This window comes from Sciurus carolinensis, unplaced genomic scaffold (genome assembly GCF_902686445.1).
Source record: "Sciurus carolinensis unplaced genomic scaffold, mSciCar1.2, whole genome shotgun sequence".
In the NCBI taxonomy this organism is placed as follows: Eukaryota; Metazoa; Chordata; class Mammalia; order Rodentia; family Sciuridae; genus Sciurus; species Sciurus carolinensis.
In genome coordinates, this window is record NW_025920303.1 from 58,354 (window position 1) to 130,442 (window position 72,089).

At 36.9% G+C, this 72,089-nt stretch overlaps 3 protein-coding genes and 2 pseudogenes across 3 annotated transcripts; all 5 read left to right on the plus strand.

Moving 5' to 3' along the window:
* Positions 1 to 19,276: 19,276 nt before the first annotated feature.
* Positions 19,277 to 20,224, plus strand: LOC124975548 (olfactory receptor 4A16-like). Its single transcript, XM_047538213.1, has one exon. The coding sequence runs from the start codon at positions 19,277 to 19,279 to the stop codon at positions 20,222 to 20,224; it is 948 nt and encodes a 315-aa protein (XP_047394169.1).
* A 7,237-nt stretch (positions 20,225 to 27,461) lies between these two features.
* On the plus strand, positions 27,462 to 28,484 carry LOC124975549 (olfactory receptor 4A15). The gene has a single exon (XM_047538214.1). The coding sequence runs from the start codon at positions 27,531 to 27,533 to the stop codon at positions 28,482 to 28,484; it is 954 nt and encodes a 317-aa protein (XP_047394170.1). The 5' UTR covers positions 27,462 to 27,530.
* A 9,836-nt stretch (positions 28,485 to 38,320) lies between these two features.
* LOC124975541 (olfactory receptor 4C12-like) lies at positions 38,321 to 39,238 on the plus strand (annotated as a pseudogene).
* An 8,013-nt stretch (positions 39,239 to 47,251) lies between these two features.
* LOC124975553 (olfactory receptor 140-like) lies at positions 47,252 to 48,166 on the plus strand. Its single transcript, XM_047538215.1, has one exon. The coding sequence runs from the start codon at positions 47,252 to 47,254 to the stop codon at positions 48,164 to 48,166; it is 915 nt and encodes a 304-aa protein (XP_047394171.1).
* Positions 48,167 to 69,417: 21,251 nt separating this feature from the next.
* LOC124975539 (olfactory receptor 4C6-like) lies at positions 69,418 to 70,324 on the plus strand (annotated as a pseudogene).
* Positions 70,325 to 72,089: the final 1,765 nt, after the last annotated feature.

Sequence of the window (72,089 nt, forward strand, 5' to 3'; positions counted from 1 at the left end):
TACTTAAAAGGATCACCCTTTCATTTTATTTCAAACTTGGTGGGGAGGAGTGTTAATTTGGCATTTCTTCTGCTTCATGTGGCATGAACTTAAAATGTTCTGTGTTATTGAGCTTGTAAGTGGGTGAATCTAAAAAAAAAATAAAATAAGTTGAAAAGGTCAAATGCATACAGTAGAGAACAAAACAATAAAAATCAGGGTAAAAGGTAAATGTTATAAGGGAGGAAATTGGGAAATGTGTATCTAAGAATGCAAACTACCAAATATGAACAAGTCAAAAGATCTAATGCACAGCTCCAGGATTTCAATTAATAATAGTGTATTATGTTTGTAATTTTTGCTGGATTAGATTATAGTTGATCCAATAACACCATGTTGATGGACCTTAAATATATATAATAAAATTTATCTCAAGCACTAATCTACGTACTTTGGGCAAATCCACACTTTCCACTTCAATCTTCCCTCAGAACACAATCTGTCCCTGCATTTCTTAATCTACTGTTCATTGCAACCTTGATTGCTTTAGCAAATGGTCTAGACCAGATCAAGACTGAGCAGACCTTCCCTTGCTCTGGGTGATGTTCTGGGTGAGATAACCATGGGTGAGCTTCCTCCACCTAATGCTGGACCATTGTTCCAGAGACCCCGAGAGTATCATAGATTCAGAGCTCAAGATTGTCTAGACACTACACACACACATGCACACACACACACACACACACACACACACACACAAACACATATATACATATGTATATACATATGTATATATATATAAATATATATATATATATATATATATATATATGCTGTGTGTGGTTTTACATGAAATAGATTCAGATTGTTTTCATGCCTGCTAACCCAACATCCATTTTGAAGCCTATGTCCCAAGAAGTAACTTTAACTTAATGACTGGACTCAATTATAATTAACACATATGGGTGGTACATGTTAATGGGATCCAGTGTGATATTTTCATACATACGCACAATGAGCGCTCATCACAGCTAACCACCCCTTTTCCACCCCCACTTCCCCAGGCCCCCAGCAGCCTTCTGAGTCTGAAGGTATCACTATTCTACTTTCAGGTCTTTTTTATTTTCCCACATGAGATACTTGTCTTTCTGTGTCTGACTTATTTTGCTTAATGTGATGTCCTCCAGTTCCATCGATTTTCCTGTAAGTGACAGAATTTCATTCTCTGTTATGGACTAATAATACTCCAATGTGTATATATTGCATATTTTCTTTATCTATTTGTATGTTGATGATTAACTAGGCTGCTTCCATATCTTCACTATTGTGAATAGTGCTGAAATAAAAATGGGTACAGGTGTCTCTTGTACACTGACTTTATTTCTTTTGAATATATACTCAGGAGCGCTGTAGCTGGATCATATGATTTTATTTTTATTTTTTTCAGGAACCACCATACTGTTTTCCACAGTGGCTGTACTTGTTTACATTCTTGCCAACAGAGTATGAGAACTCACTTTTATTTAAGAATGCATTTTTCAAAGGCTATAGCTGCCATAGATAGTGGTTTGTCGTCTAGACATGACAAAATCAATTGAAAACCTGCTGGAAAGGATTAAACATTCTAGACACTACTAAGAATGTTCATGATTCATGGAGGAGGTCAAAACAGCAACATTAACAGGAGTCTGAAAGAAGTTGATTCCAACCCTCATGGATGACTTTGAAGGTAATCCAGTGGAGGAAGTAACTGCAGATGAGTTGGAAGTAGTAAGAAAACTAGAATCAGGAGTGAAGTCTGAAGAAGTGAATGACTTGCTGCAACCTCATGATAAAACTTAGCAGATGAAACATGGCCACTTAAGAATAAGAAAAAAACAAAGTGATTTCTTAAGATTGAGTCTATTTCTGGTGAAGATGTTTGGAACATTGCTGAAAGGACAACAAACGATTTAGAATATTGCATAATTCAACTGGTAAAGCAGTGGCAGGATTGAAGGACACTGACTCCAATTTCCAAAGAAGTTCAACTATGAGTAAAGTGCAATCAACAATCAATGCATGCTACAGAGATTTCATGAAAGGAAGAGTCACTCAATGTAATCTCTTGAAGTATGCCTGCATATGTGGTTGTACTGCCCTGCTGTCCACTTACAAAATAAGGATTTAGGATTTATTTCTCCAGTTATGACTGCTGTTAGTAGCCTTCCGATGCAATCCTCCTTAAGGTGTGCACAAGTTGCAGAAACCCACTTCACAAAGGACTCACATTCTATGCAGAGCAGTCCCATATTACCTCTATTTCAATAATTAGGCTCTGGTGTCACTAGAATGCAACTAGGATATATGGTCTTGTTCTAAAAGAATGTAGATTTTTCAATTAAAATTGCAGAAGCTAAATGATATATTTGGGTAGGAATTAGAAGAATGTGTGTGGAAATTAACATTAGGTATATTGGAATGGAGAAGGACAAAGTATCAGGCTGCATGGGGGAATATTCATTAATGTAAGGATAAAATCTCACAGAGATATGTGGTGCAAAGCGTACATGATAATTCAAACGTAATGAGGGGTCTTCTAAGTACCTTCATTTCTTGACTTGACAAAGAGTTTGAAAAATGTTTCTTGTGCACTTCAAAATAATGGGGACCTTTCAGTTATTTTATGCACTGTTCTTTTACATCAATGGATCAATTGTGTTAATGATGTTTAAAATTTAAATATCTTTAAGAACATTTATGCATGTCCTTGCATTTATTAAAGTGTGGTGAAATCTTGTATTGTTGCTGATTTGTCTATCTCTCCTTTTAGATTAAACAATTAAAAAATATCTTATGAAGCTATGTTTTTGGGTTCATACTGGTTCACAACTGCTGTATCTTTCTGTCACTGACCTTTTTTCATAACAAAAACAAAAACAAACCCACAAAACCTCTCTTTTAAAATGTTTCTTGCCTTGAGCTCTATTTATTTGTCTGATAATTGCATAGGAACAATGTTCTTTTGGTTGGGATGTATGCAGTTTATTCCACTATTTTAACCTTCATTTTATATTTTGTTATTTAAGATTTTTTCCCCCTAAGGCTTTTGGCCTTGTATTCTGTTTTGTAAGCAGGGTAAATTTGCTTATTAATGTTTTTATGTAAAATTGACCAAGTATTTTGATATAACTCCATCAGTTTCTTATTTATTCTGCATTCACTGATGTTACATTTAGTTAATATTAATTTGGATTTATTCCCATGATACCTTTTTGTTAATATCAGTTTTTTAATCATTTTGTAGTTGGGTGCAGACCCAGGGCTGTGCACCTGCTGAACTTGTGTTCCACCACTGCACTTCATTCCTTCTGGCAGTTCTTCTGTTTTTCAGGTTAGAACTTCCTCTTCTTCCCAAAGAGCATTCCGCATATCTCTCTATGGTATAGTTGGTTGGTCGTAAAATTCTCTTGTTTTGTCATGTGATCAGAAAAGCCTCTGTATTTTGTGATCATTTCTTTCAGCTTTTAAATCAATATTCAATGCTATGTTGAGATTTCATTTTCTGTCAGAATTGTGATGATGCCATTCCTTCTATCTTCGGGTTTTCCATATATTTTTAAAGAAATTGCTAGTCTTACTCTTCACAAAACTAGAAAAAGAGTCCTAAAATTTATTTGGAAGGATAAAAGGTTGAGAATAGCCAAAGCAATTCTATGCCAAAAAAGTAATTCTGGAGGCATCACAATGCATGACTTCAAATTATACTACAGAGCTGTAGTAACACAAACTGCATGGTACTGGCATGGAGACAGACACATAGGCCAAAGGCACAGAATAGAAGACACAGAGACAAACCTGCATGTCTACAGTCATCTGATCCTTGAAAAAGGTGCCAGAAATATAAATTGGAGAAAAGACAGTCTTTTAACAGATGGTGCTGGGACTACTGGTTATCCATATGTAGAAGAATGAAACTAAATACTTATCTTGCACCCTGCCCAGAAGTCAATTCATGGATCAAAGACCTAGGAATTAGACCAGAAATGATGCAAGTCCTGGAAGAAAACATAGGGTCAACACTCCAGATTTAGGCACTGATTTTCTCAATAGAACCCCTAAAGCTCAGGAAATAATGCCAAGAATTAATAAATAAGATGGCATCAAATTAAGAAGCTATTTCACAACAAAGGAAACAATTACAAATGTAAAAAGAAAACTTACAAAATGGGAGAAAATCTTTGCTAGCTACTCATTTGGCAGAGGATTAGCATCTAGAATACATAAAGAATGCAAAAACTTAACTGGAAAACCAAATAACCCAATCAACCCAATTATCAATTAGGGAAATGAAAATCAAAACTACACCATTTCATCTCATACCAGTCAGAAAGGCATCCATCATGAAAATAAGCAATAATAAGTGCAAGAGAGGATGTAAAGAAACGAATCAACCCTTTTACACTGCTGGTGGAATTGTCAATTAGTATGACCACTGTGGAAATCAGTATTTCCATACATAATTTTGAGGTTCCTAAAAAGACTATGTATGAAACCACTATATGATCCAGCTATACCACTCTTGGAAATTATCCTAAAGAACTGATGTCATAGGTTCAAGATGGCAGACTAGAGGGCGGCTGCATTTCATGTTGCTCCAGGACTCAAGATTCAAAAGAGGAGATAGTGACTTGGGACCAACTCAAAGCCGCCGGGGGAGTTTCTCCCATAGGGGAGGCGTCCCGGATGGGGCAGTAGCCCCTGAATGCAGAGAACTTTGTGAAGTAGAGTGACTCGGCGGGACGCCCCTCCCCCGCCGGAGCGGTAAAAATGGACAGCGAAGCGGAGCGAAAAATGGCGGATTGAAGTTTCCAGGACCGTGGGCAGATTCTCTAACCTAAGGAGACTCGTCTGCGAAGGGTGAGGCTCCCAAGCCCAGGAGGGAGGTCCGGGCCCCTGGGAACGTTGCCTGCGAAGGCTGCCCTGCCCAGGCGGCAAGACACACCTCCCCCGCTGGAGCAGTGAACTTGGAAAGCGGGGAACTTTGCAAAGGAGGTTGCGCGACACACCGCTTGGTTTTGAAGCGATCTGCCAGGGCTCCAGCGGCTGCCAGAGAAAGAGTGGGGCGGCGAGTTGTTTGGATCCAGCAACCGCCTGAGCAACGGGGAGGGGGCTGCCCAGAGGAGGTGGAGGTACGCAGTGAGTGGCTTGGTCTCCAAGCGCCCACACACAGAGCACCGGGTGGCTGCCTGGAGGAAGAGACGAGCGACGGGTCACTGGGGTTTGGAGCATATGTACGAGGCTCCAAGTGACTGCTCAAAGGGCGGGTCGCATAGCCAGGCGATTAGGTGCATAGCAAGGTCCGGTCCAGGGACCTAGGCACCTTTTCTTGAATGAACTACACAGAGACAAGCTGAGGGGCGAAGTGAAGGTTCCAGGACTTTGGGCAGCTTCTCTAAGAAGGGACAACCTACGGAGACTCGTCTACGAAGGGTGAGGCTCCCAGGCCCAGGAGGTAGGTCTGGGCCCCTGGGAAGGCTGCCCTGCCCAGGCAGCAAGACACACCTACCCTCGTTGGAACAGTGAGCTCGGAAAGTGGGGAACCTTGCAGAGGAGGCCGAGCAGCAACCGCTTGGTTTTTTGGTTTTTTGGAGCAATCTGCCAGGGCTCCGGGGGCTGCCAGAGAAAGAGTTGGGTGGCAAACTATTTGGATTCAGCAACCGCCTGAACAACGGGGAGGGGGCTGTCCTGAGGAGGTGGAGGTGTGCAGTGAGTGGCTTGGTCTCCAAGCGCCCACACAGAACACCGGGTGGCTGCCTGGAGGAAGAGACGAGTGACGGGTCACTGGGGCTTGGAGCATATGTACGAGGCTCCAAGTGACTCTTCAGAGGAGGGGTCGCATAGCTAGGCGATTAGGTGCAAAGCACGGTCCGAGCCGGGGATCAAAGCACCTTTTCTTGAAAGAGCTACACAGAGACCAGCTGAGGGATGGAGGGAAGGTTCCAGGACTGTGGGCAGCTTCTCTGAGGAGGGGCCACCTAAGGAGACTCGTCTGCGAAGGGCAGGGCTCCCAAGCCCAGGAGGTAGGTCCAGGCCCCTGGAAACGCTGCTTGGGAAGGCTGCCCTGCCCAGGCGGTAGTTGTGGACTGAGGGGAACCTCTAGAAGGGGAACGGACTAGTGAGACCTCCCCACCGGGTGGGTCTTCCCCGCCGAGTGAGGTTTTCCCACAAAGACAGTAAAACCAGAGACACAGGCCCAAACAGGCATTGCCTCAGCCCGCAGTCTAGTTCCCCTTTGGATGACCATTGGTCAACAAGTAGAGGCACCTCTGCCCTCTAGCAGGGAATATACCCCACCTGAAGACCACCACCCCTAGAGAGGCAGCTACCTAGGGGAACACCGAAGTATCAACTTCCTCTAAGACTTCAGGCTACTGAAGGATAAGAGGGGATACACTAGCAATCTTCAGGGACATTATAAGTCAATAGAGGAAATCTGCAACATCTCTGCAGTCCACTGATACCTGAACAATATGAGAAAACAAGGGAAGAAAATGCCTCAAACAAATCTGGATGTTATATCAATAAAATCCAATGACAGCATGGCAGAAGAAATGTCAGAAAGGGAGTTCAGAATGTACATAATCAACATGATAAGGGAAGCAAATGATGAAATGAAAGAGCAAATGCAGGCATTGAATGAACACACCAATAGACAGTTAAAAGAGCAAATACAGGAAGCAAAAGACCATTTCAATAAAGAGTTAGAGATATTGAAAAAAAACCAAACAAAAATCCTTGAAATGAAGGAAACAATAAACCAAATTAAGAACTCCATAGAAAGCATAACCAATAGGATAGAACACCTGGAAGACAGAACCTCAGATATTGAAGACAAAATATTTAACCTTGAAAACAAAGTCGAACAAACAGAGAAGATGGTAAGAAATCATGAACAGAATCTCCAAGAACTATGGGATATCATGAAAAGGCCAAATTTGAGAATTATTGGGATTGAGGAAGGCTTAGAGAAAAAAACCAAAGGAATGAACAACCTATTCAATGAGATAATTTCAGAAAATTTCCCAAATCTGAAGAACGAAATGGAAAATCAAGTTCAAGAGGCTTACAGGACTCCAAATACACAAAATTACAACAGACCCACACCAAGGTACATTATAATGAAAATACCTAACATACAAAATAAAGACAGAATTTTAAAGGCTGTGAGAGAAAAGAACGAAATTACATTCAGGGGGAAGCCAATACGGATATCAGCAGATTTTTCAATCCAGACCCTAAAAGCTAGAAGGGCCTGGAACAACATTTTTCAAGCTCTGAAAGAAAATGGATGCCAACCAAGAATCTTATACCCAGCAAAACTTACCTTCAAATTTGACAACGAAATAAAATCCTTCCATGATAAACAAAAGCTAAAAGAATATACAAAAAAAAGCCAGCATTACAGAACATTCTCAGCAAAATATTCCATGAAGAAGATATGAAAAACAAAGGAGCAAATCAGCAAAGGGAGGAGATATCCTAAAGAAACTCTCAAATAAAGAGGAACCAAGTCATGTCAAAAATAAGCAAATAAATGAATAAAATGAGTCAAATGACCGGGAATACAAATCATATCTCAATAATAACCCTGAATATTAATGGCCTGAATTCATCAATCAAAAGACATAGACAGGCAGATTGGATAAAAAAGAAAGATCCAACAATATGTTGCCTGCAAGAGACTCATCTCTTAGAAAGAGATACCCATAGACTAAAGGTGAAAGGATGGGAAAAAACTTACCATGCACATGGACCCAGCAAAAAAGCTGGGGTATCCATCCTCATTTCAGATAAAGTGGACTTCAAGCCAAAGTTAATCAGAAGGGATAAAGAAGGACATTTCATAATGCTTAAGGGAACCATAAATCAGCAAGACATAACAATCATAAATATCTATGCCCCAAACAGTGGCTCACCCATGTATGTCAAACAAATCCTTCTCAATCTCAGAAACCAAATAGACCACAATACAATAATACTAGGTGATTTTAACATGCCTCTCTCACCACTGGACAGATCTTCCAAACACAAATTGAACAAAGAAACCATAGATCTCAATAACACAATCAATAATTTAGACTTAACAGACATTTATAGAATATACCATCCAACGAAGAGTGAATACACTTTCTTCTCAGCAGCACATGGATCCTTCTCTAAAATAGACCATATATTATGCCACAAAGCTAATGTTAGCAAATACAAGAAGATAGAGACACTTCCTTGAATTTTATCAGACCATAATGGATTGAAACTAGAAATAAATGAAAGAGCAAAAAACAGAAATTACTCCAACACCTGGAGATTAAACAATATGCTATTATATGAGGAATGGATAACAGAAGATATTAGGAAGGAAATTAAAAAATTCTTAGAGGTAAACGAGAACAAAGAAACATCGTATCAAAATCTCTGGGACACTATGAAAGCCGTACTTAGAGGGAGATTTATTTCATGGAGTGCATTTAATAAAAGAAGTAAAACTCAAAAAATAAATGAACTAACACTACAGCTCAAAGCCCTAGAAAAAGAAGAACAGACCAACACCAAAAGTAGTAGAAGACAGGAAATAGTTAATCTCAGAGCTGAAATCAACGAAATTGAAATGAAAGAAACGATACAAAAAATTGACAAAATAAATAGTTGGTTCTTCGAAAAAATAAACAAAATTGATAAACCTTTAGCCACACTAACAAAGAGAAGACGAGAGAAAACCCAAATCACCAAAATTCGGAATGAACAAGGTAATATCACAACAGACACGACTGAAATACAAAACATAATTAGAAGCTATTTTGAAAATCTATATTACAACAAAATAGAAAATTTCGAAGATATCAACAAGTTTCTAGAGACCTATGAATTGCCTAAACTAAACGAGAAGGACATACACAATTTAAGTAGACCAATTTCAAGTAATGAAATAGAAGAAGTCATCAAAAGCCTACCAACAAAGAAAAGTCCAGGACCTGATGGTTTCTCAGCCGAGTTCTACAAAACCTTTAAAGAAGAGCTCATTCCAATACTTTTCAAAGTATTCCATGAAATAGAAGAGGAGGGAACCCTCCCAAACTCATTCTACAAAGCCAATATCACCCTGATACCTAAACCAGACAGAGACACATCGAGGAAAGAAAATTTCAGACCAATTTCCTTAATGAACATCGACGCAAAAATTCTCAACAAAATTTTAGCAAATCGCATACAAAAATGTATTAAAAAGATAGTGCATCATGATCAAGTGGGTTTCATCCCAGGGATGCAAGGTTGGTTCAACATCAGGAAATCAATAAATGTAATTCACCATATCAACAGACTTAAAGTCAAGAATCACATGATTATTTCAATAGATGCAGAAAAAGCATTTGATAAAATACAGCACCCCTTCATGCTCAAAACACTAGAAAAAATAGGGATAGTGGGAACGTTCCTTAACATTGTAAAGGCCATCTATGCTAAGCCCATGGCTAATATCATTCTAAATGGTGAAAAACTGAAAGCATTCCCCCTAAAATCTGGAACAAGGCAGGGATGCCCTCTCTCACCACTCCTATTCAATATCGTCCTTGAAACCCTAGCCAGAGCAATTAGACAGACCAAAGAAATTAAAGGGATACGAATTGGAAAAGAAGAACTCAAACTATCCCTATTTACTGATGATATGATTATATATTTAGAGGAACCAGGAAATTCCACCAGAAAACTCTTAGAACTCATAAGTGAATTCAGTAAAGTAGCAGGATACAAGATCAATGCTCATAAATCCAATGCATTTTTATACATAAGTGATGAATCTTCAGAAAGAGAAGTTAGGAAAACTACTCCATTCACAATAGCCTCGAAAAAATAAAATACTTGGGAATCAATCTCACAAAAGAGGTGAAAGACCTCTACAATGAGAACTACAGAACACTAAAGAAAGAAATTAAAGAACACCTTAGAAGATGGAAAGATCTCCCATGTTCCTGGATAGGCAGAATTAATATTGTCAAAATGGCCATACTACCAAAAGTGCTATACAGATTCAATGCAATTCCAATTAAAATCCCAACAATGTACCTTACAGAAGTAGAACAAGCAATCATGAAATTCATCTGGAAGAATAAGAAACCCAGAATTGCTAAAGCAATCCTTCGCAGGAAAAATGAAGCAGGGGGTATTGCAATACCTGAACTTCAACTTTACTACAAAGCAATAGTAACAAAAACGGCATGGTATTGGTACCAAAATAGACAGGTAGATCAATGGTACAGAATAGAGGACATGGACACAAACCCAAACAAATATAATTTCCTCATACTAGACAAAGGGGCCAAAAATATGCAATGGAGAAAAGATAGCCTCTTCAATAAATGGTGCTGGGAAAATTGGAAATCCATATGCAACAAAATGAAAATAAACCCATATCTCTCACCGTGCACAAAACTAAACTCAAAATGGATTAAGGACCTGGAATCAGACCAGAGACCCTGCATCTTATAGAAAAAAAAGTAGGTCCAGATCTTCAACATGTCGGCTTAGGACCAGACTTTCTCAACAGGACTCCCATAGCACAAGAAATAAAAGCAAGAATCAACAACTGGGATAGATTCAAACTAAAAAGCTTTCTCTCAGCAAAGGAAACTATCAGCAATGTGAAGAAAGAGCCTACAGAGTGGGAGAAAATCTTTGCCAATCATACTTCAGATAGAGCACTAATCTCCAGAATCTATAAAGAACTCAAAAAACTCAACACCAAGACTACAAATAATCCAATCGACAAATGGTCTAAGGAAATGAACAGACACTTCACAGAAGAAGACCTACAAACAATCAACAAACATATGGAAAAATGTTCAACATCTCTAGTAATAAAAGAAATGCAAATCAAAACTACCCTAAGATTCCATCTCACCCCAATCAGAATGGCGATTATCAAGAACACAAGCAACAACAGATGTTGGCGAGGATGTGGGGAAAAAGGTACACTCATCCATTGCTGGTGGGGTTGCAAATTAGTGCAACCACTCTGGAAGGCAGTATGGAGATTCCTTAAAAAACTTGGAATGGAACTACCATTTGACCCAGCTATCCCACTCCTTGGCCTATACCCAAAGGACTTAAAATCAGCATACTACAGAGATACAGCCACATCAATGTTCATTGCTGCTCAATTCACCATAGCCAGATTGTGGAACCAACCTAGATGCCCTTCAGTTGATGAATGGATAAAGAAACTGTGGCATATATATACAATGGAATATTACTCAGCCATAAAGAATGATAAAATTATGGCATTTGCAAGCAAATGGACGAAATTGGAGAATATCATGCTAAGTGAGATAAGCCAATCTCAAAAAACCAAAGGAAGAATGATCTCGCTGATAAGTGGATGATGATACATAATGGGGCGTGGGAGGGGTTAGTTTTAGGGTTAGAGTGAGGGTTAGGGAGGGGGGCAAGAATGGGGGAAGGAAGGACTGTATAGAGGGAAAAGAGGGATGGGAGGGATGGGGGGAAGGGGAAAAAAATAACAGAATGAATCAACCAACATCACCCTATGTAAACGTATGATTACTCAAATGGTATGCCTTTACTCTATGTACAAACAGAGAAAGAACATGTATCCCATTTGTTCACAATAAAAAAAAAAAAGAACTGATGTCAAAATACTATAATGATGCAAACATTGCCAAGTTATAGCAGCAGAATTCACAATAGCCAAATGGTGGAACCAGCGTAGGGATCCTTTAATGAATGAATAGATAAAAAAAAATGTGGTGTGTACACACGATGGGTTTTTATTCAGTCAAAAGAAAAATGAAATTATGGCATTTGTTGATAACTGAATGGAACTAGAGAGCATCATGCTAAGTGTAATAAGTCAGACTCATAAAGTTAATTGTCATTATGCTTTCTCTCATTATGGAGGCTAGAGAGGAAAAAAGAAAGAAAGTTTGTGTTGACTTTCATAAAAATTAAAGGGAGATCAGTAGATGAAGAGGTGGGAAAAGGGGAGGAATTATTGGGGAGTGATAATGGCCAAATCATATTGCTATATCATATGCATGCTGGAATATGTAAAAACATTAGGTACAAATATAATACACCAATAAAAAGTGTGGGTAGAAAACAATTGTCAGTCTTATATTTATTTTCCTGAATACAGTGTGTCCTTAAGACGTCTTCTAATTATTCCATCTATTTACATTTTTTGTAAAATTAATTCTTTTTAAAATATAACTGCTAACTTGAAATTGCTAACTTCCCATGAGCTTAAAATTGAATATCTTTCAATAGTTTCAAAAAAATTACAGCCATATCTGTTCAAGTATTTTGCCTACTCTGCTAGTTCTCTTTCTCTTCTCTTTTTGGAATTGTAATTAAATTAAATACCTAAGTGTATATTACAGTTTATTTTTTTGCAGGGTCTAGGGATCAAATCCAGGGTTTTGTGCATGAAAGGTAAGCACCCAAACACTGAACTATCTTTGCAGCATTATTCTAAAAATTTTGCTCTATCTTTTGTACTTATTTTATACTATCTCCTGAATCTATTTTATTGCTCTTGTTTGGTATGCATAATATTTTTTAAACTTTCTTACAATTTACCAATTCTCTCTTCACCTATTTCTAATCTGCTATTAAATAAATCACATCTTTAATTTCAGTTGGTATGTATTTTAGTGTTTATAAGTCAATTTATTATTTCTATATGATTTACATATTTCCAAACACTGAGCCTATTTTAAAATGCTTATTTTTATTATCTGAATAATTTTTGTTTTTATTGTTCTTGCTTTACAATCAGGCTTTGTCTTCTATATTTTTACTTGAGTGCCAAATACTGTGTGTAAAAATTTGCAGAGACAATTCAAGACTTTTAAATATTGCTTTCTTCTTTAGGAGAGGATTTCCTGTGTTTCTAGCTGGTAGTTAGTGTTGGAGAAGTAATAACAACAAATAGCCTTAATCCAATCAGGCAATAAGATGATGGACCTGGGTCCAAGCTCCTTTGAGGAAATTGTAGTGTTTACTGCCACCACTTCAGGAGTTAAAGCCCATTGTGGACTCACTGAAAAACCTGGCTATGTACAAAGGACACTTCTCTGCTTCACGGCAGACCATGAATTTCATTTTTCTTCAAGGTATGGTTTCTAAAAAAAGTCCCTGGATGAGGTTGTAGCTAGTGGTAGAGTGCTCGCCTAGCACATGTGAGGCACTGGGTTCCATCCTCAGCACCACAAAAAAATAAAATAAGGGCATGTGTCCACATACAACTAAATATATATATCTATATATTTATATATATTTACATATATATTTATATATATATTTATATTTATTAATATATATATATATATCTTTTTTTTTTAAAAGAAAGTCCATCTCTGATTGTCAAGCATTCATTTGTGGCTTTAAAAATTATCTAGATGCCCTTGAACAGAAGAATGGATAAATAAACTGTGGTATATATATACACAATGGAATATTATTCAACCACAAAAAGAATAAAATTATGGCATTTGCAGGTAAATGGATGGAATTAGAGAATATCATGCTAAGTGAAATAAGCCAATTCCAAAAAAACAAATGCCTAATGTTTCCCCTGATAAGTGGATGATGATACATAATGGGGATGGGGGTGGAGGATAAGAGAAGAATGGAGTAACTTGGATTATGTAGAGGGAAATGAGAGGGAGGAGGGAGTGGGGGTATGAAAGATGCTGAAATGAGACAGACATCATTACCCTATGTATATGTATGATTATATGAATGGTGTGAATCTACATTGTGTACAACCAGAGAAATGAAAAGTTGTACCCCATTTGTGTACAATGAATCAAAATGAAGTCTGTGAAAATAAAAAAGAAAAAAAGAAAAAAATTATCTCATATCATAGAGAAAAGAGACCCTAAATGCAGTTTACACTCTGACTTTCCTTCAAAACATTGGCCCCACAGATACTTCATTCCTTGATGGTTTTATAATGTTGTCATGCATGTGCAGTGTACATTTTTTTTCTAGCTCTTCTGGTTTGTCATACTTGAAGATTTACTGCAGAACAAGTGATTTTTGCTTTTATTTAAGTTATATTTATTTTCAATAGATATACATATGCACATATACATACATATATACACACAGTGTTCTGCGTTTGACAATAGATATGAGTTAAGCGTAATCATGATATATTATAGCATATGTAGAGGAAGTATCTGTAACTTGATATTTTCAATGTCTTTGTATTTCTGGAGTAAACAAATTCTGATTCTGGGCTGTCATAGGCATCATCTGGTCTGGTAAATGCTTTGTACCTCATTCAGATAAGCAAAATACATTACTTGTTCTTTGAAGTTAGCAGAAGTCCTCTGCTTTGCAGTTACAATTTATTCTGCAGTAACTAAGATTGCACAATACAGTTCTCCAGAATTAAACATACATTCATGTGCATTTTATCACTTATGAATAAGTGAGGCACAATGCTTATATATTTTTTTATATTAGAAGAAATACATATACATTTGAAGTGGCTGAATCTAATCAATTTGTTAGGTTAGTTGAAAAGAGTTAAATTTTGAGGGATCTCATCACCTGATAAAGATCTTTACCTGGTTCAGAGAGGCATTTAAATGACCCCATATCTAAGGCATTATGATCCAGTACATGACTAAATGTACAATGACATTTGCTTGGTGAAGCCAATGGAAAGCCAGGTTTAGGCAATGACAGAGGAAACCTTTAGGCACTGTTCACTTGCTGGAAAATAATTATTTTAATGTAGAAGCAGTTATTTGATTAATATTGGAATCAATTGAATGGAGATCATTTTAATTCCATCTGACACAGATTCAGGTCTTGATCAAAAGTCTCCACTCCAACCAAAAGTGCAGAACAATGATGACCTCTATTTTCAAGAATTTCATTACCCTATGTACATGTATAATCTCATGAATGTATGAATCTACATCGTGCACAACCATAGAAACAAAATGATGTGCCCCATTTGGGTACAATGAATCAAAATGCAGTCTGTAAAAAATTAAAAAAAATAATATTAAATTAAAAAAAAAGAATTAGAACTTATTGACCTCAACTGGACCCTCCAGTTCCAGGCTTCTTGCCTCTGACCATCGATGCTTCTTGGGCAAAAACACAGTAAGGCTTTCCTTTGCTGGGGTGTGATTGGGTAAGGAAACTGGGGCTGCTTCTTCCTTCAGCCTGATTAAATGTCACTGGCTTCACTTAAATGTTTATGATCTTGAAATCATAGTTTACTAGTCGTCACACTCTGGAAGTTTTCTTTTCACATGGGATGTTTTTCATAGCATTTGGCAGTCAGTTACTCTTTCTTGGCAAGACCCAAATCTTCCTCTAGGATTATTCAAGGGAAGGAACTTGCTCAGGAGAGATTACTTCATTTGAATTTGTTCCAAATATGCTAACAAACTTATCTATTTAAAGGAGCAATGGTGAAAGCATTTATAGACTGCATTTGTACACCTAAGTGGAAAGATTGGTTTCTGAAAATGCAAATTCTGCCCAAGCTGGAGCATGTCTTCAGCTGGTGTCTAGATCTTCAGGTGGATAAATGTTATTTTGCTTGATTCATTGCTGCTTTCAGAAGTTTGTGGAAGGTCTCTCTTTCCTGGGATAAGATTACAGAGATTCAGGGACAAGTTTTTAATTAGAAGGGAAGGGGCCCTTGACAGATGCTGTTTGAGTGACTGCAAGGTTGAAGAGATCAGCCTCTACCTGTGAGAAACTTGCATCATCAACCTTTTCATGAGATTAAGTCCCAGCCTTTTCCTTATTAGCTGCAGAACTTAATAGGTAGGCACCTGAATTACCATGAGTACTCAAAGTCAAGTCCATTTTGCTTTGCCATAATTGACTGAAAAGAGAAAAATCGTGTAACTAATTTTACTATTGTTAAATGTTTTATTCATTTATTTGTGCCACAGAGTAATGGGCTTAGCCAGATTAATTTGCACTAACCAGGTCAATTTTCATGCAAACATAGAAGCTTTGTTTTCCCACAAAAATTTTTCCAGTAGGTGAGAATACTCAACTACCTTTATACAGTAATTATTTTTGAAGAAACCTGTGTATTTATTTTTATTACTGCATTCCAACTATAAAAAATATTGGGTTAACTTGTGACCTATTTGTACATGCATGTAACATATTTAGATCATTTCTACCACCCTATTGCCCCTTCCTGACCTCTCCAGTAAATGACATTTAAATGTCCTTATGCCTTAGGCTTATACTTTTTTTCACACTTCTCTGAAAGGCTGAGATAATGGGACGTCAACATGGAAATATGAAAATCTATAACCACTTGGAAATTTTTATAGATTCACTGATCAGCCATACATTATCATATGTTCTATGATAACATACAGCTATAAGATATCTATAGTCACCCTCAGTGAAAGCAGTATTCATTTTTCTGGACCAAGGACAAGCCCCAAGATGTGAATTCATGAAACAACTGACAATGGATACTAGTTGAAAATTACTGTGATATACTGAAATATGACTAATGTCTTAAATGAAATATGTTCTCATTGGAGGTATCTGAGTTGGGATAATGAAGGTAGCCAAACACAGAAATTAATTAGAATTTCAAAGTACACTTGTTTTAGTATTGCTCTTTATCTGTACATTATTTTCCCTTTTGCTAAATAGTGATATATATTAAATGTCTAACAAATAAACCAGTGAATTTATTGCCTTAGTTTATGGGATATTTTAGTCTGCATAATATGCTAACAAGTAAGTATAATTGCTTTTAGATACATTTAAATTAAAAAATTGAAAATCACATAACATACCAAGTATGTTAGAATGTAAAGGAATAAATTTGTCTTATGTTCTGGAAAATTATATGATCTTTTATGTGTGAATCTTAAATTTATCTGGGCAAATGTATTGTTACATATACATAGAGAAAGTCATGCTCAGGGAAGTACCTCATCCACTATTACCTGGAGAGATTTATAAAATTGTTGTAAGGAACTATATATGATATTTTCCTATTATGGTTTTATGTTTTGAAAAAAATTATAAAGTACATTTTGTATACCCTATTTTTAACATGTAAATAATTTCTAATAGGAGATTTATTCTGGTGAAAGCCAGCATTAATGATTAAAGAGATTAACATTATAGGAAGTAAGATGTGAAATTTGGTCATGTACTATACTACACTCTTAAGTTCTCCAGCAGGTCTAACTTTATTGGTCTATGGCTTCAGCAATTCCTGAATCAGATGGAAGCATTTATACGACCAAGACATGTAGAATGTTCATCAGAACTGACTTCTAAAGGAAACTGAGACTCTTCTCTGCACATGTCCTCTTCCACTGCCAAGTCCATGTGAACAGAATCCTCTGTTTTTTTTTTTTTTTCTTGTTTATATATGTTCCCTCACAGGTAAATATCACTCTTGTGCATATATATACACACATATATATATATTAGATATATGTTAGATATATATACATAGCCAACTTGGAAAGTAGATACAAATATATATTAGATATATATTAGATATTTTCTAATATGTATTAGGTATTTTCTAATAGTATTTATCCTATGTCCAAAAGGTGTTCATGTATCATAGGAATACCATTCTTTATACCTAGAGTATGTCTACTAAATTGACTGAGATCCTGATGATTTATTCTGATCCAATGCTCACAGTGAAACATTCAGAAAATTAAATGGGTATTGTTTATTCAGATTTTACCAAGTGTCCATCTGTATTCTAGGCATTTTGTATGTAAAAAAAAAAAGCAAACTTCAGAGGCAGATGCTATGGCAATCCCTATGCTAAAAATGATGAAGTGCAGACACAGGGAGGTTTATTCAGTTGCTCATGCATGGACCTAAGTGACAGAATGCAAGCAATGCATCTCCAAAGTCCATGGTATTCTTCATGGTGCTTTGTTTTCTCTCCAAGGAAGTCTTGGGTCCTGTCTGGTACACAGTGAGAAACTTAAGAGTCATTATTTGGTCACTATAGTTATCATACCCCATAACTACTGTTTGGCACCTTTCAAGCAATAGTCATAATCTTGGAAATTGTTATTTGATTATAAAATATGAAAAAAGAACAAAATGTCAACAGAAAAAAACAAGTTTGAGCTGCACTAATAATGTTGGACATAGTTGGACTAGAAAGGATTCTGGGATCATTTAGGTCAATTCCTGTATTTTCCAACATGCAAACTGAGACAGATTTGTAATTGCATTTAGAACATGACTGATACTTGTGCTTTCTTACACTGAGTATGGATTTTCCACTTGAGGATGTTGCTTTTCAGAGTATGTACACTGAAGTCCTATTTTTGAGCACTCTCGATTCCTAGGAAACTTTGCATATACAACCTTGTCCCACTATTTACTACATCTATTTTCAGTTACTATTTCTTTTTCCTTTATTGCCTATGTCAATCTAGGAGTTCTGAAAATAAAGTACTAGCACCTAATGTAGTAGTTGATAATAGTCATGAGATAGTTCACTTGGGTTAAAAAATATTTGGTGTAACTTCTGAAAAGGATGATAGAGTCAGATGAAATGAATGCCATAGGCAGCAATGTGACAATTACTTGTGTAGCTATTTGATACACTTCAAAGTCCATTTTTTTTTTTGAAATTTAACAAGAGATTCCCAAAGACTAAACATCCTTTGTGAAGTGAAAGACTGGTCATCTGATTAATCACAGTGGGATGCAATTGGACTGAGTCAGATATTTCAGAAGTGTTAATTCTGATGTTATACAGATAATATTGTAAAGTTACTCCCCTCAAATGCGACCAACTCAAAGGACTATGTCACTTTATATTTTTAGAATTTATTGTTACTGATAGAGAATAGGTATTGGAAAGCAGGAAATCTTTCCCTATCCATTAATGTTGAGAAACAAGTTTTCAATATGCATTATTAAATATGTAAATGACTGTTGGCTTTTGACTACTCTCCTCTATAGAGTATCAACTAAGGCTGAGAGAAAAAATCATTAAACTTTAGATCCCAAGCAATCATTAGGAGAAATAGAATAATCTATAGAAAGCTTACTGGGCTCCTTGGAAGAGGATTTTAACAGATGCTTACTAACCATTTTTGTATTTTCACCACTGTAGAAGATAGAAAGATGAAGGTGTGCTTCGTGACAGAGGGAACTCAGAGACCTGCTCACAATTTCATGGCAGCTCCTATTCTCCTGAACCCTCGTCTCTGAAACAAATCTCATGGGAGAGTAAATGGGACAGATTAATAATGTCACAGAATTTGTCCTCCAGGGCCTCACCCAGGATCCTGATGGACAAAAGGCATTATTTGTCATGTTTTTGCTCATCTACATTGTGACGATGGTGGGCAACCTGCTCATTGTGGTGACTGTCATTGCCAGCCCCTCCTTGGACTCCCCCATGTACATCTTCCTTGCATTTCTGTCACTCATGGATGCCGTCTATTCCACTGCCGTCTCACCCAAGCTGATTAAAGATTTACTCTGTGATAAGAAGACAATTTCCTTCCCAGCATGCATGGGCCAGCTCTTCATAGAACACCTGTTTGGGGGTGCTGAGGTCTTCCTTCTGGTGGTGATGGCCTATGATCGCTATGTGGCCATCTGTAAGCCACTGCACTACTTGAGCATCATGAACAGGCGGGTTTGCATCCTCCTGTTGGTGGTGGCCTGGGTGGGAGGTTTTGCACACTCTGTGGTTCAGCTTGCCTTTGTGTACAATCTCCCCTTCTGTGGTCCTAATGTCATTGACCACTTCATCTGTGACATGTACCCATTACTGGAACTTGCGTGCACTGACACCTACTTTATAGGCCTCACTGTGGTTGCCAATGGTGGAGCAATCTGTATGGTCATTTTAATCCTTCTCCTGATCTCCTATGGGTTCATCCTAAACTCCCTTAAATCCTACAGCCTGGAAGGGAGGCGCAAAGCCCTGTCTACCTGCAGCTCCCACATCACGGTGGTTGTCCTCTTTTTTGTTCCCTGTATTTTTATTTATGTCAGACCTGTTTCTACCTTTCCTATTGATAAACCCATAAGTGTGGTTTTCACAGTTATCACTCCCATGTTGAATCCTTTAATATACACCTTGAGAAATGCAGAGATGAAAAACGCTATGAAAAAACTCTGGTGTAAAAAGTTAACTACAGGTAAAATAAGAATGGATCTCCCACGTTGAATCCTTTTGGTAAGAATTCTAAAACAAGTAACAGGTGGCAAATTCTAACAAAGATTGGTGTGGTCAACTCAATGTATTATTCAGGGATGCTTTTCTCTATTTATAATCATCAAAGAGCAGAATAAATTATCTTTTGAATGTAGTATCAACTTTGAAGAGAATTTGTGATGATGTATAAAAGGTACAGGTGTCTGTTCTTTTATAAGTAAAAGTAAAATGCAGCTCACCTTAAAATTCATTTTTTCAATTTATATTAAAAGAAGACATTAAATAAAGTGTTTATTTTTAAATAAAAAAGAAGCAACTTTTGAAAATTTGATATCATCCAAAAAATGAGAAAGTAATTTGACTAATAGATAAATTCATGGAAACAAAAAAGTAATTCTTAAATCTTAATATTCATTATTCTATCAGTATGGCACATTTCTGTAGCTGCCTATATATTTTGTTTTAAAATTAATTTTATTTGGTATTCAATATAATTTTTTTGTTCAAGACATTAGCAGTGAATGATTTTTTTTAGTGGGGATGTCACTGAAGAAAACCAATTTGAGTTCTTGATTACAAAGCAGGTACTTGGTTTTAGAAAAACCTCTAATCCAGGTTGTAAAGACTTTTGTCTTTCCCTGCTTTAGTGATCATACGTGGTTTTACTGTTCTTTGAAGAATAAGTGAAGCTTATTTCGTGTCTCATTGAAAATATCTATCCCTTGGCCAGCATCTCCTCATCTCCCTTAGTCCAATTTCTGGTAACCACCACTCTGCTATTTCTGAGTTTAGCCTTTTAGATTACACACATAAATGTGAATTCACAGTGTTTGTATTTGTGCACCTGACTTATTTTACCTAACATAATGCCCTGCAGGTTAATACATGTTACTATACATGAAAGAATTTCCTTGTTTATATGACTGAGTAATATTTCCTTGTGTGTATACCACCTTTCCTTTATCCATCCATCCATTCATCCACTGATGGACACTTAGCTGATTGTGTATCTTTTCTATTGTGAATAATGCTACAGTGAAAATAGAAGTGCAGATTCTCTTAGAGATACTGATTTCATGCTCTGTAAGTGTAGACCCAGGAGTGGGATTGCTGGATCTGTGGTAATTTCCCTTTACTCACATCCTCAGCAACATCTGCCTTTCATATTTTTTTAAAATAGCCATTCTATTGCTCTGAGGTGTTATCTCTTTGTGGTTTTAATTTCATTTCTGTGCTGTTCTTGAGAAATGATCAATCAGATTTTTTGCCCATCTTAAAATCAGGTTTTTTGTTTTCTTACCATTACTACTGTCATTATTAATTTTCTTTTGTTCTAAAACCATTTGTAACACACTCCTAAAAAATCATCCCAAGTTCATTATATCTAATGTTTAATATTTTTGCATTTCTACATAACCTTCTTCAGGTTGATTGTCCATATGCCAATGTCCTTTTAGTTTATCTAAGCAGATTTTGATAAGAGTGCCACCCCCAAAACTCTTATTAAAACAATATATTCCAACATTGATATTAGAATTTCATAAGGTTACATAAATCTACTAGAATTTTGGTCATAATGTATATAATGTATAATTAATTTGGAAAAGAATTGACATCTTGATCATATTCAATCCTTCTATTTGAAAGCATAAACAATCTATCTTTTTATTTAAGACTTTGAGATTCTTCAGCAATTCTTCGTGTTTGTTTCCATAATATAAATCTTTCACTTTTTTGTTCGAGTTTATATTTTGTAATTCGGGTTGCCTTAATTAAAGATATCCTTTCTACATTTTATTTTTTACATCACTGTTACTTGTATTCAAGAAAGTCTAACCTCGAATTCAGTCACTTTACTCATCTCCCTTAGTAAAATGACAGATTTTCAGTTTACTCTTTTGGATTTGCTTGATTAAAAAATGATACTGGGCTGGGATATAGCTCAGTTGGTAGAGTACTTGCCTTGCAAGCACAAGGCCCTGGGTTCTAATCCCCAGCAAAGCAAAACAAAAAACAAAAAACAAAAAAGGATACCATCTTAACTACTGATTTTCTTTCCAGTATTTGTCAAACCTCTCATTATTATAATATTATAATGGTTAGTATAGGAAAACAGGGATTCATAACCGCAGAGTTCAAATTCCCATCTCAGCTGGTCCTTTTCCTTCATCCACCTTTCTCATTCCTGGTGCTCATGAGGAATATGAATTTAATTTTTACTATACAAAATTTAAAATTCTGAAATAATAATGAGAATATCTTGATATTTATTGTTCTTTGTTTCCTCGGGACCCTTATTTTCTCCTCTCCTTCTTTTCCTTTGCCATTGAGTCTCCCAAGAGCACTTTTCACTTGGGCTTATTCTCATCTTCCCCAGAAGCTAAGTCTTTTTGAGAGCGACATGTCAAAGAGACTTACTCTTTTCTCTTAGATTAGTATTTTTCTATTAATTTTCCTAAAGTTTTCATCCAGGAGAAGCATCTGAAAATATAGAATGCACTGGAAGGATCCTGTGAACACATATCCATTCTCTGGGGCACACTTCCTCAGTGAATTTAATTTGGAACAAGCAACCTTGGGGACGAGTTGAACATCTCAGTGAAGTATGTTTGTATTCATTGTTTATTAAGTGCCTAGTCATATCTTCCCTTACCTGGGAGATTACCTTTGGGTATTAATGTTACTATCAAGAGGCCACTTCAATTGCAGACATGAGCCATATCAACACTGTCAGGTCGATGCTTTCAAAATTTCCAAAAATTCCATGTTTTAGATTCTCTAGTATGCACACTATTGACAAAAATTGGCTTGTTTGGTTTGATCAGAAAACATAGTAGTGAAGTTTGAATTTTTTTGCTTCTTGATATATATTCTTAATAGCAACTCTCAAATTTGATGATACTTAAGCTTTTGACTGATTATTCTTGAAGCCAACTCTGGATAAATCCATGATTTAAACTGTAAACTGTTTTTGAGAGTACATGCAGGCTACAGGAGTTATATTTCTGTGTGACAACATATTTATTGCAGTCACATCTGGATTGACATGGTGCAGTCCTGACTTATCTTCATCAGACTGAGTCATCATCTTTTAGCACCAACGGTAAAGCTGCAGAAACTTGGATTTGGAGCAAGTGACCAAAGAAGAAATAGAAAACCCAGGTAACATATTTATAAAAGCTCATCACAGCGATTATTAATAGGACAATAGAGGCTTACTGTGAGTGAATTACATACCTTTCTTAAGAAGCAGACTCTATAATTCCCCTCAAAAGTTTTATGCCACAACCAAGAAGAGAGTAGATGCATTTTCTTTATTTTATAAAATGTTACTAGAATAAGTACAATGGCAATAATTTTCTCCAAATTTTGTATTAGAGATATTTTAAATACATACCAAAATAGATAAAACACATGGCACAATATAACAATATAGCATGACTCATAACTATTATCTTTATAATATATTTTATAGAATAAAACATCATATACATTTTCTTTAGAGCATCTAACAATTATTTGTTTTTACAAATGGTGAACTTGCATATGATATAAAATATTACCTCACTCTAGGTATATGCCACAATTTACTTATCCATTTATTAGTTGATGGATATTTGGGTTGTTTCCACTTCTGTGCTATTATAAAATATGCTGGTAAGAACATGAGTGTATGAATGCTTTTTCAGGTCTTTATTTGCTGTTCTTTTTAGGCATATGCCACAACTGACATCTAGATATGTAAACTCCATATTGGCATATCAATTGAATATCAAAACTTATATTTTGAAGGGTAAGTTAATAGCCTCTTCATTATAAAATGTGGAACCTCATGTTCAGAGAAATTTGGGGGGTACTGGGGATTTCACTCAGGGGCAATCAACCTCTGAGCCACACCCTCAACCCTTTTGTGTTTAGGGTCTCACTGAGTTGCTTAGTGTCTTACCATTGCTGTGGCTGGCTTAGAACTCATGATCCTCCTGCCTCAGCCTCCCAAGCCTCTTGGATTACAGGTGTGCAACACTGTGCCCTGTGAAATTTAATTTATGAGCCCACTTTTACCTATTTCAAAGGATGTTTCAATATGAATAGAAGTTCTGAATTTTGTTAGGTTCAAACTCTACAGAATCTTAAGAAAATGCATATTTTGTCACGTCTAGAGTCCTAACAATATAGTGAATGCAACTTGGCACATGACATTAAGTACTCCATTAACCCTTTGAGTTTATATTTACTTTTAACAACTAATTTAAAAGATGGTTATGAGTTGTTGAGAAAGAAAAAATGATGGAGTTTTCTACAGGAATGTGATTGGTAAAGGAAGGACAGACTTCATAACTGTACAGAATAGTGATCTAATTAATTCATCCATCCTCCAGGAATGCTCCACTGGGTACTTAGGAGGGTGGGAGTTGGGAAAAATTTATACAACTCTACAAAGATATGGCTTTAATTAGTTATATGGGGTAAACAAATAATAGTAAATAGTATTTTGAACTTACTATGTTCATTATTTACCAGACAGTTTTCTGAGACCTTACTTGCATTATGCTATTTGATCCTTAAAATTCTGCTGCATGTTAGATGCTCTAACAATTTTCATTCTGTAGACAATGTTCCACTTGGGGAAACTAATTCTAAGGCTCAAATTCCCAAATCAGAATTTAGAACCTGACATTTCAAAAACTACACTAATGCAGGCATCCCAGCCTAACCATGCAAAATTACTAGGTAAAGCAAAACGTAACTGGCAAACACTTCACAAGACAGGCAAGCCATACCCCTTGGTTATCACTTTTCTCTATTGGTTCCAAAAGTCCATTAGACGGCATACAGGTTTTCCAACCAGGAGTATAATTTTCTGTGAAGAAACTGACTAGGAAAACATGTGGTAGTTCTTTAAAATCATCTTGTTTTAAAGATACCTAATGAGCTTATTTGATTTTTATTAGGACCTGAAATTTTAACCATCTCATTACTATTATTGTTCAATCTTTGGAAAAAACTGGTGTTTATAACAAGTTTTATCACCACAATGATGAGTATAGAATTTTGTGACATTCAGATAAATTGATGATTTGCAACAGTCCAGAGTAATAATTTCCTTAAGAATATTTTTAATACTGAGATATTTTTGGAGCAGTTACAAAGCTGAATATAAAGAAGTGCTGTAAGGATTTGACAAGTCAACAGGAGAGACCCTCCTATGAGAAGTTATCTCTAAATGCTCAGAAAACATCTGTGAATGGTCTTTACTTTCCATTATGAATATAGATATAGAATCATAACTGTGAATGAAGATATTTAGTCTTGTATATATGGAGTATCAGAAGCCATAAAGATGAAACTTTTTCTTTAGGCAACTGGTCTTTTCTGTTGATATACACCCAAGTTCATAATCTGATTTTTCCATTTTTCTCTTACTTGTAAATATAAAGATTTCCAGGAATAAGTGCTGGTCCTAATGCTCCCTTTAGGGAACCTCCTGATTGATAGCTCAGGAGATCTGAGACATCTCTACTCTCTATTAAGGCAGTTCACAGCCCCCTCACCTCCCAACAAACTGTTTACCAATTTTAAAACATGTTTATTTCATTCAGCTTATATTCTTTGCTGGTCTATCTGCTTTCTCTCAGTTATCTCTAATTTCTTTATGCTCACAATTTTACTCCCCCTCAGATGCTTGAGTGTAGTTTTGGGTACCTAGAAACACAAAACAGAATATTTCCCTGGCTTTCACACATGACCATCCAGAAAAGAAACATTGAAAAAAATATTAAAATAATCCTGTCAACAAGAAATTGCACATATCATACATAAGACTAGCCCAGGATCACATCTGAATGGTCTGATACAGGATTTATTTTCCTCAAATAAGAATGTCTTTAATTCAGCATGAACTCAGATAGCCAAGAACTACCACTATAAACAAAACACTTCATGAAATGATGACTTGTAATAAAGTAATCTTTAAAGTAGGCTAAGCCAACTCAATTAATACAAAAATGATCTACCAGAAAAATGTGACCATATCATTTCAGACAAAGTTGTCAATGGTAAGCATTCTGAAACTCATACATGTAAAAAGACCACAGCATTTCCAATTAGGAATAAAGATGGAACACAATTTTCACAGGATAACTTAGCTAAAATCAACAAATATTTCCAGACTATTAGTATAGAGTTTCTTCTACTACCCATGATTCTGCTTCAAATCTTTGACATTCGGAATTGATTTGTGGCTAACCATTATTAACTGTAAACAAACTTGAAAAGTGGAAGAAAATGTTTATGCAGTGTCCATCCACTTTGATGTACATATGGAGTTTTTCCCCATGATTCTGTTTCAGATCTTTGACATTCTGAATTGATTCCTGTTTAGTTGAAGTCATTCTCCTGGTGGTGATGACCTGTGATTGATATGTGGTCATCTACAAACCTCTGACAGGTTTGCAATAACCTAGGTTGCAAAAAATTTCAATTCAATGTGTGTGTGTGTGTGTGTGTGTGTGTGTGTGTGTGTGTTAACAAAATCCTTTGCTTTAATTGAATTTTCATGACTAGGAATAATTTATCTTTGCTCATTTTATCTCTGATGAGCTTTGAAATTCAGTATAGTTAAATAAAGTCTTCATGAGCACTCACAGTGTCCCTGGATCTTTAATTGCTATGAGTTATTCCTAGATTGCTGGAACTTATAGGAAAATAGTAGGTGGGCAAATATCTACAAATTGGCTTATAATTTTGTGCTCTATTTATTTATAGGTATTATTTTACATAAATACAGAAGTGAAGTCATTACTCATGAGCTTGTTTTCACTGTAGATCTTGGAAGATAAAAATATAAGGAAAATAAAAAAATATATAATGCTACACATGCAATCTTCTTGAGAGATGTTCTGGAGAAAGTGACTTTATGACTATTCAGGAGATAGTGTTGCAGACATATCCCCTAACATATCTCTGTCATCTAGAATCTTGAAGTCTCATTTTTGATGTTGAAGGAAGAAATTTATGAAAATAAATACAATGATTGTGGGAAGAAATTCAGAAAGCTCCTTTTCTAATGAGTTCCTCTATGTGAGACCATGGGGAGGAAATACTGTTGAGGAAGGCATCTCATTTTTCTTTTTATAAGTCTCCTTTTTTATTAGTGCATGGTGATTGCACAGAATAGTGGGTTTCATTTCTACCAGCATATACTACATGCTCTGATAATTTCCATTTTTGATGTAGAACTTGGGATCATCCCAAATTCATTATTGGTCCTCTTCTTTGTAGGCTCTTCCACCTGAGTTTACCATCTTCAGAAGAACACATGGAAAACAGGAACAATGTGACTGAATTTATTCTTCTGGGCCTCATCCAGAATCCTGACGGGCAAAAAGTTCTGTTTGTCACATTCCTGCTCATCTACATTGTGACCATAACTGGCAACCTGCTCATCATGGTGACCATCATAGCCAGCCAGTCCCTGGGCTCCCCCATGTACTTTTTTCTCACTTATTTATCTTTTATAGACACTGTCTATTCTACTGCCATTGCTCCCAAAATGATTATAGACTTGCTTTATGAGAAAAAGACCATTTCCTTCCAGGCCTGTATGGCTCAAGTTTTCATAGATCATTTATTTGCTGGGGCTGAAGTCATTCTCCTGGTGGTGATGGCCTATGATCGATATGTGGCCATCTGCAAACCTCTTCATTACTTGACCATCATGAATCGGCGAGTGTGTGTTCTCATGCTGTTGGTAGCCTGGATTGGAGGTTTTCTCCACTCCTTAGTTCAGTTTCTCTTTATTTATCAGCTGCCTTTCTGTGGCCCCAATGTCATTGACAATTTTGTGTGTGATATGTATCCCTTACTGAACCTGGCTTGCACCAATACCTACCTCATTGGTCTTTCCATGATAGCTAATGGTGGGGCAATTTGCACTGCAACCTTCTTAATTCTCCTAGTTTCTTATGGGGTCATATTACACTCCCTAAAGACCCATGGTTTGGAGGGGAAACGCAAAGCTTTCTACACCTGTGCGTCCCACATCACTGTGGTCATTTTGTTCTTTGTCCCCTGTATCTTCCTGTATGCAAGGCCCAATTCCACATTTCCCATCGATAAATCCATGACTGTGGTTTTAACTTTCATAACTCCCATGTTGAACCCCTTAATCTACACCCTGCGGAATGCAGAAATGAAAAACGCCATGAGAAAACTTTGGAATAAAAAAGTGACAGTAGCTGGGAAAGGCCTGTATCCCTCCTGCAGAACCTGACCTTCCTTCCTTCTCAGAAGCAAAGAATACTTTCACTTTCCATGATTCCATCTTTATGACCATTCTCTTTTGGTAATTTAACCTATTTACTCTGAATCAGTCATACAAATTAATCTTTAAGTGGAATATGTTATGCCCATCAAGATCATTTGGTGGACAATATTATCTTTCTATTTCAAGTTCTTTTAATTTTCTTTCCTCTTTTTGAACTTGAAAGTTTATTTTTAATTGACATATGATAATTGTATATGTTTATGGTATATAATATGGTGTTTACATCTATGTATATATCATAAAATTTCATGCAAGTTAATTAACATTCATTACCTCACTAAGTCATTTCTTTTTTGATGGGAAGGCTGAAAATCTGTTCTTGGGTGTGGGTTATGATGCCTCCTTGCACACAAAAAATGTGACCCAATAGAACTTGTTCTTGATTCAAGAGAAGGACATTTTAAATGTCCTTCTGATTACTGAACTGTTAGTCTAAAGGCTGGGGATATAACTCAGTGGCACAGAGCTTCTCCAGAAAGCATGAGGTCCTGAGTTCAATCCCCAACACTGAAAGCAACAACAATGAAATTCTGTCAATCTAACCATAAACACAGTTCTTGGTCATGTGGATGGATTTCACATTTCATGCCAACTCTTCAAAGCATAGGAGAAACTCAAGAGAAATTAACTTAATTAACTTTTTACTGTGCAGAGGTAAGATGTTCGGGCAGCAAATGGTTGAATTTGTACCTTCTGACCTACTTTTAGAGATTCTGTTCAACATCATTGTGTATTTACAGATCAACTGGGTTCTTTGAATAAGAGCCTATTTAAATTTCTTAAACCACAGTGGAACTGCCAGACCTGCCTACATTAAATCCAACTCTTTGGGTGCACTTATTTATGCTTTAACACATAAATGTTAAATGTTTTGGGAACAGATAGTTACATTTTACACAATGAATTCCCTTCTGACTCTCTATAAATTTTATGTTCTTGTTGACTTGAATGGTAAAACAAAGATGTTTCCATGTCTTTTCTCTGTAGTGCATTTGGAGATCTCACACTGTGTTACAAAGACCATTTTTTAAAAATGCCCTAGCATTACATGTTAGACCTTGCTGAAAAGTCAACATATAACGTAGATGATGAAAAATTGGCATTTCTTTCTTCATCCTTTTCTCAACTTGTAATGGAGTTACTTAAGGTACTTAGCAATATTAACACCTCCAGTTATTCAACACATATTGAGTAAAAAGCCAGTGTGAAATTTCATTTCTTATTTAATGGATCAAATAAAAAAGTACTCTGGTTATTTTCATGAGAAAGGAATTCAATAGAGAATGAAAAACTTTGTAATTATTGGAATTGGAGAATCTGGCACCTGGATACAGGTGTGAACACAGTTGAGTTCTAGGATCAGAGCTGTGCATGGTACAGAGTTGACGAAGCTGGACTCAGAAGAAAGCTCTCATCTCTAGTTCTTGAAGTTTTTCCTTGCCATGGATTGTATATAATGTTAACTTTGTCTAAAAATTTAAAATTTTGCTTTCCAAATTTAGTCCTTATAACATTTGAATTTTCCAATACAATATGAGATGGAAATACACTTTGCTTTCTTATAAAAGACATCAATTCTCCCAGCATGTTTATTGAGTAGACAGTTTCCCACTACCCTGAAATGCTACCTTTCTGCATAAAAGTGTATAAATCAATTCTTCTCATTCTTAGTTTTTCTGTTTTGTTCATTTAGTTTGTGTATTTTTGATACAATACTATAGTACCTACATTAGTGTAAAATTTCAGATACTATTGCTGTGTATAAATCACCCCAACATTTCGTGTCCTACACTCACCCTGTTACTCTATCAGATGGTTTCTATGGGTCAGGAATTTGTGAGCAGCTCAGCTGGGCACTTCTGTCTACAGATATTTCAGGAGTTTCAGTCAGAAATTGGTAGGTGCTGGTTATTTAAAAGGTTCTTACAGGTGTATCTTGAACAGTGCGGGGCTCAAATAACTGGTACTCTCCTTGGGTATCTCTCTCTTTTTTAAGTGATTTTCACATGCTCTCTCGAGCATGCTAACTTCAGAGTGATGGAACTTTCCTTCTGGTGGCTCAGAGGTCTAAAGGTGAGTCAAGTAGAGGCTGTATTGTTTTTTAATTTTCATTTTGTATTGGTTCTTTCTAGTTATACATAACATTGGGGTTCATTTTGACATATTTATAAAAGTGTGGAATATAATTTGCTCTACTTAGTCTCCAGTACTTCCTCTTTCCCTCCCTTCCCCTGACCCTTCCCTCTGCTCCACTGATCTTTCTGCTGTACCTACCAATGAGTTCCCCACAACACCAATGTAGAATAGTGTGGCAGACATGGGATAACCCCAGTAGATACTTATGTTGAGAAGGAAGAGGAAGCAGCATGCACACAGGGGTGACTGTTCTACAGCAATTTTGAAACCACTTAGGTGTATGTTAACATTCCTTGATTATCACCAGTCCTCCTTCTGGGAGTGATTTTCTATGACTCTGGGTTTTCCCCTTGGGCTTATGAGCATGTCCTCTGAGCTCTCCATTGTTTCCCCATAAGGCATAACATGTGTCTGTAGGTTAGTAGTTTTCTCAGTCTGCTTCTTCTCATAGAAATTTGGAGGTTCAAAGTCTTTTTGCATTTCAATAGTTCATTTTGGTCTAAACTGGGATAAACCTTGTAATTTTTTTTGTGTGAATTTCCTGCAAGTATTGGAGTATATTATATTAGACAAATATCATTGAACTATGCTTTTCTTTTTCATAGGATCCCAGTACAGAGGCTGTGGAACACCAACTCATAGACTCTTACAAGTCTTCTTATTTAGACCAAGACTCTAATGCATGTCTCCAATAGCCTTAAAGTCTCATGTCTATTAAAAATGATAAAAAACAATTTTAAATAGTTCTGTGATTTCAACCAAGTGTTTTAGAGTCTCAGCTTTGTTTTCATATTTGATTACATATTCCCCACACAGCTCTGGACTTGATCTCTCCAGGAATCGATGTTTCCTAATTTTAGCATATTTTCTTATCTGAAGAGGCTATAAGTGAGAAGTAGCTTTATATTTTGAGTAAAAAAAGAACTGCTTCCTTAATTTTTTGTTGTTTATTCTTTAGCATGTTTCAGTCTCAGTTTCTTCTTGAATTTCACTAGAACCTGGAAACATTCTCATATTTCTACCTAGGAATCTTCTTTGATTTTGCATCAGAGATATTTTTCTGTTTTTCATGTTTCTACAGTGTAGTCTATTATTGAAGTTCTCAATTGCATTTTTATTTCATTCATTGAGTTCTTCATTTTCAAGATTTCTGTTTAGTTCTTTCCAATTATGCCTGTTTTTAAAAATTTTCTCATGTGGATCATTAATTGCTTTCCTTGCTTCATTGAGTTGACCAGCTCTCCTCTTATATCATTTAAATAATTTTTAATTCCTTTTCAGGAATTTTATAATTCCCTTTTTTTGGTACCTGTTACTTGAGAATTATTTTCCTCTAGAGGTGTCATGTTTCCTTGCTGTGTAATATTTCTTGTGTCTCTACATTGATATCTGTGCATCTAGTGTAATAAGAAGATTCCCAATTTTATGGAGTAGCATTCTTGTCTATGGGTCATGGGCACTGGTGGAATAGTGTCCTGCTTTGGCCTTGTGTGAGTGCAGTATTATAGTCTTTGATTTTTCAGTATTAATCAACATCTGTAGTCTCAGTAAGTGCTTAAGTGGCATAAACTTTAGGTGTTTGTAGAGGCAGTTATGCATCTTTGTTAGTGGGATTCACTGATGGGCTAGTTTGAGACCTTGTGGGACATGTGTGCATAGCATGGCCACTGGTGTTGGAGGGTGGTGTTCCTTAAGTCAGGGGTCACTGAGTGGACGGTCCTCAGGCACTAGGCAGGCATGCTGAATGCTGGGGTGTGGCAGCAGCATGGTCAGTCCTCACGTCTTGAGGTCATGTGTTATGCTGAGGTGATCACCAATCATGGGGTCCAAGACACCACAATTGAAGTTCTACTGTACCACGATCTTAAGGCCCAACATGGGGATCGTTCTTTCCTTCCTGGATCTTGGTTTCTTTGCATGAAAAATGAAAATAATCAATTATGTATTCCCCAAAAACCCATTCAAATCTCAATGTCCAATATTTAAATATTTATTTACTTATAGGTCATATTCTGGCCTCAACACTCTTTTATTATTCATTTATAGGTCATATTTTGACCTCTATGGACTTGAACTCTCATAAAACTCTTGTTACCATATGATATGAAACCTGGTGTTATTACTTTGCTGAAGATGAAGAAAAGTCTGGAAATTTCCAGAGATTTTGGATTTTAAATAGGTCTTAAATCAGGCAGGAAACATAGTGCAAATGAAAAAGCAGAAATTAAAGCACATGTCAGTGATTCACTAGTTGCAGGATCCTGAGTAAATAAATCATTCTAAGCCTCAGCTTTTCCATCGAATTGAAATAATGTACTCATATCACAGGGGTTTTTGTAGCTGATATAAAAGTGATTTAAAAAATAATGTAAGATCTGCATAAAATTTCTTTTAATAATGAATTTAGGACAGTTAATTAATGTGCTATTATTTTACCTAGAAAAATGAGTAAATAAATAATTCTACATTGGTAATTCTAAATTCTCCTGACAGTATACATGAGACAGTCTTAAAGAATCTGAGAAGTTGATGTATTTCAAATTCCCAGGGGTTTTTAAAATTAGTTTTTAATGATTCCATTAATTAGACTGGAAAACAGTCTTCTTAAAGTTGATGTGAAGGGCGATGTTAAAGAAGGATAATGCTATTCAGGTAAGTGGTTTCATGGGAGGTATTGTGGAGCCAAGTCAAAGTGAGGGCTTGAGGCCAGGCAGACTTTTGAACGTTACCTTCAGATTTGCTCCTCAATAACTATGTGCCCTGGAGCACAGGCTTGCCCTCTCCATGTCTATTTTCCTATCTGTGAAACAGAAGGAGTAAACATCCTGCCACAAATAGCTCTTTTAAGAGCATATTAAATAAAATGATTTATGTTAAGTGCTTTGCACAGTGCTAGCACACATGAAGAAGTCAAGAATATTATTTTTTGATTACCAGAAACAGTGATAATGCTTAGCCTTCACACAGAATTTTATAGTTCTCCAAATTATTCACATAACTTATGAGGAAAGTAGGCAAATTTCCTTAGTCCTTAAAATTCTCAGAAAGTGCAATATTTCTGAGATTACAAAAATGGGGGTGAGGTAGGGAGAAGATGAGAAAGAACTATTGGAGCATTCAGAAGTGTACTAAATTTCTTTAAAATCATCCTTTCTAAAACAGGAATAATATATAGTATTACAGAAGAATATTAAATACAGGTAAATACAAAGAAAGATTAAAATGTCTCTTAATTTTACAGTAAACCATAAGGTAGCAGGGCTGTTTTGATATATTTATTTTCTAGGTTTTGCAATGCGTAATTTTATATAATTGAGTTTTTTTTTTCCAAAATAGTACAAATTTTAATAATATAGGAATGATTGTATTTCTATTAAGGAAAAATTTTTGAAGAAATTCTTTTTAATTCCTGAAGTCAAAGGAGAATGACTTAAAAAAAACTCATTGAAACAACATAGTGTTTGCACATATTGAATGATTAGAGTTTTTCCTTCTTGACATAATGTGTAGTTTGTTTCATAATAAGAGATGTTGCTTGGAAAGCTGCTCTTGATTGTTCACTGTGTGTTGCTGTGTGAGGAGGTTAGTGAAAACATCACAGTTGATGAGGATGTTGCTTCTGGCATCACTTTTGAAAGCAGCCAAATCCATGGACTTCTTTTTCCCCCAGAGTTCAGACAGTTTTACTTGATTAATCACAGAAGATGATTGTAGCCTCACTGTTTCCAAATTTTTAATCTCTTTACCTAAGAAATAATTCTCTTACCTTTCAAGAGATGGGAAACAAATAGATCTTTCAAGATTAGGCAGCAAGAACACTATTCTCTAATTTCACTGTTTAATTTTTTTTGCATTAAAAAAACAATAACAACAAAGACCCTAGAGGTATTTCAAGTAGATGGAGAGCAGCGGTGAAGAAGTATAGATTGTTTTTATTTGTTTGTTTGTTTTTGATTTTGTTTTGCTGTGGAGGGAGTTTGCTGAGCAGTAAGTAGAAAAAATGGGCTTAACCTTTGTAAGTAAATATGTTTATGCCAGAAAATTATATTCGACACTCACGTTAGAAATGTAATCATGTGACACAAATACTGCTTCTATTGCCTAATGTCAAAATTAACTAAGAAGTCTGATTGTATTTGTGTGAGTGAGTGTGTGTGTGTGTGTGTGTGTATTAAATAGCGCCTAAACAGTCATTTTGAATAAGAAGAAAAAAAATGATCCACGTCAGGTGGTGGAAAGTCACGCAGAATAATGATAAACAAGTGTGTTATTCTTTGAGAAAAGTCACTGCTTTGGGGTAGCATAAGTAGATGTACCTCATAGAAAGAACACTGTAATTTACCATCTCATGGCCACAGGTCATCCATTTTCACAGTAAGTTGTGACATCCTATGCTTCTAAAATTTCCAACACAAATTAAAATAGCTGATGTTGGCAGCTGCATACATTATACCTACTTTGTGCCAGTTAGTGAACCGGTCTCCATTTCATTATGGTCACTCCAATCAGCTTCACTTTACAGAAAATATTTAAGGATCTGAGTGGTTAAACACATTGCACAGAGTTACCTTGACTATTTATTTCAATGTCAGGTTGGACTGCAGCCCATTAAGCAATCATGAACAACTTCCTTCTTGTCTCTAAGACTCATTTCACATCTTAAATCAGGATAAAATGGTATCTGACTCAATGTTGAGGTAAGGATTGAACGTGTCAGGCACTTGGTGAGCCCTCGTGATATGTTGGCTCTGTGAGTTGTGGCTTCTGCACATGGAATTTCTCAATAAATGGCCTTGTTTAATTTAGGGGATATGGTCAAAAACTGGAGTAAATTTTACTCTTTTCCCCTTTTGCACCCCATTTCAAGCAAATTCTACTAGATCTACCTTCATATTATGACCTTTTCCACCACTACCAACCTGGTTCAAATCCCAGTCACCTTTCAGCTGGATCACAGTGACATCCTAACTAGCCTCCCTGCATTCTTCATTCAGTTTTCACAAGGTCCCATTGACATCTAAGTCAGATCATGTGGGGCAAAACCACCCACTGCTGTGCTTGTCACTGAAAGCCATGCTCCTTACAATAACCTACAAAGCCCTGGGAGAGCTGCCCTCAGTCCCCATCCCCATGGCCCCTGGGTCACGGATACTGAGCCTGACCCCTTCTTGGGGATTTGCCCTTGCTGATGCTTCTGTAGGGAGCCATCATCTAGATGCCTTCTTGGCTCTTTCCTTATGCCCTTCCAGTCTGGTTATGTATTCCTTTTCCATGAAGCCTCCTCTGGAAATGGCTCCTTTTCTCAGACTCCAAGCTTCATTTATTCTGTTTTCTTTTTCTGATAGCAGGTGTTACAATCTGACATACTCTATCATTCCTTTTTTATATTTGCCATCCTTTGTCTGTCTCAACCCACCCAACAATAGAATATATTTATATTTTTCACTGCTATATTTCTATGAGACACATAGTAATAATTTAGAAAAATGGAAATGACCATAAGAAGGAATCATTAAACAGACCTGGAAACTGGAAACCGTATTGCACTGAGGCAGCCCTTCCCCTCCACATACACACGCCTCTCTGGGGTGGGGGGTGGAGTTGGGAGGTTCACAAAAATGTTCTTTAATAGCATATTCTGTGTCCATTTGACTCAAATTAAAATAAATCTCAAATATAGTAAAACAGAAAAATCCATAGTGAAATACACAGGATAAGAATATATGGATTTATAAACATTCTTCCAGCTTTCATAAGTAATTTTAATACCTAAAGACAAAAGAATTTTTAAAAAAGCAGCAAAATCATGACTCTGATAAAAATATAAAATGTGACAAAGATCATATTTTGCTCATTCATGATGAAATTATAGATTATTATCATTAGCATAAAGAAAAGTGCAATGTATCACATATTGTTTAATCAGGGATTTGTAATGAATTCACAAATAAATGAAAATGCTTTATGTGCAATACTCAGGAAAATCATGTGAACTTCCATCAGGCAGCATTTGTAATTATTTCAATAAGAATTATTTGCATCATTAGCAGTTCTCTACAATCTAAAGAATTTGTAAAATAACTCCAGGCAGTGAAAGACAGAAATTCCACAGAATCCTAGACTCTATAAGCCTAAAGACTACTTTGGAGTGCAGATAAATTATGGACATTTTGTATTTCACAAGAAAGACTGAATGTTGCACTTCATAGTCTTTCCTGACAAAAGGTAAATTTATTTTTCAGTTACGCCACAAAAGAAGTATAAATGACTCTTGAATGAAACACGTTTGCCTGAAAGCAAAATCATTTTCTCATTTAATTGTTTGCAAACAAAAAACACAAATTTTTTTGCATCCATTGTAGTCCTTAAAACAAAATAGGATACTCAAAGGAGAAAATTAAAGAGTTTAATCAAGATTACTTACCAAGTAAAATTCCTAGAGTTAAAAGAAACCAACAAGGGATAAGTAGTGGGTAGTAATAATAGGCAATGATGAACACAACCCAAGCCTAAGAGAGTGAGGTGAAGATGACTATGGAAATCCCAAACTGTAGCTCTCATGATCTCTGCCTGAAAGAGCTGCTATCTTAGTTAAAGTGACCCATCATTCAAACCATAGAAGGGAGCCAGGTAAATAGATCCCCTGGTGTCCTTCCCTTTCCCCCTGGCTTTTTTTGTAAAAAAAATATTTGTTTTAATTAGTTTTACAACAGTAGAATGCACTTTGATACATCATATATAATGGAGTATGATTTCTCGTTTTTCTGGTTATACGTGATGTAGAATTTCACCTGTCATATAGTTATATATGTACATGGGGTAATAATGTCTGATTCATTCTACTCCCCTTCCTACCCTCAGACCCCCTTCCCTCCCTTCACTCACTTCTACCTAATCTAGCTAGCCCTGCACATTGGCCAGAAGTAAGGTCGCTGCTGAAACCGGAGGTGGAACACAGCCACCCAAGGTGGAGAAGGACGAGAGGAGATCTGGAAACCTGAAAGGAGTATAGGATCATGAGCACTCCTGTTTGGAGTCAGCAGGAAAGAAAGAAATATGAAGAAATAAGTAAAGAGTCCTTCAACTTATTTGTTCATTTGATCAATATTTACTGACTACCTCTATGAGTCAGACATTGAACCAAATTCTCACAATGAAGAAGTAAACAAGTTAGAGACAGCCTTGTATCTCTGTAACTTCTTTAGGAGTTTCTAAATAGAAGGGGACTGATTAATCGGTGTTTCAAGTGTGCAGAATTAGAACAATAGATTTTGTAAAAGTTTTCTAACATTTCCTACTGGCTGAGAAGAAATCAGGTTTATTATCAGGCAGAGTCTTTATGCCTAGATGTCTTCCAGCAAAGGTCTAGTGACCATCTGTCAAAAGCTGTTGTTAAAGGGGGTTTCAGCTGAATTAAGCACCTGCAAAGGCTTATTATAAGATCTTTTTATAAAATAGAAAAGGTGGTTTGTTTCTTCTCTTCCAGCATACGTGGAAGAACATAGCTCATATTCTTAAAGAGTTTTGGGGCTTGACTGAAAACTCTAATGAATATTGAGCATAACATTTGCTAATAAGAATATTGCTTTTCCAGGTTAATGCACAAACTCTGAATTCATCATCAACACTGTAAAGAAAGAAACGGAATGAATGTTACTGAATTTATCCTGCTGGGACTGATACAAAATCCTCAGATGCAGAAGACTCTGTTTCTGGTGTTACTAGTCACCTACATTGTCACGGTCACAGGAAACCTGCTCATTGTGGTTACTGTCCTCTGCAGCCAGACTTTGCACTCTCCCATGTATTTCTTCTTGGCTTTCCTGTCTTTGATAGATGCATGCTATTCCTCTTCCATAATTCCTAAAATTCTAGCTGATTTGTTTTCTGAGACCAAAGCTATCTCATTCATTGGCTGCATGTTGCAGCTTTTTCTTGAACATTTCTTAGGAGGTTCAGAGATTGTCCTTCTTGTGGTCATGGCCTATGACCGCTACGTGGCCATCTGTAGACCTCTGCACTACGTGACCATGATGAGCCACCGCATGTGCTGCCTCCTGGTGGGGCTGTGCTGGGTGGTGGGTTTTCTCCACTCTTTTGTGCAGATTCTAGTTACTTTCTGGCTTCCATTCTGTGGCCCCAACACACTGGATCACTTCATGTGTGACATTTTCCCCCTGATACAGCTTGCCTGCACGGACACTTTCCTCCTTGGTCTCTTGGTTGCTGCCAATGGAGGTGTAACCTCCATGATCACCTTTGTGATGTTGTTGGTGTCCTATGTGGTCATCCTGTGCTCCTTGAGGACTCACAGCTCTGTGGGGAGGAAGAAGGCCCTCTCTACCTGTGGCTCGCACATCACAGTTGTTGTCTTGTTCTTTGTGCCGTGTATTTTTATGTACATGTGACCAGTAACTACATTTCCCATGGATAAAGCCGTAACTGTATTTTACACCCTTGTCACTCCCATGTTAAATCCTGTTATCTACACAGTGAGGAACGCAGAGGTAAAAAATGCCATTAGAATGTTACTAAACAGGATTGCGATTTCAGACAATAAATGATCTAACATGAATATTTTATTTCTGACACAACCTTTGCAATTTTATATTTTATCACAGAGTCCACATTATCATCCATGGGGGATAGATTTCAGGACTCCCAGTGGGTGCCTGAAACCAGGGGTATTACTAAATATTATAAATATACTATAAACTGCAAAATTTCATTATGCTGTATTGTTATAATTGTTTTATTATTTTGTTATCAGTTGTTAACATGGGACAGAACGTATAAATGAACTTATCATAAATACAATATATACAATACAGCATAATGAAATTTTGCAGTTTGGGACAATTATTAAGTAATATAAGGGCTACCTGAACACTTTCACTGTGGTACCTACCTTAACAAACCTTCTGATAACCTAGACACTAACTAAATGACTAATGGGTGGGGAGTGCATATAATGTGGGTCTGCTGGACAAGTGGGTGATTCATGTCCCAGGCCAGACAGGATGGGATGATGTAAAATTTCTTCATACAACTAAGAATAGTTTGCAATTTAAAATTTATGATTTATTACTGACATTTGCCATTTAATATTTTCAGAAGATGATTTACCTTGGCATAAATAAGTGAAAATTACTGTACTTTAAAAAGTCTTTCTCACATCTATCAGCTTACTCTTAGAGTACTTTTCCAAGATAGGTGTTATTATGATTATTCCTGTTTTATATATTATTATGATTATTCCTGTTTTGTAGATGAAGAAAAACGCAGTTCAAGAAGTTTCAATAAAGAGGTCAATGTGAGACACAGAACTAGTGTTCAGACCTGCATTCTTCTAGATCCAAATGCAGAATTCTCTCAAACATTTCACAGGGTAATAGAAAAAGGGCAGCATTTACATCAGAACTTCTCATGTTTTGTATGTAGTGAGTTGAAAATTTTTCTGTTGTAATTTCAGAGTTGTACCATATGTTGAATATATAAGCAGTTGGTTCTCAGAAAACTACTGCTTACCTGTATCTAAGACAATGTGGAACAAAGACCCTGGACACTGAGAACTTGGAACACACTTGATATATCTTATTTTAAAATTATGTTTGACTTCTTGTTCTGTTAAGTAAATATTGTCAGTGATTATAAAAATGAATTGTTTGTAAACCTATGTAAAAATTTCAAATGTCCTCACAAGGTCACAATGAACATATACAATTGAAACCTATTGTTCTACCGTACAGAGAAAAGTTAAATAACTAAATCATACAACACACACATTCACCTCAAATCCAAACATTCTTACTATGTATCCTGTGGTATTTTATACATATAGAATTCCTTGGGCTATATTTAACTATGATTTGTCATATAAAATATTTTAACATATATATTTTTAACTTAGAAGTGTCAATTTATTAGATTAAAATTATGAGTGATAACAAAATCCAGATTTTTTCAAAAGCACATAATAAATAGATCCACAAAATATTTTAGTGTTAAAATATTGTTTTTATATTTAGTTCATTGAATCTGGAATTCCCTTTGAAAACTACTTTAGGAGATGGCTTATATGTATATAAAAATAAAAGTCCATAGTTGACCAAAGGAAATATTTCTCAGCTTAACAACTCAACTTACAATCTTTGTTGTAAATAACTTTTGGGTCTTTTAGAAACTGCAGTCTGTGACTACAGAATAAATATGAATGACATGCTTATAGATGTGTTTATAGCTGCCACTTTGGATAGAGTTAGTCTCCCACTTCATAGCTACCACATGTTTTGTTGAAGAAACATAACAATATTTAGCCAGCATATTATGATTGCAGAAACATTCAGGAGAAGAAGAACATAGGCTTCAGCATCAGGAAGGCTGGGTCTATCTCTTACTGAGTCATTATCTCATTCCATGACCTTAAATAGCTCATCCTATTTCTACAAGCAGGTTACTTAGGTAATTTAGAAGGTGTATAAGTTCTTGATTCTGTCCATGTTAATATGTTTATTACCTTAAATATTATTTTATTCTACTTCGCTAGAAGAAGTCAAACTGGAAGGCTTTTGAGAGATTATATATGATAGATAAATGATTGGCCATGTTTCTAGACTTTTTCATTTTTGTGAGCAGTATAGGAGTGTCTTCCTGGGACAAAAGGGATTTTGGATTGGACTAAGGCAATATGAGCCCTGCATGTGAGTGTTTTGTTGCCCTGAGGAGTGTTCCTCTGCCTATTCAAGGTCATGAAAATGTCTGCTAGGCTTCTACTTAGGGAGGTACCTGGTTTTTGTTGTCATGAATCTGTCAAATGCCATGCTAACACTTCAGCTGGCTTCTTACTGACTGCCATCTGATCCATATTTAATTTCTCCCATTTTTCTTTCTGGTTTGCATTATGTTTGAAATATCTGTGTTGTTGTCCCTCCAGAGTTTTTTCTACTTACTCCTTGGATTGTTTTCTGGAATCAGCCTTTCCCTTACAACTCTAGTAATTCCTCTATTTAAAAGTTCCCTTCGTGTACGATGCTCACTGATCTGGACCTAACTCCATAGACTCTGTTCTATCTCCAGTTCATATTATTTTATGCTCTGGGGCGCTCAACTAGACAGCAGTCGGGAATCCAAAATACTCTCTACACATCAGTCTTTTCAGTAGAGGGTGGACGAACAGTTAATGGGTCAATATGAAAGTATTTTAATTTTTATTAGGTTGAGCGTGGCAAAGTTAAGTATGTACTCATTCTCCAGTTAGACTTTGTGCTTTCATTGCAGAGTTGAAAGGCAATTTAAGAAATATTCACATGTGATGCTTTAGCAAAATGCATATTCATTATAGTTATTTACATAGCTTCAAACCCTCATTCAATTTTCTTTGTCACCTACTATCACAAATGTAATAGCATTTAGTGCTATTATTTAGTAATAGTGCTATTACACTATAATATACAAGTATCTGGTCAAACGAGCTTTGATCTTATAGTTTCTAAAACTAAAACTGTTTTTCTACCCTGATACACACTGCTCACAGTGACAGCATTCTCTCAAGCCAATTCAGAGGTATGTACAATTTCCTTGTCTCATTGTAGAAAATACATTTGAATCTGGATGAGAGAAAAGAGTTCTATATAGGACTATTTCTGTAATTAATTGAATTAAATTTGTTCTTAAAAATAATTTTAAATACTGACATGTATTTCTATTAGTAGATGATCCCAGTAGGTCTCCATTAGTTATAAAACAAAATAATCTAAGAATAAGGACCCCGGCCCAATGCTTTTGTGTTACCTGGGCAGATAATGTTTATTTTTTAATGTTTTTGTTTTTTCTAATTGGTTATGTACATGACAGTAGAATGCATGTTGACACATTGTACACAAATGGAGCATAACTTCTTATCCCTCTGGCTGTACTTGATGCTGAGTCACATCAGTAGTATAATCATACATGTATATCAGGTAATAATGTCTGTCTCATTCTACCATCCTTCCCATTCTCATCACCCCACTCCTCCCCTCACTCCCTTCTGCATAATCCAAGGTTCCTTCATTCTTCCCTACTAATCCCCCAACTCTGGATCAGCATCTGCTTACCAGAGAAAACATGTGGCCTTTGGTTTATTGGGATTGGCTTATTTCACTTGGCATGATATTCTCTAGTTCCATCCACTTACCTGCAAATGCCATAATTTTATTCTTCAAGGCTGAATAATTTTCCATTGTGTAATATGTTCCACATTTTCTTTATGCATTCATCTGTTGAAGGGCATCTAAGTTGGCTACATATTTAAGCTATTGTGAATTGAACTATTATAAACATTGTTGTGGCTACATCCCTGTAGTATGCTGATTTTAAGTCTTTTTGGTGTAAATTGAGTGAGATAGCTGGGTCAAACAGTGGTTCCATCCCGAGTTTTCTAAGGAATCTCCATACTGCTTTCCATAGTGTTTACACCAATCTGTAGTCCCACACCAATGTATGAGTGAATCTTTTCCCTCAAATCCTCACCAACACTTATTACTGATTGTATTCTTGATTATTACTATTCTGACTGGAGTGAGATGAAATCTTAGACTAGTTCTTGATTAGCATTTCTCTAATTGCAGGAGATTATGAATTTTTTTCTTGTTTGTTTATTGATTGTATTTCTTCTTCTTTGAATTTTCTGTTCAGTTCCTTAGCCCATTTAGTGATTGGGTTATTCATTTTTTGGTTTTAAGTTTTTTGACTTTTTTATATATCCTGGAGATTAGTATCTAAAGTGCATGTGGTAAAGATTTTCTCCCAATCTGTAGGCTCTCTTTTCACATTATTGATTGTTTCCTTTGTTGAGAAGAAACTTTTTAGTTTGAATATGAAACCATTCATTGATTCTTAATTTTACTTCTTGTGCTTTAGATGTGTTAAGGAAGTCAGGTGCTAAGCCAACATGCTGAAGATTTGGCCTACTTTTTCTTCTCTTAGACACAGGGTTCTGTTCTAGTGCCTAAGTCTCTGATCCATTTTGAGTTGATTTCCACACAGGTGAGAGATAGAGATTTAATTTCATTTTGCTGCTTATGGATTTCCAGTTTTCCAAGAACCATTTGTTGAAGAGGCTATCTTTTCTCCATTGTATGTTTTTGGCACCTTTATCTAGTATGAGATAACCATATTTATCTGGGTTATCTCTGTCTCTTGTATTTTGTACCATTGATCTACATGTCTATTTTGGTGCCAATACCATGCTGTTTTTCTTACTATTGCTCTGTATTATAGTTTAAGGTCTGGTATTGTGATGCCTCCTGCTTCACTCTTCTTGCTAAGGATTGCTTTGGCTATTCTGGGTCTCTTATTTTTCCAAATGAATTTCATGATTGTTTTTTCTAGTTCTATGAAGAATGTCATTGGGATTTTAATAGGACTTGCATTGAATCTGTATAATACTTTTGATAGTATGGTTATTTTGAAAATATTAATTCTGCCTATCCAAGAGCATGGGAGATCTTTCCATCTTCTAAGGTCTTCTTTAATTTTTTTCTTTAGTGCTCTGTAGTTTTCATTATAGAGGTCTTTCACCACTTTTGTTAGAATGATTCCCCAATTTTTTTTTGGAGCTTGTTGTGAATGGGGTAGTTTTCCTTATTTTTCTTGTGGTGGATTGATCATTTATGTATAGAAATACATTTGATTTATGGGTATTGATTTTATATCCTGCTATTTTCATGAATTGATTTATTAGTTCTAGAAGTTTTCTGGTGGAATTTTTTGGATTTCTAAGTATAGAATCATGTAATCTGCAAATAGTGATAGTTTGAGTTCTTCTTTTCCTATTTGTATCCCTTTAATTTCTTTTGTCTCATTGTTCTGGCTAGATTTTCAAGGACAATGTTGAATAAAAGTGGTGAAAGAGAGCATCCTTGTCTTGTTTCAGTTTTAGAAGGAATGTTTTCAATTTTTTTTTTCCATTTAGAATGATGTTGGCCTTGGGTTTAAAATAGACAACTTTTACATTGTTGAGGTATGTTCCTACTATCTCTAGTTTGTCTAGTGTTTTGAACATGAATGAAAGATACATCAAGGAAAGAAAATTTCAGACCAATATCCCTAATGAACATAGACATAAAAATTCTCAATGAACTTCTAGCAAATCGCATACAAAACATATTAAAAAGATAGTGCACTATGATCAAGTGGGGTTCATCCCTGGGATGCAAGGTTGGTTCAACATACAGAAATCAATAAACATAATACATCACACCAATCGACTTAAAAACAAGCATCACATGATTATCTCAATAAATGCAGGAAAAGCATTTGACAAAATAATGGCAGATGATGTTTTGATTCCCTAACTTAGTTTTCCATGTTATTAGGCAGGAACTTTGATGCCTTTGTTCATTACAGATGAATTGTATTACATTACATTTAAATGGTTGAAAAAATGCATTTTACAGATCTGTAACAATGAAGCATGGGTTGATAAAGAAAATATAATAAAATTTAAGACATCAGATAATTTCCTACTCAAACATTCATATTATACCCTACCAAATATTCAAACTCCATACTAATATACTAAGTTCCTGTATTATCAAATATCCAAATTGTGTAATGGCACTCATTTTTACTTTGTTTTCTCTTGACAGAGTGATTTGTCTTTGTGTGGACTTAAGGAAAAAGTTAATGATTAAACATGAGTGCTGTGAAAGTTCTCTAATATTTAGTTAAGGTGAAATAATTGGTTTGTGGCAAGCTCTGCTAATTGACAATGAAACACCCCTGAGGTCTCATTAGCCACAGCTAAGATAGGTCACAGAATTTGTCTGCAAACAGGATATGTGGCAGCTCCTGCTAAGGCTCCAGAGAAAGGCACCATCCAGAGGTACACTTATAAATCAACAAGGGCTCATTGTGACTCAGCTATGTGGCGTTTTTACCCTCACTTTACCTCTTGGTGAACTAGCAGTTGCTTGTGGTCCTGGCCATGGAGCTATGTCAGACAAGCTGATAGGTGAGAAATCATATAATTACAGATTCTCAGGATTTGAAGTAACTTAAAAATCATATAACAACCTCTCATCTCCACCAAAGTGAGATTTTAATCTCTTCTTCAGCATGTCAGGCACCAGGAAAAATTGAATCAACTATAATCCCACCAATTTAGAAGTAAAAGTATTTTGAATCTTTTTTCCCTATGGAAGTTAAGTTAATATGTAAGTTAATCAGAATTATATATTAAATTTGCATTCTGAACTTTACCCATGTATTATTACAACATAAGAATATATTATACAAAATTTTCAAGTCTCTGTTAAAAACTACCCATTATGGATGCACTACTGCATCATAAACTTCTCTAATGTTCGATTTTATGCAGTTTCTAATTTTCCATGGGTCTTAAAAATGTAGATATATTTTTACATAACAATTCTCCTCTTCTGAAAATATTTTCCTTTAAGGTTTTTTTCTAGAAAGTGTAGTGCAAAGTCAAAGGAAAAAGACAAAATGGTTTCCATTTCTTCATAGTTATCTCTCAGTCACTTTTATTCAAAAGGCTTTTTTTCTTGTTCCAGTCTATTGGAACTATAAATTTAATGAATGGGACTACATTAAATTATATGTAGAACATAATTTGAATAATAAGTGCTATTAATTAACTAATATCATAATTATTTTGAAAGTCAAATTACCCAAGATCACACAATTTTGGGGAGCAATTAATATTTTCCTACTTACCCTACAAGTATGCCAAGAAATTGGACTAAAGTTTATGTTTCAGAAATTTGAGTTTTTCATAAGTAGATGGTGTAGGGAAGCAGATTGGGAAGACAAGGGTACTTGAGTTCTTGGTTTATGGCCAGGGAAAGTATGTGTATCCCACACATGGAAATGTAGGAAGTGAGGGAATTCACTGTGCATTTATTCATTATCTCACAGGTGCCAGATGCTGAAGACACTGTGCCAGACGCTGTACTAAGTACACCAAGGAAAGAGACGAGAACAGCATATTACTATAAGGTGCCAGAGAAGGCGAGTCTCCTGTGATTTATGTATATTTCCTATCTGCCTGCTCACTTGTCCATGTCCTTTCACAGGTAAAGCTGTGGGTTCAGATGTAAATTTTGGAAGAGGGACTAGACTTTACCAGTGTGCAGCACTTTACAGCTTACAAAATACATTTCAGAGTTATAATTTGTGAATTCACAGATGCAGAGGGGGCTCAAAGGCAGAGGGCACTTGGATTACTTAGCAGGGATCACATGGAACTGGAAACAAGAGAATTGAGATCTTGTGTGTACAGCCTAGTGTTTTTTCAGTAAAATACACAATAACCATCAATCCATGGAGGCTATTGGTGACATGTAGGTATCTGAGGAGGGGAGAGGATCATGGAGGAGAGTGAAAAAGAATAACTGAGGCAGTTACTAGGGTGGGGGCTGTGGGCAAGAACATGCTCTGCAGTAGCAATGACTGCCCCATCTCCATACGATGACACTGAGCATGCAATACATTTATAACTAGTTGGCTATCTTTATCTTTTTTGCAGGTAATTCAGGCCCCAGGAAGGCATTACTTCCTGCAAGGATAACCTCATGCCTCCCAATAACGTGACTGAATTTGTTCTCCTGGGGCTCACACAGAATCCACACCTGCAGAGACTGCTCTTCATCATCTTTTTGTTGATTTTTCTCTTTACTGTGCTGGCTAATCTGTTCATCGTCATCACCATCTCCCTCAGCCCCACGCTTTCCGCTCCTATGTACTTCTTTCTCACCTACCTGTCCTTCATAGATGCCTCTTACACCTCTGTCACCACCCCTAAAATGATCATCGACCTGCTCTACCAGAGGAGAACTATCACTGTGGGTGGCTGTCTGACTCAGCTTTTTGTGGAGCACTTCCTGGGAGGCTCAGAGATCATCCTCCTCATTGTCATGGCCTATGACCGCTATGTGGCCATCTGCAAGCCCCTGCACTACATGACCATCATGAGGCAGGGACTCTGCCGCCTCCTGGTGGTGGTAGCCTGGATTGGAGGGATCCTGCATGCTACTGTGCAAATTCTCTTCATGATCAGCCTGCCCTTCTGTGGTCCCAATGTCATTGACCACTTCATGTGTGATCTCTTCCCATTATTGAAACTGGCCTGCAGAGACACCTACAGGCTTGGAATGGTGGTGGCAGCCAACAGTGGAGCCATGTGCTTGCTCATTTTCTCCATGCTTCTCGTCTCCTACATCGTCATCCTGAGCTCTCTGAAATCCCAGGGCTCTGAAGGACGGCGCAAAGCACTCTCCACCTGTGGCTCCCACTTCACAGTTGTTGTTCTCTTTTTTGTGCCTTGCATATTCACCTACATGCGTCCTGTGGCCACCTACCCAGTGGACAAGTTGGTGGCTGTGTTCTTTGCAATCCTCACTCCCATGTTGAATCCTATAATTTACACAGTGAGAAACACAGAGGTGAAAAGTGCCATGAGGAGCTTGTTGAAGAAAAGAGTTATGTAGTCCATTCATCGTGCCAAGTGATGACGACCCTAAATATGGAAAATCAAACCTGCTGCACAAACAGTGCAAGAGGAGTAGCACATTTTACAGATCATTAGGAAAAAAGTAAAAGCTCCCCCAAACTAACATTCATCTGGTACTTAATAGTGGCTAGACCTTTTGCTCGGTGCTTTTGGTAGTGTTTAATGTGTTTTACTAAGGTTGCAATGTTTACATGCAGATCTCTGGTTTGATGATTCTGGGGTGTAAATTACTCCACAGTTTCAGTGGGACTTTAGCAAATTCTTCATAAATGGGCTATTTGGGTAAAATTGGCTTTTGGCAGAACCTTGGTCTCAGAACTTTAAAAAACTGTTTGCTTGAACTTTTGTGGTGAAGGAAATCCTTAGATGAACGTATGAAGGGTTGACAGTTGCAGAGTGAAAGAACCATTGTTGATTTTCTTTATTTTGCATTTTTTTGGCAACCTGAATATACAAGCAAAGAAACACCCACAAAGGATGAAAGAAACAATTCCTAACCAAGAAGAAATTATTTCTGACCTATCTCTATTCCTTTTCCTGTCATAAGACTAAGTTAGAATTTTTGAAATTACTCTTAATTTCTTCTTCTTTTTTTGGATATCTTCATGGTTCACAGTTTCTCTTGAATATAAAGTTTTTTTTTTCTTACCAAAACTTTAGGAACCATTTGCAGCAACAAGTGTAAACATTCTTTTATTTAATCTCACCGAAAGGCATGAGTTTGTAAAGCCTTGGATGATACACGTCATACATAAATTTATTTTAAATAAATACATCTATTTTTAGTATATAGGACACAGTCACTTCATTTAGGTGATTTAATCCATGTACTACACTGGTAGTTTCATTATAACTGTTCCCAATTTCCAAAGAAGCAAACCGAAGTTCAGAAAGTTTAACTTAATGTACCTTCTGCAGTTCACACATCTAAGTGTTCCTGTGACATTGGAATTGACTCTTCCAACACTCAGTCCTACTTTCCTCAACGAAACACAGTTGTTTGTGTAGGTAAATGTCTATAGATAAGAAATTCATAAGTAGTCTCAAGATTCACTTTGTCCTTGGAGAACAATAATGCCAAATTTGTTGTAGCCTTTCTGACTTGTAGCAATGTATTTCAGCAGAAACGCTCCTGTATGAACTCAGAAAATATCAGGGCATTCTATGTTATTATAATATCTTTGCAAATCAAAGCTACTCTGATTATAACTGTCCAACTCCAGCTTCTTCTTACACGTGTTCCCTTTCTCAAACTCACTGGTCATCTGGAGCTGTTTCTCCCATAATCTGACCATGCAGTAAAGTCAGATATATAACACCTATTTTGGGGGGTGACTGTTCTGACTTCTGCAAGTATGCCTCAAATTCCTAAGGAATAGAACATTTTCCCCATAAAGTCTAGGTCTGGAAGCTGATGTAGTCAGCCCTTGATATAGTAAAAATGATCAAGTGTTCATTGCTGGTAAAAAAATAAACATTTCTACAGACTCCAGACTAAATAAGTTGTGATTCACTTTGTCTTATAATAGAGAGGAGATAAAGATAACCCAGGAATAAGGATGGGAGTGGTACTGAGAAAATATTTTTCTAAGGTAAAGGAAAGGGTTTGAAGGGGAAACTAAGGCCAGTGATTCTGTCTCTCAGGAGTGAGGAGATTAATGAGATTATAAATTGTCAACAGCAAACTTGGAAGGTGTAGGAACTAAAGGAAGAGATGTAAGTAAGCCTGACTTCTCAGTAGACAGTCTTACTGATTTGTAAATAGTTTAAGGATTGTTAAGATGATCCTTGGCACCCATTATCAAGAATCTCTCATGAAAATGGTGCATCTGATTATTTCTAGTGCCTAAAAATAAAATATCCTAAAAAAATACATATTTTTTTTTTCTAAAAACTCTTAAGAGAAACAACATTGGAATTTTATTTATACGGTTTAATCTGTACACTTAATTCAGTAAAAATATTAGCCATTATTAAATGAGGAGTGTAAGTGACCTATAGTTAAGGCCAACTGTGAGGCACATATATTGTTAGGTCCTTTATATATCTTAACTCTCTTAAGGCACATATGGTATCTCTGAATATCATTGTTTGTTTTTTGGGGGGTGGGTACAGGAATTGAACTCAGGGACATTCAACCACTGAGCCACATTCCCAGCCCTATTTTATATTTTATTTAGAGATAGGATCAAACTGAGTTGCTTTGTGCTTCATCATTACTGAGACTGGCTATGAACTCAAGATCCTCCTGTTTCAGCCTCCCGAGCTGCTGGGATTAAAGGCATGTGCCACTATGCCTGACTCTGAATACCATTTTCTACAAGAGTAAAATGAGACTCAGTGAGGTTCCAAACTTTTGAACTCTACCCTCTGCCATTCTTGTCACAACACTTCTTGCTTGTGGCATGTAAAACATCAAAACATGGACCTGGTCCATGGCTGTGTTGTTCTCAGATTTTTCTCCTTGTTTATTTTGGGGATGACCTTCCTCCCTTACTTTGGCCTCCACTTTCGAGGTTTCCCACACTCTCTTCATTCCTCTTGTGTCAGGGAAAAGTCATCTGGACATCTCGTTCTGACACATGTATGAGCATCATCAAAAGTGGGATGCACTGGATTTCAGGAATGAATAGTTAGTGGTTCAATTTCAAGGAAGTTGACACATGGGTAAGGGAGACGCTTGGAGGAAGATAAGTCATGCAGTCAGGGAGGTAACTTATGGATGTAAGGTTGGGAACTTGAAGAGATAAATGGGTTTCTGCAGGGATTTCCCCATACTCTTCCATAGCATTAATGTGGTTACTTGAAAGTGGCTCTATGGACAGTTACAATCAGGAAATTTTGACTTATTTTATTGATTTTTATTTAGTGCTTGTAGTAAGTCAGATAATTTCATGGGGTAAATATACAACATGTCCCAATACAAACAAGAGTTGTATTTATACTTAACTTTCAATTGGAAATAGGAGTAAAATAAACAAATAAATATATAATAAATAACATAATTTTGTTAAAACAGTCATAAGTATGCTGAATAAAATAGCTTTAAGATTGCAATGCAGAATCTAAGAACTGGGAATAGACTTATTTTCTTCTGAAGCATACCTAGAGAATTTTAGTTAGACTCCCCCCCAAATAAACAATCACATTATTTTCTATTTCTTAAAAAATAAGTTACCTATGGCAAGTATTTATAATAGACATGATATTTCATGTCCTTACATATATAAAAATGGCATATTGGGGAATGAAAAAAATCTTACTGATTTTCTACTTAAAGCACAGATGTACGTAACTGCTGCATCCATTTCCTACCACTCCAACACTTGACATGGTTCTGCTGGAGCAGAGGATTCAATACTTGACACGGTTCTGTTGAAAGATTATCCTCCCTCTTGGGGACCATAGGCGTGGCATGTCTCCATGTGCAGTTGCTTTTAATACTAATAATCAATATATCCTTAGATTCAGATTATAGAGAATACTGGGGAGATTTCATGGTGATGGGATACAAAATAACATTCAATAAAATTTAATATTAATACGTAGATGAAATTATAAATAAGCCATTATGATTTGCTCAAATTTGTAGGGAGCCCATAATTTCTTTTAGCATACAAATTCTCCAAAAGTTATATATAGGTTTATGAGAGTGTATTCCTATGAGCTTTGATGTGGTGTTTGGTCTTCATTGCCTTCTTAGTGTATATGATTAAGTGTAAGGATATTTTTCCCATGTAATAAAAAATAAATAGGTTAATCATAAGTACAATTTGTGTCTTCCTATGTCTAGTTCTTTAAAGATTAAAATAGAGTTTTAGTCCAGTCATTGAGCACATGAAATAGAATAAAATTTAACTATAAGCTGATTCCTCTATTCTCTGTTAGTAATAACAAAAAACTTTCCACTGTTAATAACTAACATTAGAGTTCTTGGAAAGGGTAACTTCTATAGAAACTTATTATTCTTTCAGGGAAATTAAAACTAAATTAAGTGTGGTGCCCTCTACCTTGCTGGGAACTGTATTTTTTTGTTGTTGTTTGTTTGTTTGTTCTTTTTTTTTTTTTATTTAAGCTATCATACAGTAAGAACATGTTTCTTGATTAAGATCATTAATTATACTCTTAAAGATTTTTTACTTAATATTTCATTGTAATAACCATGAAATGATGTAATCAATACCAAAGAAAAAACATACAAAAGATTCTGTGAACAATAAAGATTCAGATTCAGCCTCAGAACACTTGGTGTCTCTGTGTGCTCTTTCCCCACCACACTGCCTCCCATCCACCTAGGACGCCCAACTGCTGCTAGGGCTGGACTCCAGCACATAACATGCATAACAGGTATATAGCGTGTCTGAGATATTAAAATTCCAGAAGCAGGCTGATTAGGGGAACAGAAGTCTTTAAAACTTCCTCAGGAGGTTCATAATAAAAAGATAATGTTGAAGACACCTGCTCCAATTCATGTCTAAATGGTTAGGCAAGGACATGGAGTAAATTTAGAGAGTTAGTAAAGGAATCCAAATGCAGAGCTTAGCCTTTCAGCTCTGAGGGTCATATTTGATAAAATGGAATCACTTTTTTTCCCTAGAAGACTCCTCAGGATTTATAGTAAATATGTTAAAGAACTATTAGTAATCTGTGCAATATGATATGAGTATAGTATATTACTATTTTTTTACTATTGAAGTTGAAAAGAATTCAGGCTATAAGTCCGAATATTCCCACATCAAAAATGTATCATTTGAGAATGCTGCTGTGGAGTGAGAATTTTTTTTGGCTGAGGTACTTAATTTTTTTTTTTTTTTTAATAATGGAAACTATCCTGCAGGTAGATGTGACCCTGTTTCAATAATAGTCTGAAAAGATGGAGTAGCAGACTGACTGATAGAAAAATTTGATTCTGAAACTTGCTAGGTAGCCAAAATGAGTTATTTCTTTTTTAAAATTTTATATTATTAGTCAGACATGGTGGTACATGCCTGTAATTCCAGTGACTCTGGAGGCTGAGGCAGGAGGATCACAAGTTCAAAGCTAGTCTCAGCAACTCAGAGAGGCCCTAAGCAATTCAGTGAGATCCTGTCTCAAAATAAAAATTTTTAAAAAAGGACTGGGGATGTGGCTTAGTGGTTAAGTGCCCCTGGGTTTAATCCTTGGTATTAAAAAAATATTATGAACAGATGGTACAGTGTGGCCATTCTATATTGAAGAGAGTTTAGTAGTGGAGCAAATAACTGAAGGGTTAATACTATGGTCTGTTTTTTGCTTGTAGGAGCATCAGCTTGGCCTGGCTCTAGTGAGGCTCTGCCTCTGGGGAAAGAGCAATCACTGCAAGTGCGGATGGGAATTTACTGGTGCAGTGATTAGTTCTGTCAGTGGAGAAACAGCCACCAAGGGATGCAATTGGAAAGATGCAAATATGGACATTTTGGAATTCTGTGCCACTTGAAACTGGTGCCCTGTCCTCCATACCCCAGGTCTGTACCCAAAGGATAACATTTGTTGATGGTGTTTCTTCTAAAATGTGGACTGGAAATTGTTTATAAATTAAGCTGAATGTGCTGGCAAATGGTAGGCACAGTGCCACCAATCATTCTGTAAGCAGATTGTTGGCTGCCCTTTTTTTGTTTGTTTGGCAACTTATCCTATTTAGAGGAAATAAATTCTCTGCCGACAAAAGGGGATGTTCTTATTTAAGTCTGTGGATACTTAGAGCACTTTTTATAATTGTTCTTTTCATTAGAAAGTCTATTCCTATTGAAACAATGCCCTGTGTGTTTGTTCTCTGTGCAGGTCCTGGCTTACTTCAGATCTCTAATTTGCTGTGATTTCTATTGCTGTAGAAGAAAGTTCATGTGAGTCCATCCTGGAAGCGCTATGTCTTTGGTCACACTGATGTGATCCTAGACAATTGACTCACACAATTTTTGCCTTCTACTTCCTGGGATCATAATGTACCAGACAGAACCTTGAAGGTAGTCTTGAAATTTTACTTGAGTATTAGACATGTTCCTGTTAATTTGAGGAACAAGTTTGAGGTTGTGGTGATAATTGAAACCACCTGGGGTTTTCAAGATGGTGGAATAGAGGGTGGCTGCATTTCATGTTTCTACAGGACTCAGGATTCAAAAGAGGAGATATTGAGAGACTTGGGACCAACTCAAAGCAGCCGGGTGAGTCTGTCCTGTTGGGGAGGCATCCCGGATGGGGCGGTAGTCCCAGAACACAGGGAACTTTGTGAAGTAGCGTTGCCCAATTAGACGCCCCTCCCCCTGCTGGAGCAGTGAACTTGGACAACTGGGAGCATCGTAGATGAGGCCGCTCGGCACAGTGCTTGGACTCAGAGAAACCACTGGGGCTCTGGGAGGCTGCCCAGAGGAGGAGCTGCTCGGCGAGCTGTTTGGACTCAGAGCAACCACTCCTGAACACCGGGGGGGTCTGCCCAGAGGAGGAGGAGGAATGTGGCCGGTGGCTTGGACCCAGAGTGACTGCACCAGAGCTACAGGTGGTAGCCAGTGGAGGAGCTGTGCGGCGAGCTGTTTGGACTCAGAGCGACTGCCCCTGAACACAAGGGCCTGCCCGGAGGAGGAGGAGGAAGAGGAGGAGGAGGACCTGGGTGGGTCGTTTGGACTTGGAGTGACTGCACCAGAGCTACAGGCCGTTGCCAGAGAAGAAGCTGTGCAGCGAGCTGTTTGGACACAGAGTGACCACTCCTGAACACCCAGGGGGCTGCCCAGAGGAGGAGGAGGCACGGAGCTGGTCACTTGGACTTAGAGTGACTGCCCAGGGTTACGGGCAGTTGGCAGGAGGAGGAGGTGCGCACTGAGTTGATTGGATTCCTAGTGACCGCACCATAACACCGGGCGGCTGTCCAGAGGAAGAGGCGTGCGGCAGGTCGCTGGGACTCAGAGCGACTGTACGGGGCTCCAGATAGCTGCTCAGAGGAGGGGCCGCATAGCCAGGTGATTAGGTGCAGAGCAGGGTTCCAGGACCTAGGAGGCTTCTTGGTGGAATTGCTGCACAGAGACATGCTTAGGGGTGAAGCGAAGGTTCCAGGACTGTGGGCAGATTCTCCTAGGAGAGGCAGCCTAAGGAGACTCGTCTGCGAAGGGTGAGGCTGCCAGGCCCAGGAGGTAGGTCTGGGCCCCTGGGAACATTGCAGAGGAAGGCAGCCCAACCCAGGCGGTAGTTGTAGATTGAGGCGAACGTCTAGGAGGGGAACTGACCAGCGAGACTTCCCCACCGGGTGAGTCTTCCCTGCCTGGTGAGGTTTTCCCACAAGGACAGTAAAACCAGAGACACAGGCACAAACATGCCTTGCCTCAGCCTGCAAACTAGTTTCCCTTTGGATGACCATTGGTCAACAAGTGGAGGCACCTCTGCCCACTATCAGGGAATATACCCCACCTGAAGGCCACCACCCTAGAGAGGCAGCTTCCTTGTGGAGCACTGCATTATCAACTTCCTCCAAGACTTTAGGCTACTGAAGGCTAAGAAGGGATATACTAGAAATCTTCAGGGACATTATAAGTCAATAGAGGAAATCTGCAATATCTTAGTGGTCCACTGATACCTGAACAATATGAGAAAACAAGGGAAGAAAATGCCCCAAACAAATCTAGATGTTACATAAATAAAATCCAATGACAGCATGGCAGAAGAAATGACAGAAAGGGAGTTCAGAATGCACATAATTAAAATGATCAGGGAAGCAAACGATGAGATGAAAGAACAAATGCAGGCATTGAATGATGAGATGAAAGAGCAAATGCAGGCATTGAATGATCGCACCAATCGACAGTTAAAAGAGCAAATACAGGAAGCAAAAGATCATTTCAATAAGAGTTAGAGATATTGAAAAAAAAAAAAAAACAAACAGAAATCCTTGAAATGAAGGAAACAATAAACCAAATTAAGAACTCCATAGAAAGCATAACCAATAGGTTAGAACACCGGGAAGACAGAACCTCAGATATTGAAGACAAAATATTTAGCCTTGAAAACAAAGTTGACCAAACAGAGAAGATGGTAAGAAATCATGAACAGAATCTCCAAGAACTATGGGATATCATGAAAAGGTCAAATTTAAGAATTATTGGAATTGAGGAAGGCTTAGAGAAACAAAACAAAGGAATGAACAATCTATTCAATGAAACAATATCAGAAAATTTCCCAAATCTGAAGAATGAAATGGAAAATCAAGTTCAAGAGGCTTATAGGACTCCAAATACACAAAATTACAGCACACCCACAACAAGGCACATTATAATGAAAATAACTAACATACAAAATAGAGACAGAATTTTAAAGACTGTGAGAGAAAACAACCAAATTATATTCAGGCGGAAACCGATATGGACATCAGCAGATTTTTTAATCCAGACCCTAAAAACTAGAAACTAGGGCCTGCAACAACATTTAACAAGCACTGAAAGAAAACAGATGCCAACCAAGAATCTTATATCCAGCAAAACTTACCTTCAAATTTAATCATGAAATAAAATCCTTCCATGATAAACAAAAGCTAAAAGAATTTACAAAAAGAAAGCCAGCATTACAGAACATTCTCAGCAAAATATTCCACAAGGAAGAGATGAAAAACAAAGAAGCAAATCAGAAAAGGGAAGAATTATCCTAAAGGAAATGTCAAATAAAGGAGGAACCAAGTCGTGTCAAAATAAATAAATAAATAAATAAAATTTAAAAAATGAACCAAATGACCGGAAATACAAATCATATCTCAATAATAACCCTGAATGTTAATGGCCTGAATTCATCAATCAAAAGTCATAGACTGGCAGATTGGATTAAAAAGAAAGATCCAACAATATGTTGCCTGAAAGAGACTCACCTCATAGAAAAAGATACCCATAGACTAAGGTGAAAGGATGGGGAAAAACATACCATGCACATGGACTCAGAAAAAAAACTGGAGTATCCATCCTCATTTCAGATAATGTGGACTTCAAGCCAAAGTTAGTCAGAAGGGATAAAGAAGGACATTTCATACTGCTTAAGGGAAGCATAAATCAGCAAGATATAACAATCATAAACATCTATGCCCCAAACAGTGGCTCATCCATGTATGTCAAACAAATCCTTCTCAATTTCCGAAACCAAATAGACCATAACACAATAATACTAGGTGATTTTAACACACCTCTCTCACCACTGGACAGATCTTCCAAACAAAAATTGAACAAAGAAACCATAGATCTCAAAAACACAATCAATACTTTAGACAAAACAGCCATTTATAGAATATACCATCCAACCAAGAGTGAATACACTTTCTTCTCAGCAGCACATGGATCCTTCTCTAAAATAGACCATATATTATGCCACGAAAGCTAATGTTAGCAAATACAAGAAGATAGAGACAATAATTTTATTCTATCAGATCATAATGGATTGAAGTTAGAAATAAATGAAGGAGTGAAAAACAGAAACTACTCCAACACCTGGAGATTAAACAATATGCTATTATATGATGAATGGATAATGGAAGATATTAGGAAGGAAATTAAAATATTCTTAGAGGTAAATGAGAACAAAGAAACATCATATCAAAATCTCTGGGACACTATGAAAGCAACACTTACAGGAAAATTTATTTCATGGAGCACACTCAATAAAAGAAGTAAAACTCAACAAATAAACGACCTAACACTACAACTCAAAGCCCTAGAAAAAGAAGAACAGATCAACACCAAAAGTAGTAGAAGACAGGAAATAGTTAAACTCAGAGCTGAAATCAAAAAAATTGAAACAAAAGAAACAATACAAAAAATTGACAAAATAAATAGTGGTTCTTTGAAAAAATTAACAAAATTGATAAACCTTTAGCCACACTAACAAAGAGAAGACGAGAGAAAACCCAAATCACTAAAATTCGGAATGAACAAGGAAATATCACAACAGACACGATTGAAATACAAACATAATTAGAAGTTATTTTGAAAATCTATACTCCAACAAAATAGAAAACTTCGAAGACATCAACAGGGTCTAGAGACATATGAATTGCCTAAACTGAATGAGGAGGACATTCACAATTTAAATAGACCAATTTCAAGTAATGAAATAGAAGAAGTCATCAAAAGCCTACCAACAAAGAAAAGTTCAGGGCCAGATGGATTCTTAGCCGAGTTCTACAAAACCTTTAAAAAAGAGCTCATTCCAATACTTCTCAAAGTATTCCATAAAATAGAAGAGGAGGGAACACTCCCAAACTCATTCTATGAAGCCAATATTACCCTGATACCTAAACCAGACAGAGACACATCGAGGAAAGAAAATTTCAGACCAATATCCTTAATGAACATCGACGCAAAAATTCTCAACTAAAATTGTAGTAAATCGCATACAAAAACATATTAAAAAGATAGTGCACCATGATCAAGTGGGTTTCATCCCAGGGATGCAAGGTTGGTTCAACATCAGGAAATCAATAAATGTAATTCACCATATCAACAGACATAAAGTCAAGAATCACATGATTATTTCAATAGATGCAGAAAAATCATTTGATAAAATACAGCACCCCTTCATGCTCAAAACACTAGAAAAAATAGGGATAGTGGGAACATTCCTTAACATTGTAAAGGCCATCGATGCTAAGCCCATGGCTAACATCATTCTAAATGGTGAAAAACTGAAAGCATTCCCCCTAAAAACTGGAACAAGGCAGGGATGCCCTCTTTCACCACTTCTATTCAATATCGTCCTTGAAACTCTAGCCAGAGCAATTAGACAGACCAAAGAAATTAAAGGGATACGAATAGGAAAAGAAGAACTCAAACTATCCCTATTTGCTGATGATATGATTATATACTTAGAGGAACCAGGAAATTCCATCAGAAATCTTTTAGTGCTCATAAGTGAATTCAGTAAAGTAGCGGGATATAAGATCAATGCACATAAATCTAATGCATTTTTATACATAAGTGATGAATCTTTGGAAAGAATAATTAGGAAAACTACCCCATTCACAATAGCCTTGAAAAAAAATAAAATACTTGGGAATCAATCTAACAAAAGAGGTGAAAGACCTCTACAGTGAGAACTACAGAACACTAAAGAAAGAAATTAAAGAAAACCTTAGAAGATGGAAAGATCTCCCATGTTCTTGGATAGGCAGAATTAATATTGTCAAAATGGCCATACTACCAAAAGTGCTATACAGATTCAATGCAATTCCAATTAAAATCCCAATGATGTACCTTACAGAAATAGAGCAAGCAATTAAGAAATTCATCTGGAAGAATAAGAAACCCTAGAATAGCTAAAGCAATCCTTAGCAGAAAGAGTGAAACAGGGGTATCGCAATACCAGATCTTCAACTCTACTACAAAGCAATAGTAACAAAACGGCATGGTATTGGCACCAAAATAGAAAGGTAGATCAATGGTACAGAATAGAGGACATGGACACAAACCCAAATCAACACAATTTTCTCATACTAGACAAAGGGTCCAACAATATGCAATGGAGAAAAGATAGCCTCTTCAACAAATGGTGCTGGGAGAATTGAAAATCCATATGCAACAGAATGAAACTAAACCCCTATCTCTCACCATGCACAAAACTAAACTCAAAATGGATTAATGACCTCAGAATCAGACCAGAGACTCTGCAGATTATAGAAGAAAAAGTAGGTCCAGATCTTCAACTTGTTGGCTTAGGATCAGATTTCCTCAACAGGACTCTGATAGCACAAGAAATAAAAGCAAGAATCAATAACTGGGATAGATTCAAACTAAAAAGCTTTCTCTCAGCAAAGGAAACTATCAGCAATGTGAAGAAAGAGCCTACAGAGTGGGAGAAAATCTTTGCCAATCATACTTCAGATAGAGCACTAATCTCCAGAATCTATAAAGAACTCAAAAAACTCTACACCAAGAATGCAAATAATCCAATCGACAAATGGACTAAGGAAATGAACAGACACTTCACAGAAGAAGATCTACAAGCAATCAACAAACATATGGAAAAATGTTCAACATCTCTAGTAATAAGAGAAATGCAAATCAAAATTACCCTAAGATTCCATCTCACCCCAATTAGAATGGCGATTATCAAGAACAGAAGCAACAACAGGTGTTGGTGAGGATGTGGGGAGAAAGGTACACTCATACATTGCTGGTGGGGCTGCAAATTAGTGCAGCCACTCTGGAAAGCAGTGTGGAGATTCCTTAGAAAACTTGGAATGGAACCACCATTTGACCCAGCTATCCCACTCCTTGGCCTATACCCAAAGGACTTAAAATCAGCGTACTACAGAGTTACAGCCACATCAATGTTCATAGCTGCTCAGTTCACAATAGCCAGATTGTGGAACCAACCTAGATGTCCTTCAATTGATGAATGGATAAAGAAACTGTGGTATATATATACAATGGAATATTACTCAGCCATAAAGAATGATAAAATTATTGCATTTGCAGGCAAATGGATGAATTGGAGAATATCATGCTAAGTGAGATAAGCCAATCTCAAAAAACCAAAGGACGAATGATATCGCTAATAAGTGGATGATGACACATAATGGGGGGTGGGAGGGATTAGTGTTAGGGTTAGAGTTAGGGTTAGGTAGCGGGGCAAGAATGGAGGAAGGAAGGACTGTATAGAGGGAAAAGAGGGGTGGGAGGGGTGGGGGGAAGGGAAAAAATAACAGAATGAATCAAACAACATTACCCTACTGTAAATTTATGATTACACAAATGGTATGCCTTTATGCCATGTACAAACAGAGAAACAACATGTATCCCATTTGTTTACAATAAAAAAAAAAGAAACCACCTAACATGTGCACAATTATGTTTTAAAAGTGTCAGTATTTCATCTCTTTGTTCTATTTATATGCACAAACTGGTCTCAGGAAAATGAGCCTTGAGCTGTCAACAATTTGCAGCTTGATTTACATTAATCTCTTTTGGCAAGTTGTCAAAAATTAATATTACAAGGAGGATTTGATGGTAGTGATTCAACACCAAATTAAGAGTTCTAGGTATGGTGCAGCTTTTGAATTAGGTTAAAGCATATCTAAGAAAGGAAATGTTACAGATGAAAGATGGTAAATAGGATTTGAGTCAGGATGCCAGAATAATAGCCATGCCCAGAAAATGACACTCTCTTTTCTGCTGGCAGGAACTGGTACCAGCAGTGCTTGGGCTTTGTGGTTCAATGCCATTTTCCTCAGATGAACTCCATTTTATGGATTCAATTAAATTTAATTAAATGATGAGTGTGTAATAGTGTAACACAGTATTAGAAATATGACAATATCATAATAAATTAGCCATCCTTAAGAATCTCCAGGGGGATCCAAGATGGTGGACTAGAGGGAGGCTGCATTCCTTGTCATTCTGTAACTTCGGTTTCAAGCAGAGGATATCTGTTTCTTGGTGAGGCAGTTTTTGCTGCTTATCGATTCCCTGCTGTTTACCTCATTTGTCTACTGTGATCACCTGCAGACTGCCAGCATATAGACACGTTTTTTGAGTGCAGATTGCTCACTGTCAGGTGCCTATCATCCGCCATTTGCCTGCCTCTTGCCTGTCCATCACCTGCCTCACACCTATCCATCACACACCACACGAGATTCACCTACTGATCCTCCTCTGACAGTCAGCAAACTGATCACTGATTGCCAGTGGAGCGCCAGCTGCCTGCTGTTGCCTGGAAGTTCACTGTCACAGTACCTACAGGTTTGATTACACGTGGCTGCCCCCATTTTGAGACAACAGCTAGGCCGTGTAGGACTCCTGGCCGGACTGACTGAGCCCCATCTACAGGATCCCTCAGCCCGACCCATCACTCCCTGCCTCTGAGGCCCTCACATTGACTGACTGCATCTTGCTGCCAGGACCCCCAGACCGACTGACTGCTCCCTATCACTGGTGCCCCAGACTGACTGATTGCACCGGCCTCCAGGATCCCACAACCACACCAAACACCTGGACCTCCAGGATGCCTGCCTGACCAACCGCATCCCGCCTCCAGAACCTCCAGCTGACCACGTCCACACCCCGAGCTGTAGCTCCCCATTTGCCAACACATTTTGAAGGCAGAGTAGCCATCTTGGATAATCTTGGAAGCCTTACCTCTGATCTTTAGGTGGGGCAAATCCCATCCTGAGATGCCTGTGGGAGACTTGAAGCTCATTGTCAGGTACCTCTCATGCATCAGGCTACTGAAGACTGGGAGGTTTGAATACTATACAACTATTATAGTGTAGATTTTCTTTTTTCTCTTTATTGAACAATCTTAAGTTCTTATTTCTTTACATTTATTGCTCTCTTTTCCTTTTGTATACCTATTCCCTCAGAGTCTCTTTCTCCCTTTTTGCATGCTAACATCCAATTTCTTTTGATTACACTCTCACCCTTTCTACTATCTAGAGCTTCTGTATAATCTTTTCTTATCCCATTAACAGCCACATTCTACATCCCTCTGCATCCTCTTTATGCTCCACTAGAAACTGCAGACCTTATTTCATATCTGTTTGTTATACTGAAGATAATATTTGAACTCATTCTGTTTATTATGACAATATTGTTAATGTCCTCATAGGGGCTATTTGGTCTAGGATTGCATAGTGTCTGAATTGGGCACTGCTAATATTGATTCCTCCCTTTAAGAAAAGGTTTTGGAAACCTATAGGGCCATAGGCTTAACTATAAGCTTATCGGGGAAACCGCAATATCCCAGATCTGCACTGCTAGAGGGGAAGGTGCATGAACAACATGAAAAAACAAGGGAAGAAAATGATCCAAACAAATCTAGATTCTATAGTACTAGAATCCAATGACAGTACGGTTGAAGAAACATCACAAAAGGACTTCAGACTATACATGGTTAAGATGATTCACAAAGCAAAGGATGAGATAAGAGAGCAAATGCAGGCAATGAATGATAATACCAATAAGCAGTTGAAAGAGCAACTGCAGGAAGCAAAAGATCATTTCAACAAAGAGATAGAGATCCTAAAAACAAACAAACAAACAAACAAACCGAAATCCTAAAAATGAAGGAAACAATAAACCCAATAAAAACTCAATGGAAAGCATCACCAAAAGACTACACTACTTGGAAGACAGAACCTCAGACAATGAAGACAAAATATTTAATCTTGAAAATAAAGTTCCCAAACAGAGAAGATGGTAAGAAATCATGAACAGAATCTCCAAGAACTATGGGACATCAAGAAAAGACCAAATTTAAGAATTATTGGGATTGAGGAAGGCTTAGAGAAACAAACCAAAGGAATGAACAATCTATTCAATGAAACAATATCAGAAAATTTCCCAAACCTGAAGAATGAAATGGAAAATCAAATACAAGAGGCTTACAGAACACCAAATGCACAAAATCACAACAGATCCACACCAAGGCACATTATAATGAAAATGCCTACCATTCAAAATAAAGATAGGATTTTGAGGGCTGCGAGAGAAAAGCATCAGATTACATATAGGGGGAAACCAATACGAATAGCAACAGACTTCTCAACCCAGACTCTAAAAGATAGAAGGGCCTGGAACAACGTATTTCAAGCTCTGAAAGAACATGGTTGCTGACCAAGAATCCTATACCCAGCAAAATTAACCTTCAGATTTGAAGATGAAATAAAATCCTTCCATGATAAACAAAAGTTAAAAGAATTTACAAATAGAAAGACTGCACTACAGAATGTTCTCAACAAAATATTCCATGAGGAGGAAATGAATAACAACAATGTAGGTCAGCAAAGGGAGGAACTACCTTAGAGAAAAACCCACTCAAAGGATAAACCAAGTCAACTTAAAAACTGAAAATAAGTCCAAATGACTGGGAATACAAATCATATCTCAATAATAACCCTGAATGTTAATGGCCTAAACTCATCAATCAAAAGACATAGACTGGCAGATTGGATTAAAAAGAAAGACCCAACAATATGCTGCCTGCAAGAGACTCATCTCACAGAAAAAGACATCCACAGACTAAAGGTGAAAGGATGGGAAAATACCTCCCATGCAAATGGACTCAGTAAAAAAGCAGGGGTTTCCATACTTATATAAGATAAAGTGGACTTCAAGCCAAAGTTAGTCAGAAGGGATAAAGAATGACATTTCATACTGCTTAAGGGAACCATAAATCAGGAAGACACAATGATAGTAAATATTTATGCCCCAAACAAAGGTGCATCCCTGTACATCAAACAAATCCTTCTCAATTTCAGGAATCAAATAGACCACAACACAATAATTCTGGGTGACTTTAACACACCACTGTCATCACTAGATAGATCTTCCAAACAAAAACCTACCAAAGAAACCATAGAACTCAATAACACAATGAATAGCCTAGACTTAATAGACATATGTAGAATATTCCATCCATCAATGAGGGAATTCACTTTCTTCTCAGCAGCACATGGAACCTTCTCGAAAATAGACCATATGTTATGCCACAAAGCAGCCCTTAGGAAATGCAAAAAAATAGAGATACTGCCTTGTGTTCTCTCCAATCATAATGGGCTGAGAGTAGAAATCAATGACAAAATAAAAAACAGAAATTACTCCAACACCTGGAGACTAAATAATATGTTATTGAATGAAACATGGATAACAGAAAACATCAGGGAGGAGATAAAAAAATTCTTAGATGTCAATGAGAATGATGATACAACATATCAAAATCTCTGAGACATTATGAAAGAGGTACTAAGAGGAAAATTCATTGCATGGAGTACATTCAAGAAAAGAATGAAAAGTCAACAACTAAATGACCTAACATTACAGCTCAAATCCCTAGAAAAAGAAGAACAGAATAACAGCAAAAGTAGTAGAAGACAAGAAATAATTAAAATCAGAGCTGAAATAAATGAAATTGAAACAAAAGAAACAATTCAAAAAATTGACCAAACAAAAAGTTGGTTCTTTGAGAAAGTAAACAAAATAGACAAACCCTTAGCTACACTAACAAACAGAAGAAGAGAGAAAACTCAAATTACTAAAATTTGTGATGAAAAAGGAAATATCACGACAGACACCACTGAGATACAGAACATAATGAGTAGCTACTTTGAAAATCTGTATTCCAACAAAATAGAAACTACCGAAGACATTGACAAATTTCTAGAGACATATGCTCCTCCCAAGCTGAACCAGGAGGACATACACAATTTAAACAGATCAATATCAGGCAATGAAATAGAAGAAGCCATTAAAAACCTACCATCCAAGAAAAGCACAGGACCAGACAGATTCTCAGTCGAGTTCTACAAGACCTTCAAAGAAGAACTCATTCCAATACTTCTCAAAGTATTCCAGGAAATAGAAAATGAGGGTACCCTACCAAACTCATTCTGTGAAGCTAATATCACCCTCATACCCAAACCAGGAAAAGTCCCATCAAGGAAAGAAAATATTTAGACCAATATCCTTGATGAATATAAATGCAAAGATCCTTAACAAAATACTGGCAAACCCTATCCAAAAACATATTAAGAAAATTGTGCACCATAATCAAGTGGGGTTCATTCCTGTAATGCAAGGATGGTTTAACATCCGTAAATCAATAAATGTAATCCATCACGTCTCAATAAACTTAAGGATAAGAATCATATGGTTATTTCAATGGACACAGAAAAAGCATTCAACAAAATACAACACCGCTTCATGTTCAAAACATTAGAAAAAATAGGGATAGTAGGAACATACCTGAACATTGTAAAGGTTATTTATGCTAAGCCCATGGCCATCATCATTCTTATTGGAGAAAACCTGAAAGCATTCCCTTTAAAAGTGGGAACAAGACAGGGATATCCTCTTTCATCACTTCTATTCAACTTTGTCCTCAAAACTCTAGCCAGAGCAATTAGACAGATGAAAGAAATTAAAGGGATATGAATAGGAAAAGAGGAACTTAAGCTGTCACCATTTGCTGATGACATGATTCCATATTTAGAGGATCCAAAAAACTCCTCCAGAAAACTTCTAGACCTCATCAATGAATTCAGCAAAATATCAGGCTATAAAATCAACACGCATAAATCTAAAGCATTTTTATACACAAGCGATGAAACATCTGAAAGGGAAATGAGGAAAACAACTCCATTTGCAATAGCCTCAAAAAAAAAAAAAAAAAAAAAAAACTTGGGAATCAATCTAACCAAAGAGGTAAAACATCTGTACAATGAAAACTACAAAACACTGAAGAAAGAAATTGAGGAAGACCTTAGAAGATGGAAAGATCTCCCATGTTCTTGGATAGGCAGAATTAATATTGTCAAAATGGCCATACTACCAAAAGTGCTATACAGATTCAATGCAATTCCAATTAAAACCCCAATGATGTACCTCACAGAAATAGAGCAAACAATCATGAAATTCATCTGGAAGAATAAGAAACCCAGAATAACTAAAGCAATCCTTAATACGAAGAATGAAACAGCGGGTATCGCAATACCAGAACTTCAACTATATAACAAAGCAATAGTAACAAAAACAGTATGGTATTGGCACCAAAATAGACAGGTAGATCAATGGTACAGAACAGAGGACATAGAGACAAACCCAAATAAATACAATTTTCTCATACTAGACAAAGGTGCCAAAAATTATGCAATAAAGAAAAGAGAGCCTCTTCAACAAATGGTGCTGGCAAAACTGGAAATCCATATGAAGCAGAATGAAATTAAACCCCTATCTCTCACCCTGTACAAAACTCAACTCAAAATGGATCAAGGACATCAGAATCAGACCAGAGACCCTTCATCTTATAGAAGAAAAAGTAGGTCCAAATCTTCAACATGTTGGCTTAGGATCAGACTTCCTTAACAGGACTCCCATAGCACAAGAAATAAATGCAGGAATCAATAACTGGGATAGATTCAAACTAAATAGCTTTCTCTCAGCAACGGAAACTATCAGCAACGTGAAGATAGAGCCTACAGAGTGGGAGAAAATCTTTGCCACTCATACTTCAGATAAAGCACTAATTTCCAGAATATATAAGGAACTCAAAAAACTCTACACCAAGAATGCAAATAACCCAATCAACAAATCGGCTAAGGAAATGAACAGACACTTCACAGAAGAAGATCTACAAGCAATCAACAGATATATGAAAAAATGTTCAACATCTCTAGTAATAAGAGAAATGCAAATCAAAACTACACTAAGATTCCATCTCACCCCAATTAGAATGGTGATTATCAAGAACACAAGCAACAATAGTTGTTGGAGAGGATGTAGGGAAAGAGGTACTCATACATTGCTGGTGGGGTTGCACATTAGTGCAGCCACTCTGGAAAGCAGTGTGGAGATTCCTCAGAAAGCTTGGAATGGAACCACCATTTGACCCAGCTATCCCACTCCTTGGCCTATACCCAAAGAACTTAAAATCAGCATACTACAGAGATATAACCACATCAATGTTCATACTGCTCAGTTCACAATAGCCAGATTGTGGAACCAACCTAGATGTCCTTCAATTGATGAATGGATAAAGAAACTGTGGTATATATATACAATGGAATATTACTCCGCAATGAAGAATGATAAAATTATGGCATTTGCAGGCAAATGGATGAAATTGGAGAATATCATGCTAAGTGAGATAAGCTAATCTCAAAAAAACCAAAGGATGAATTATCTCACTGATAAGTGGATGATGACACATAATGGGGGGTGGGAGAGTGGAGGAAGGAGGGACTCTATAGAGGGAAAAGAGGAGTGGGAGGAGTGGGGGAGAAGGAAAAAATAACAGAATGAATCAAACACCATTACCCTGTGTAGATGTATGATTACCCAAATGGTATGCTTTTACTTCATTTACAAACAGAAACAACATGTATCCCATTTGTTTACAATAAAAATTTTAAAAAATGAATATCCATTAGGAGATGAATCCAACATGGAATTTTAATAAAAGTATGAGCCAAGAAGATAAATGAATTATTGCTGATATGATCTATATAGGTGCATGTAATAAAGATCAGGATGACAGTGATGAAGCTGGTAGAGGGGAAGAAGTAACAGATAGAGAAGGAAAAGGAGATGATTTGCTAACAGAGGGCACAGGCAGAAGTAATAGAAAGCTGGGAGTTACATAGATTTGCCAACTCAGGCTGTGTAGGGATGGTATCAGCTAGGTTCTAGATCTGGGTTTCTGGAGCAGATAAAGATGCTTAGGTCTTAAATTTCTTTATAAGCACATCTGAAAAATGATTAGAATACTTGGAAAATTTGTTAATGGTTGTAAATCTGAGTTTTAGTATTGGAATAGATAGAGGATAGGTAGAAATACAGATACCATGCACTTGAAATTATTGTAAGATTAAACAAGTTGGATTGTTATTAGCATTAATTTTGGAACTTGGAAAATCTGGATTAGAATTCAACCTAAGTATTTACTAGTTGAAGAAACTTGGTGTTATTATATTTCACCTTTTTAAGTCTCATTAACTAATATCTAAAAAGGAAATATTTCTTGGGATATTGAGACATAGTAGGGACTAGTTGAATATCAGAACTATACAATAATAATAATAATTTGATTTTTGAAGGGAGACATGTAGATGGAAAGAGTATAATCCATAATATATAGAGTCCTTCAGATAGGACTTATTTCAGTTCTTCAACTAGCACATTCTAAGTATTCAATATATATATGAAATAAATCAATGGATATTCATATATTTTCTAAGATCTTGGGTGAGAGAAATGAAGGTCAACAACCTAGCATGATCGTCCAAAAACAGACAAACAGGAGCTGAGAGAAGAGTTTGCATGCAGGTGGTTATTTTGGAAAACTGAATGGAAGCACTGGGGAGAATGAGACAGGGAAATTAAAGAATGTTAAGCTGGTTCCATTTATCCATTGACTCCTATCTACCCATGGTCAGTGGATTCCCCTTGCGTGTTAATGTCTCCTTGTCCACAGGAGTAGGTATGTGCAACCAGGATGAAGCAGAGTTTCTTAAGTGTCTCAGGCACAAGCAGTGGGACAGAGAGCAAGAGTGTGCCAGTGGGAGGAGGAGGTGGTGAGGGATCAGTAGGGTCAAGCTGCTGTCAGGCTTTGATTGTTAGCTGGATTCTGTGGCAGCAGCTGGAGACAAAGGCAGGTTAGGAGGGTCTGGGACAGCACCACCTAGTGGTTGCTAATTAAAAAGGATAATCCTTCTGCAGATTTTCCAGTGCAGAGTGACATGCTGTCCTCAGCCCACATTCAATGGAGAATCCAAACAATGTGACTGAATTCATCCTTTTGGGCATTACAAAGAATCCAGAGCTGAGGAAAATGCTCTCTGGTTTGTTTCTAATCATGTATGTGGTCACAGTACTGGGAAACCTACTCATCGTGGTGACCATAAGTGCAAGTCAGAGTCTGAAGTCTCCCATGTACTTTTTCCTTGCTTCCTTGTCCCTCATGGATGTCACCTACTCTTCCGTCATTGCCCCCAAGTTGATCGTGGACTCCCTCTCTGAGAGCACTGCCATCTCCCTCGAGGCTGCATGACCCAGCTCTTTGCAGAGCATTTCTTTGGTGGTGTGGGGATCGTCCTGCTCACCGTGATGGCCTGTGACCGCTACGTGGCCATCTGCAAGCCCCTGCACTACAGCAGCATCATGAGTCCTCGAGTGTGCTGCCTGATGGTGGGAGGGGCCTGGGTGGGCGGATCCATGCATGCAACAATACAGCTTCTCTTCATGTACAGAATACCTTTCTGTGGCCCCAATGTCATCGATCACTTTATGTGTGACTTGTTTCCACTGTTGGAGCTGGCCTGCATGGACGCCCACGTCCTGGGTCTCTTGGTCATCCTCAACAGTGGGGTGATGTGTGTGACATCTTCCTCATCCTGCTGGCCTCCTACATGGTCATCCTCTGCTCCCTGAGGTATTACAGCTCTGAAGGGAGGCACAAAGCCCTCTCCACCTGTGGGTCCCACCTCTCAGTGGTGGTGTTGTTCTTTGTGCCATGTATTTTCTTGTATGTGAGGCCTGTGGTCACTTATCCCATAGACAAGGCGATGGCTGTGTCCTTTACCATTGTGGAACCAATGTTAAATCTCTTGATTTACACCTTGAGGAATGCAGAGGTGAAGAGTGCTATGAGGAAACTATGGGTGAAGTGAGGGGCCCTGGTGGTCACTAGATTACATTCCAAGGAGCACATTTTCCTTACAAAGCTGATGGAGTCTTATCCTCCCCATAATTCCAATCCACTGGGCATAGGCAACCAGATTAATCTTTTAATTTTATTTTATTCATTGTTTGTTTTTAGTTATACATGACAGCAGAATCCATTTTTAACAGACAAGTCAAGATAGTACACACAAGTCCTGTCCAACCATGATACGCCTCTAGGGCCTCATACAAGTGCGTTTTGTACTGTCTCACCTTGTCCACAAAGGAACACTTTCAAATTGAATTTTATTTTGAACAACCCTAGTCTTCCCAAGTTTAGGTTTTTTAATTAATTTATTTAACCCCCTCCTCTCTTTTGTTTTTGTTTTGGTACTGGGATTGAACTCAGGAGCACTAGACTACTGAGCCACATCCCTAGCTCTATTTTGTATTTTTTATTCAGAGACAAGTCTCACTGAGTTTCTTAATAGCTCACTTTTGCTGATGCTGACTTTGAACTAGCAATCATCCTGCTTCAGCCTCCTGAGATGCTAAGAATGGAGTCTTGTGCTACCATGCTAGTCTTAATTTTCTCTTTGACATGATCTTTCCCAATGCTTTTGCTTGACTGGTTCCCTGCACTCTTTTTCCCTCCAAATGAACTCCTGCCAGAAAAGAAAAGAGAAGTATTTCCTGATGATTTTCCCCACTCCTGCCCTTTAGATGTCCCCCATTTCTACACCCAGGTTGTATCCTCAACATCTGCAATCACAAATTTTACCTTAAAATACTTCTTGAGGTTCAGGTTCTGTTCCTGGCTCCCTAATCCTTGTCAAGGCAGGGATTACTTTTTTTCCTTCTTGCTGTAGCCTCAGTGGTTAGAACATTCCTGGTCACCCAGAATATGCTTAATAAATATTATTGAATGCCTCCATGTCCAAAACAGACTTAGGGGTTTCAAATATTTGTGAATAACCATGAAGAGTGGGAAGGAAAATATTTGTAAGCACTTTCGGGATTAAAATCCCCTCAGTTGACATACTGCCAAGTGTCCTTTTGGAAAGACTTTTCATTTTTTAATGTGTAGTTTAATACAAAGGTCAAAGTATGCCAAAATTATCAACTATCTCTTGACATTCTTCAGAGAAACATAACAAGTTTCACTTGTGGTCAAGTCAAGATGCTTTAAAATCAAGGATCTATGTCTTGAAGTCATGTATTCTCCATGAGACTGGAGAAACTGTGTAGACTTTATTTATTTATTTACTTATTAATTTTATTGGTTCTTTTTAGTTTTGCATACCTAGACTTATTTATTTAATAATGGGAAAATGATTTTGCTGTTACCTTCAAGATATGTATTTCCAAATCCAAAGAATGTTCATCTTCTCCCTGATGCTTCCATAAAAAGGACTAGGAAGGCACTGATCAGGTTTCCAGCCACTTCCTTAGATGAGGTACATGGTAAGCCTAAGGTCCTAGCATGATTTAGCAAACTGTTTCCTTATTAAAACAAATATGCATGATATATGTGAGGGCAAAAATTTCAAAATGAGTTATGGTTTCAAATATAGTACATTTAAATCAAATATTTTTTGGAAATAAATTATGTATGTGCAAGAAGAATCTAGCTCTAATAATCCCCAACCATATTTATAACTTCAAGATTCATTTGTTCATTGATAGACAGTTGCTGAGTTTGTACAAAGTTCAGATATTTTGCTAGGAGTTGGGTTACAGCAGTGAATAAGAAAACTCACCTTCCTTGTGTCT

Coding starts and splice junctions, on each gene's coding strand:
- LOC124975548 (XM_047538213.1), top strand. CDS start 19,277: ATGGGACAGATTAATAATGTCACAGAATTTGTCCTCCAGGGCCTCACC.
- LOC124975549 (XM_047538214.1), top strand. CDS start 27,531: ATGGAAAACAGGAACAATGTGACTGAATTTATTCTTCTGGGCCTCATC.
- LOC124975553 (XM_047538215.1), top strand. CDS start 47,252: ATGCCTCCCAATAACGTGACTGAATTTGTTCTCCTGGGGCTCACACAG.